General features: G+C 44.6%; 2 protein-coding genes across 4 annotated transcripts; one reads left to right on the forward strand and one right to left on the reverse strand.

The window, feature by feature from the left end:
* Window positions 1–13,349: 13,349 nt before the first annotated feature.
* EAF1 (ELL associated factor 1) lies at window positions 13,350–28,006 on the reverse strand. The gene is made up of 6 exons (XM_044292980.1): window positions 27,871–28,006; window positions 24,356–24,450; window positions 18,265–18,401; window positions 16,899–17,065; window positions 15,402–15,620; window positions 13,350–13,790 (listed from the first exon to the last, which is right to left on the reverse strand). Exons 1-6 carry the CDS (start codon window positions 27,974–27,976, stop codon window positions 13,744–13,746), a joined length of 771 nt encoding a protein of 256 aa, XP_044148915.1. The 5' UTR covers window positions 27,977–28,006; the 3' UTR covers window positions 13,350–13,743.
* Window positions 27,868–49,541, forward strand: METTL6 (methyltransferase 6, methylcytidine). Of its 3 annotated transcripts, none has more exons than XM_044292978.1 (6): window positions 27,868–27,999; window positions 30,507–30,811; window positions 44,820–44,954; window positions 46,876–47,046; window positions 48,059–48,200; window positions 49,341–49,541. In XM_044292978.1, exons 2-6 carry the CDS (start codon window positions 30,518–30,520, stop codon window positions 49,478–49,480), a joined length of 882 nt encoding a protein of 293 aa, XP_044148913.1. In that variant the 5' UTR covers window positions 27,868–27,999; window positions 30,507–30,517; the 3' UTR covers window positions 49,481–49,541. The 3 variants fall into 3 exon arrangements, with proteins under 3 accessions (XP_044148913.1, XP_044148912.1, XP_044148914.1); XM_044292977.1 differs by lacking the exon at window positions 27,868–27,999 and adding an exon at window positions 28,177–28,311; XM_044292979.1 differs by lacking the exons at window positions 27,868–27,999; window positions 46,876–47,046 and adding an exon at window positions 28,182–28,311.
* Window positions 49,542–72,089: the final 22,548 nt, after the last annotated feature.

Genomic DNA, 72,089 nt, shown 5'->3' on the forward strand with positions numbered 1-72,089 from the left:
GTGTACCTGCCCTTTGCTATGTTCCTTTTCCATCTAGTCTCTTTCTCCCAACTGATCAGATATTTATATTTTGTATAATAAAGATTGGCGTATAATTTTTTATATCTGTGTCCCGTTGGCTTTTTCTCTTTTTGGTGTTTGAACTTATATATAGGGACTGAACAATGTAACAGAAGGGCTGTCCATCCTTTACTAAATGATGGCCTATCTTCAGGATTGGCCATCTCCATCTGATCTGTGGGGGTCTGACATCACTCAGCAGCCAATCAGCTGTTCGGGTTTAGCTCCATCACAGGAAGTCCGCACCGGAACTACTTCCTCTGTGGGAACAGCGCTGTGGTAAGGAGCCCTCTCCACTGCAATGTTGACGTTGCTGTGTACACCCGAACAGCTATAAATCGGTGAGATGTCAGACCCACTCTCCCACCCACCTACTTTGGGTGCTGCAGGTCTTTGATTACCCCCACGTCAACATCCAATTTGACACTGGTGACGTAACCACTGCAGCCAATGCCATGTGACCGTGGTTTAATGCTCGGAGACCTGAGGTGACTGAGGGGGAGCAAAAGAGCCAGAAGCCGGTGGCAGGGATCCGGTAGGTATGATTCCCACAGCTGGTCCAGCCATGCTGGGGAGGGTCTGTCTGCAGAAACGGTGCCCAGGCGTGAACATCCCCTTTAAATTCATTTTTGGTCATCATATACATAACTGGTGATCTTGGTCACAGGGGAATTTCTATCCTGTGCTATTGTTTGAAATAATCAAAAGTTCTAATCCTATGTCTATCCCAGCGCTATACCGCCTTGTCAACCTATCACTATCCATTGGTGTTCTGAGCACCGCTGCCTTGTTGCAGCTTACCGAGCACAGCGCCGTACATTGTATAGTGGCTTTGCTTGGTATCGCGCTCAGTTCCATTGAAGTGAATGGGGTTAAATGCCATATCAAGCACAGCCCTATACAGGAGCATCGGTGCCTTCTGAAACAGCTGATTATAGGGGGTCCAAGATTTTAGACCCCGACCAGATACTGATGACGTATCCTGAGGAAAGGTCATCAATAGTAAAATGCTGAAAAACCCCTTTAACCCTGATAAGTATAAAAGCAGGTGTACGAGGATGGGATTCCAGGGACCAGGAAGACGCGCCTATAGCTTGAAACAGTCAGTTTTCCGGAGTTATGATGTATCCACCTCGGTATGCTGATGTCTTTTAAAGGAATGAGATAAAAAACACATTTTTATGGTCTGGTGAGTGCTGCGTCAATTACACTGTCTCTTTAATCGAATTGCTTGGTACCGTACATGTGACTGGGAAATATGGATTAGTTGGGTGACTAAACCTGTGAGTTCCGGTGTTAAATGCTATGTACACCTTTTGGGGCATTTTTTTTTATAAGTTGCATTGTACTCATTTTGAGCTAAAATTTTTTTTTTTTCATTCGTCTTTTAAAAATATGGTGTCCTTTTTTCTGTACACAGTTGAGATGGTCTAGTAGCACAGACCATATGATAAGAATGTGGCTTAAATAAGTGTTTATGACCTCTTAGTAGTTTAGAGAGGAGGTTTATTAGATGACCGACACAAAGTGAAAGTACCAGTCACACAGCTAGAAAACCTTTTGTGACAGAACAGCTCAATATTTTTAATAAAGGCAATATGAAAAAATTATTTTTAGGCAAAAATATGACCCTGCCATATTTCACTTTAAGGACCAGGCCATTTTTTGCAAATCTGACATGTGTCACTTTATGTGGTGATAACTTTTACTTATCCAGGCCATTCTGATTGTTTTCTCGTTACATATTGTACTTCATGACAGTGGTAAAATTGAGTGAAAAAAATTCATTTTTATTTCTGAAAAATTACCCAATTTACCGCAAAAAAACAACCAGTCGTGTGCATGAGGCCATAGTAATACCTCCAAAAATAGTTATTACTTTACATTCCCCATATGTCTACTTCATGTTTGGATCATTTTGTGAAAGCCATTTTATTGTTTGTGGACGTTAGAATGCTTAGAAGTTTAGAAGCAAATTTTGAAATTTTTCAGAAAATTTCCAAAACCTACATTTTAAGCACCAGTTCAGGTCTGAAGTCACTTTGCAAGGCTTACATAATAGAAACCAGCCAAAATGACCCCATTTTGAAAACTACACCCCTCAAGGTAAAACTGATTTTACAAACTTTGTTAACCCTTTAGGTGTTCCACAAGAATTAATGAAAAATGGAGATACAATTTCAGAATTTTACTTTTTTGGCAGATGTTCCATTTTAATCCATTTTTCCCAGTAACAAAGCAAGGGTTAACAGCCAAACAAAACTCAATATTTATTGCCCCGGTTCTGTAGTTTACAGAAAGACCCCATATGTGGTCGTAAACTGCTGTATGGGCACACGGCAGGGCGCAGAAGGAAAGGAACGGCATATGGTTTTTAGAAGGCAGATTTTGCTGGACTGTTTTTTTGACACCATGTCCCATTTGAAGCCCCCCTGATGCACCCCTAAAGTAGAAACTCCAAAAATGTGATCCCATTTTGGAAACAATGGGATAAGGTGGCAGTTTTGTTGGTACTATTTTAGGGTACATATGATTTTTGGTTGCTCTATTACACTTTTTGTGAGGCAAGGTAACAAAAAATAGCTGTTTTGGCACAGTTTTTATTTTTTGTTATTTACAACGTTCATCTGACAGTTAGATCATGTGGTATTTTTATAAAGCATGTTGTTATGGACACGACACTACCAAATATGACTACTTTTTGGGGTTGTTTGTTTCAGTTTTACATAATAAAGCATTTTTGAAAAAAATAAATTTGTGTCACCACATTCTGAAAGTCGTAGTTTATTTTTATTTTTCCCCTCCCCCACGACAGCACCATAGAGAGAGGGATCCACCCCCAGGGACAGGAAACCTACAGAAATAAAAGGGTGGAGCCTCTCTTCCCATTCAGTGGTTTCCTGTCCCTGGAGTGGGAGACCTACAGTTTCCTTTTCAGGTCTTACCGTGGTCTTATTTCCTAGGAGTTCCTAGAGGGCTACGGTTTTGCTGCCGGGGTCCATTGCGCTGCTGGGCAGGCTGTCAGGACCCTAGGATGCGGAGGTGCTCCAGGGGCCCTCCGTATCTTGCGGCAGGCATGAGGGTTACCTCTCAGGGAGAGCTCTGCCCCATGGGAGGCGCCTCATGTTGGCGCAGTTGGGTGGCTATCCTCGGGTCTGGGGCTCTACCACCTAACCTTGTACTGGAGCTGTGCAGCGCTTCCACGTGGGTCCGAGGCGGTGAGCGAGTGACGCACTTCCGGTGCGCGGTAAGTATGATGACGTACTTCCGGAGCGCGCCGAGTAGGGCGCACTTCCGGATTCAGGTGGAACGCACATCGGTGCTTCCGGTTCCGGAACTAAGGAGCCGGGCGTTCTCGGTGCCTCATATTTATTTAAGGGGATAAGGACGGACGATCCCTGAGCCTGTACAGGACGGTCTGAAGCCAGACAATGTAGGAGGCCTTCAGTTGAGTGGCCCTGGCTTATAGTATTTAAGGGTTTTTAATACTATTCTCTTGTATCCCTGAAGTGTATAGACTCCATATTTCCCCCCATCAGAGGTTGTTATGGAGGAAGAGAGAAGACAAGAATCTGCTGAGGGTGATGTGAATCCCATCCCGGTAGTTCTTTTGATCTTCAGGGGGTAAGTTGCTTATTGTCTGGTTTTTTGCGTTGTTAAGAATTGCGCTTTGTGCTCTCTTTTTTCCAGCCTAAACCGAAAAAAGTGCTGGCCAAAAGAAAAAACAAAGAATGTCCGCTATGTGGTGCGGCTTTATCCGCTTCTTATGGGAAGAAGCTGTGTCAGACTTGTATTGACAAAACTATATCAGAGGAGTCACCGTCCCTGTTGGATAACATCCGGTCGCTCATCAAGACGGAGGTTAAGAATACCCTGAGGTCTGATAGAAAGGCAAGAACTTCTGTGAAAGATAAAAGTGAAAGAACATCCCAGGTCTTCTCATCAGAGGACAGTGATAGATCAGCGGGGTAATCCTCGTCTGGTTCTTCCTCGGAAGATGAGTCCATGTCCAACACCTTTTTTCCCCCTGAGGACACAGATAAATTACTAAAAGTCATTAGGTCTACCATGAACATTGAGGACGTCAAAGAGGATAAATCCGTAGCTGACTCCTTGTTTGAAGGGTTACAGGAGAAGAAGGGTCGCTGTTTTCCTGTTCACGCCAGCATCATGTCCCTAATTCAGAGGGAATGGAAAAAGCCGGGCAAGAGGGTATTTGCCTCTAGGGCCTTCAAACGTAAATACCCATTTGAAGAAGTAGCTTCCTCCTCTTGGGGGAAAGCCCCTAAAATTGATGTCGCCATCTCTAAAGCATCAAGAAGATCCTCTCTCCCCTTTGAGGATACAGGAATGCTTAAGGAACCCTTAGACAAGAAGGCTGAGACCTTTCTTAAGGGTGCCTGGGAGGCCTCTACATTAGCCTTTTGCCCAGCCATAGCTGCCACGGTCACGGCTAGGACCTTATCCTTCTGGTTACAACAGCTGGGGGGGCAATTAAAAGATAGAACCCCTAGGGATCAGATCTTGTCTTCCTTGCCAACCCTACAAAAAGCGGCCGACTTCTTGACAGATGCATCGGTTGATTCCATTAAGTTCAGTGCTCAGTCTGCTTCTCTCACCAATTCTGCACGGAGGGCCCTTTGGTTAAAGAGTTGGAGTGGGGGTGATTTGGCTTCTAAACAAAGATTATGCAATATCCCCTGCCAGGGAGAATTTTTGTTTGGGCCTGAGCTAGATGACCTTTTAGAAAAGGCGGCGGATAAAAAGAAAAGATTTCCGGCCCCTGGCCCTGCTTCAGTTTTTGGTCCCAGAAATAGGCAGTCCTTTCGGCCCTTCAGAGGTAATACCAGTAGGAGGTCTGGCCGAGATAGAGACCAGAGGTTTAGATCCAGGAATTCGGGGGGGAAAGGTTTCTTATTTGGAGGCTCCTCCTCTACTAGCAAGAAGCAGACCCCACAATGACGCCAGGTTAGAGGTGGGAGGAAGACTGAAATTTTTCCAGGCCTCTTGGGAAAAGGTTGCAGGTCCTTGGGTCCTGGACATAATCCGTTCAGGTCTAAAGCCAGATTTCATCTCTTTGCCTCCGCAAAGATTTATTATTACAAAAAGTATTTGTTTAAGAGGTTCCTTTCCTATAATAAAATAAGTTTTGGATCTTATCAGGAAAAATGTCTTAATTCCCGTTCCGCAAGAGGAACTGTCCGAAGGTTTCTTCTCCCACCTGTTTTTAGTTCCAAAACCAGACGGCACTTTCAGGACTATCATCAATCTCAGGGATTTGAACAAATTTCTGGTCTTCAGGAAATTCAAGATGGAGACAGTGAGGAATACGATTCAGCTTCTTTTTCCTCATTGTTTCATGGCAGTGTTGGATTTAAAGGACGCTTATTTTCACATACCGATGCACCAGAGGTTTCAGAAGTTCCTGAGAGTGGCGATTCAGATAGAAGGTCAGATCAGACAATATCAGTTCCAGGCGTTGCCCTTTGGCCTGTCCATGGCACCAAGGATTTTTACGAAGGCAGTGGCAGAGATGGTGTCGTTCATGAGGATAAAAAACATTTTGATAGTCCCATATCTAGACGATTTTCTAGTTATTGCAGATTCCTTACGGGTCTGCCAACAGAATGTTCAGTATATCATTCAGACCTTCCAGGATCTGGGATGGATAGTAAATTACAAAAAATCCAGATTGATACCGCAAAAGGTGCAGAAATTCCTGGGCCTAGTGTTGAACTCCGAGACTCAAAGAACATATCTCCCAGAAGAAAAAATCGCAAAGGTCTGGAGTCAAATAGAATCCCTCTCTTCCACCTCCCTGACTCTTCGAAGGCTATGTCGGTACTGGGCTCTCTGAATTCCTGCATCCCGGCGGTAGAATGGGCTAAGCTTCACTCCCGACAGCTACAGTCGGAAGTTTTGACAGCCTTCAAAAGACACGGGGGAAAGCTAGATGTCAGAATAAGAATTTCAGGCACAACCAGGAAAAGCTTATCCTGGTGGCTGGTCAGAGACAATCTGATTCAGGGAATTCCATGGTCCTACCCGGATCCCATTGTCCTGACCACAGATGCAAGCCCCTGGGGGTGGGGGGCTCATGTGCGGGGATACAACTTCCAAGGTCTATGGTCCCCAGCTCAGAAGGTCTTTTCCTCCAACCGGAAAGAGTTAGTGGCAGTCAGACTGGCGGTGAAAGCTTCCTTAGCCCTTCTTGGCACAGGCCATGTAAGAATTCTGTCAGACAATCAGACGACAGTAGCATATGTAAATCACCAAGGGGGGACAAGGTCGGTATCCCTACGGTGGGAAGCTGGGAGATTGCTAACATTATTGGAGAGACAGGTCAGTCACGTTTCGGCTCTCCACATAAAAGGGAAAGAGAATATTCAGGCGGATTTTCTCAGCAGATACCCCTTAAGACAAGGGGAATGGTCCCTCAACGCCTCAATATTTTCCAGGATCTGCAGGTCGTGGGGCACTCCAACTATAGATCTTTTCAAGACAGAAAATGAAAAACAAAAAAATTAGTGGCAATTCTGGAGGAGCTGCTCAGCCCATGACACTGTAGCGTGTCTTTAGTTAGGGGAGCAGCCCGACCGCATGTGGACCGCAGTAATCGACTAGCCCCAGCAAAATATGCATACAATGGAGGATATCGACGCGGTCCACATGCACCACAAGAACAAACTACACAGAATGTAGCAATCATAGAGAACACACAGAGAGAATGCACCAAACAGATATAACACTGACTATGCTGGCAAGACATAAGTAAAGGTATTAAAAACTGAGACTTTCGCCAATATGTTCCAGTCATGGAGATATCGGAGCCCACATGCACCACGTCACGGTTTCTCAGCATGGCAAGGGGTCCTAACCACTGCTCTGACTATGGTGTGAACACGGTCTGGGGATGATATAATTCAGCTCACAGCCAAGCTCCCCACAATTGCCCAGCATAAATGCTGTGGTTGTACAATGTGGATGAAGCCAGGTCGTGAGCCACACCCACACCAGACCATGTGAGGGAGGTTACCAGGTGCAAAAAAGTGCTAGAGTGCCAAATAAAGGCAAACACACTCAAATCTAACAAGACAGAAAATGACATTTTCTGTCTTGTTAGATTTGAGTGTGTTTGCCTTTATTTGGCACTCTAGCACTTTTTTGCACCTGGTAACCTCCCTCACATGGTCTGGTGTGGGTGTGGCTCACGACCTGGCTTCATCCACATTGTACAACCACAGCATTTATGCTGGGCAATTGTGGGGAGCTTGGCTGTGAGCTGAATTATATCATCCCCAGACCGTGTTCACACCATAGTCAGAGCAGTGGTTAGGACCCCTTGCCATGCTGAGAAACCGTGACGTGGTGCATGTGGGCTCCGATATCTCCATGACTGGAACATATTGGCGAAAGTCTCCGTTTTTAATACCTTTACTTATGTCTTGCCAGCATAGTCAGTGTTATATCTGTTTGGTGCATTCTCTCTGTGTGTTCTCTATAGATCTTTTCAGTACGAGCCTGAACAAGAAAGTAGAAATCTTTTGCTCTCTAAATCCAAGGGAATCCCCCTATGGGGTGGATGCGTTTCTTCTGAAGTGGAACTTCCCTCTGGCATATGCCTTTCCCCCCTTCCAGTTAATCCCAGCAGTTCTAAAAAAGATCAGGGTAGACAAAGCGAGGGTCATCCTGATTGCCCCCTTTTGGCCCAAGAGGGCATGGTTCACGCTGCTTCGAACCATGTCTATTTCGGACCCCTGGATCCTACCAGATCTACCGGATCTACTGTCCCAGGGTCCGGTCTTCCATCCAGCAGCAGCTGGTCTCCATCTGACTGCATGGAATTTGAGCAGAGCCTATTAGTTAAAAAAGGTTTTACTCAGGAACTTATCACGACCTTACTAAAAAGTAGAAAACCAGTTACGGTTTCTATCTACGCGAGAACTTGGAAGAAGTTTATGGAGTTCAGTAAACTCAACCCTAAGCATTTGCCAGAATGTGTCCCTATTTCCCAGGTTCTGGAATTTTTGCAGAAGGGTCTTTCCTTGGGTCTCGCTAAAAGTACGCTTAAAGTGCAGGTCTCTGCTTTATCTGCCCTTTTAGAGCAAAATTTTGCTATGAATCCATGGATTGTTAGGTTTTTCAGGGCGGTAGATAGGATGACACCAGTCTCTTCCCCTAGGGTGCCCCCGTGGGACCTTAATTTAGTTCTTAATTCCCTTACCAAAGCACCTTTCGAACCCATTGATTCTATAGGTATTAAGTTTCTTACTCTCAAGCTAGTTTTGTTAGTGGCCCTTACTACGGCTAGAAGGATCAGCGAGCCGCAGGCCATTTCCATCAATCCCCCTTTTACGGTAATTCTTGATGATAGAGTTATTATTCTACCTGATCCGGCCTTTTCTCCTAAGGTATCTTCTAAAATTTCATAGATCACAGGAGATTGTTCTCCCTTCCTTTTGTGACCATCCAAAGAATGCGGGAGAGATTGTGTTTCATACGCTAGATGTACGGAGATGCTTGTTGCAGTATCTCAAAGTTACGGAAGAATGGAGAAAGTCTTCTGCTTTGTTTGTTCTCTTCTCGGGATCAAATAAAGGGAGGAAGGCTACCAAAAGTACCTTGTCCAGATGGCTTAGACTGGCCATTATTCAGTCTTACTTGAAGGAGGGCCTGTCTCCTCCCCTTTCGGTGAAGGCTCACTCTACGCGTTCGGTTTCCACTTCGTGGGCAGAAAGGTCGGGGGCTTCCATTGAACAAATTTGTAAGGCAGCCACGTGGTCTTCACCTTCTACCTTTTTCCATCACTACCGTTTGGATTTACTTTCCTCTTCTGATCTTTCCTTTGGGTTTTGCAAGCGGTGGTCCCTCCCTAGGAAGGGTTCTTTTCTCTGTAATTCTCTCTATGGTGCTGTCGTGGGGGAGGGGAAAAATGATGATTACACTTACCGGTAAACGGATTTTCCAGACCCCACGATAGCACCCTTCCTAATTCCCACCCTTGGTGATCGTTTCTTCTAAAAAAAAAAAAAAATTGTATATTTTGATGTAGTTAATAATTGTGCAATGTATAAGCAGTTATGATGTTCTGTTCGGAATAACCAATGGTGTAGGAGTCCCTCTCTTGCTCTGTAATCCACTGAATGGGAAGAGAGGCTCCACCCTTTTATTTCTGTAGGTTTCCTGTCCCTGGGGGTGGATCCCTCTCTCTATGGTGCTGTCGTGGGGTCTGGAAAATCCGATTACCGGTAAGTGTAATCATCATTTTTTGGGCGACTGCATTATGTAGGGGCTCATTTTTTTCGGTATGAGATGACGGTTCGATTGGTACTATTGTGGGGTGCGTATGACTTTTTGATCGCTTGGTATTACACTTTTTGTGATGTAAGGTGACAAAAATTGCTTTTTTAACACTTTTTACACGGCGATACCAAATATGTCTACTTTTTTAAATTTATTTATGTTTTACAAAATAATATTTTTTAAACAAAAAAAAATGATTTTAGCGTCTGCAGAGTCTGAAAGCCATAGTTTTGTTTATTTTTTTGGGCGATTGTCTTAGGTAGGATATCATTTTTGCGGGATGAGATAACGGTTTGATTGGCACTATTTTGTGGTGCGAATAACTTTTTTGATCGCTTGCTATTACACTTTTTGTGATGTAAGGTGGGAAAAAATTGCTTTTTTTAACTTTTTTTTATGGTGTTCATCTGAGGGGTTAGGTCAGGTATGCTCAACCTGCGGCCCTCCAGCTGTTGCAAAACTACAACTCCCTGCATGCCCGAACAGCCTACAGCTATCAGCCTACAGCAGGGCATTGTAGGAGTTGTAGTTTTACAACAGATGGAGGGCCGCAGGTTGAGCATGCCTGGGTTAGGTCATGTGATATTTTTATACAGCAGGTTCTTATGGACGCGGCGATACCCAATATGTATACTTTTTTTTATTTACTCAAGTTTTACACAATAAAAGCATTTTTAAAACAAAAAAAAAAAATGATGTTCTAGTGTCTCCATATTTTGAGAGCCATATTTTTTATTTTTGGGTGATTGTCTTAGCTAGGGGCTCATTTTTTGTGGGATGAGGTGACTGTTAGATTAGTACTATTTTGGGGGGCATCTGCCTTTTTGATCGCTTGGTGTTGCACATTTAGTGATGTAAGGTGACAAAAAAAGTTTTTATTTTCTTTTTTTGACGGTGTTCATCTGAGGGGTTAGGTCATGTGATATTTTTATAGAGCCAGTCGTTAGGGACGTGGCAATACCTAATATGTCTATTTTTTTATTTATATTTTACACAATATTTTTTAAACAAAAAAGAAAATAATGTTTTAGTGTCTCCATATTCTGAGAGCCATAGTTTTTAGGCGATTGTCTTAGGAAGGGTATCATTTTTGCAGGATGAGATGATGGTTTGATTGGCACTATTTTGGGGTGCATATGACTTTTTGATTGCTTGCTATTACACTTTTTGTGATGTAAGGTGACAAAAAATGGCTTTTGACACCGTTTTTTTTTTTTTTTTTAATGGTCTTCGTCTGAGGGGTTAGGTCATGTGATATTTTTATACAGTCGGTCGTTACGGACGTGGCAATACCTTATATGTCTACTTTTTTTTAATTTATGTTTTACACAATAATATTTTTGAAACAAAAAAAAATATCATGTTTTAGTGTCTCCATATTCTGAGAGACATAATTTTTTTATGAGGTGACGGTTAGATTGGCACTATTTTAGGGTGCATATGAATTTTTGATCGCTTGGTGTTGCACTTTTAGTGATGTAAGGTGACAAAAAAATGTTTTTTTTAGCAGTTTTTATCTTATTTTTTTTTACGGTGTTCATTTGAGGGGTTAGGGCATGTGATATTTTTATAGAGCCAGTCGTAAAAAAAAATTATTATATTTTTTTTTGTACCACTCTGGGACTTCAACTTTTGGGGGTCTGATCCCCTTTACAATGCATCACAATACTTCTGTATTGTGATGCATTGGCTGTAAATGTATTACACACTGTATTACACTTACAGCCTGCTTCCTGTGAGATCCAGCTCTCCCGGAAGGCAGTCACAATGCTTAAGGAAGGCATCGGGCTTCCTTCCCTGCCATCGGGTCCCCGTCACAGCAGCGCGGGGACCCGATGGCTGCTCACTCCCTCCCTCCACATCAGTGACTGCTGGACCCCTGCCGCAGATCGGGCTGCCGCATCTCCTGCACCCGCCCGATCACAGCTCCGTACATGTATGGCGCAGATGTCCGTGACTTAAGGACCAGCGCCGTACATGTACAGCGCAGGTCCTTAAGGGGTTAAGGGGACATTTATCAAGACCGGTGTTTACATCACTGGTCTTGATTTCCCCTGTGCAGCCGTAGGATGTGCCAAATTTATTCAGAGGGGCAGCCCTCCTAGCTGCCATAGATCTCAGTATTCACACCAGAAAATCAGCATGAATGTAGATAAATGTGCAGCGCCTGCTGGCCCACCCTCTCACGTCCCCATCAAGTCCCCTTTTCTCAGCACTTTTCGGGGGGGACGACACATTTTGCCGCAAATAAGCCATGCTGCGAAATTTGCAACTCTGTAATGCCAATACCATAATAAATGTTGCCCTTACAGTCCTCAGTTTTGCTCCGACTTTGCTAGTGTTGCCAATGCGCCAAACTAGAGACATGTTAGGAGTTGCATCGGATATATTATTTCTTCGGGTGGATTACAGTACAGATAGATCCTAAAAGAATCTTAGCAATTCTGTAGTGGCCAGAATTTGTTGCTTTTAAAGGTTTTTTTTCACCTTGGAGATACAGATGGCCTCTCTCCTAATAGGTCAGAGTGGTGGGGTCCCACCACTCCACCTAAAAGCAGTTTTCGGAGACCACTAGTGCTAGAAAATAAACAGTGGATGAAGCCGGAAGCAGAAGGCTCTATCTACAATGCAGTGGCCAAGCTCCCCTGGTGCTCCATAATGACGCCCCTCTGCTGTAGTTTACGCCCCGTGCCTTTAGATTAACAGCACTAGACCCTCTGATCTGGCGCTGAGATCCCGCACCTGCGCACCCATGTCCAGAACAGGCGCATGCGCACATCTTTGGCTTCATTCCCGACTTGTGAAGATGTATAGTGCACACACACTATCACTTCTGGGTTCAGTGACGTGGTGGCGTGTGCGCACTGTACGTGACGTTCTGGACACGGGTGCGCAGTTGTGGGATCTCAGCGCCAGACCAGACGGTCTAGCGCTGTCAATCTAAAGGCAGGGGGCATGAACTACAGCAGAGGGGCGTAGCAGGATCATAACTTTAACTGCATAAGCCCGCCTCCTCCACCACCGGACCACCAACAGCAGAAAGAAAGGTATTATTTTTGTCAGCGTCATCAACCCTACTAAGCTATATGCCTGATAGGGAAGGGTTGATCCGGGTGACAGAGCCTCTTTAATGAAAGGTATAACTATTAGGGTATGTTGGCACAAAGTGGATACTTTGTGGATTTTCCATTGCAGTATTGTGCAGAAAATATTCACTTTATTAAATCTCATCCACACACTGTGGGGAAAATCTGCAGGAGAAACTGACCTGTGGCGCAGGTTTTAAAACCACAGTTTTTCAATTTGCTATATTTTTTGCCCTACAAGATTCACTTGTAGGAGTAGGGGGAACGCCAGTGTGTCTTATAGAGCGAATACTAATAAGTACAGCAGGGCTGTAGAGAGGTGAATACAGCGCTCCTTGTGCTGGCTCTGTATTCACGGCTCCCTGGTCGTCTTCTGTCGGTACCGCACTGCATCCCTCAACTGCGCGCAGCGCGATAAAGAAGGCGCACTCTGGCAACATTGGCTCACAGCACAGTGTGGCAGGAAGAGGGCTGGATCTCAGGAGCAGCGGCACACAGAACAGGAGACGGGAGTTGATTTATTTTTTTGTCTAATATGAGGTCTGATTAACATTGGGGGTCTAAGCTTTAGTCTGATCTGAGACCTATTTAGGGGTCTTAACTGGGGTCTAATTAATAGTGGGGATCTGATGGCTGATAAAAAATATTTTCTAATTTTCCTCCTCTAAATCCTCGGTGCGTCTTTTATAGGTTGAAAATACAGTATATTGTAGATTTCCACCTTGGATTTCAACCTTTGCAATGCATAGGATGAATTCTGCAGCAAAATCTACTTCAAATCATCATGTAACACAAGCGTAATTTGCAGTAGCAGGGTCTGCAATAGAAAATCTGCACATGTGAATATACTCTAAGTAATATTTTGATGTATTCTTTAACTATCAATATCAAAGACACAAAATTAAAAATCATAATATATTTAAAAATGGTTTACACCTTGTCAATACGTATATACATACATGGAGCTGGCACAATTTTAACATACATAAAAAAGTATTTCATACGAGTTTTCCCTTTTTATATAGTTTACGAAGTGAGAGATGGAGAATGCCAACATTTGGGTGCAGCAAGTTCCTACTGTCATGGTAGCAAGTTATGATATGCTAGCATTCCCACATATCTAATGCATGGAGGATTTACATGTCCAGGTGTATTCATGTGTGTCTACATAAGTCTGAATAAGACAGGACTCTACTATTGCAGTATATTGTACTATTGCAGTGCGAGTATTTGGGTGCATCAGTGCTTCTATGTACACAATGAAATAAAATATATACAAGAAGGAAATCTCTCCTTAGTCATCGCTGTCGCTTCCCGATTCACTTAGCTGTAGGTCATTTCCTATTAGAAAAAAAGGAAGAACTGGTTATCTCACTCCTCACATAATCGGTATATGTTGAGCCAAGAAGAAAGGTAAGGAACGATACATCTGTCCATGTCAGTGGGACACACTGGAACCCCTAATCAACCCGAGAATTGAATCATTATCCTCCCAGCCACTCTGGACAGTGGCACTACAGGTTCCCGCAGCCAGATTCACACTGACATTTCATGAAAACAGGACCTCAGCTCTTGAAATAGGTGTGGGTCCTGCACTCACTGTATTTTTTGTTTTACAAGACGCGCTTTCCCCCCCAAAAAAGTGAGGGGGGAAATGGCTGTGCGTCTTATAAAGCGAATACTAGGGAGCGCTTCCATTATGGAAGAGCTCACTAGTATGCATTAGGTCCTGGGAGCGGGGAGTGATGAGCTGCGAGTGCTTACGTTACCCTCACTGGTCTTCCTTCCTGGAGGCAGCGTTGCACAGTCCTGACCGCATACAGTGCCAGAATGTAATGCACGCACTATGACCTTACGCTGCACGCAGTCGGGTGACAACGCAATGTGGGCCGGAGAAGACAGGAGCAGAGACCGCCGGATGTGGAGAGGAGTGTGCAGGAGCGGTGAGAGGAGTTTTTCATTTTAATCTGGTCTGAGGTCTGATGGTGTTCTACCAAGGAACTCTGATTAGGGGTCGGACATTGTGGGCTGATCTAAGGTCTGATAGGGGTCTGATGCGATGTCTCGATATGGGGGTCTGATGTGATGTCTCGATATGGGGGTCTGATGTGATGTCTCGATATGGGGGTCTGATGTGATGTCCCGATATAGGGTCTAATCTAAGGAACTGATATAATGATGATAAATATTTTATTCTTATTTTCCTCCTCTAAAACCTGGGGTGCATCTTATCAGGTGCGTCTTATAAAGCGCAAATTATGGTATTTTAAGAACTGGGGTCCTGTTTTAATGAAATCCCTGTGGTGAATCTAGCTGCTGGAACCTGTAGTGCTACTATCCATTCAGATGAATAGAAGAAGTGGCCGCATATGTGCCCGTGTGCATTTACTTCTATGGGAGCTCTCAAACCAGCCAGGAAAACCTGTTTGACTGTTTTTGAAACTCCCATACAAATAAATGGAGAAAGCCAGAAGCCATATGTGCGGACACCTCTCTTCAGGGGAAATACATTCTGAAGGTAGGAGTAGGTCCCAGAGGTGGGATGCGCATCTATCAGACATTTATGGCATGTCCTAAGGATATGCCATAAATATTAAAAAAAATAAAAAATGTGACGTCTAAAACCTTCACCGATCATAAGAAAAGGGGTCCTGCCCCCACCAACCCACACACAAATATGAATAGAGTAGTGGTCGAACATGCATGCTGCCATTCCAATAGTCTCTAAGTTTAAATCTTAGGACACCCCTTTAACTTTCTCATTTAAGTACTATAAAAAGCTGAGGTCATTTGCTATTACTATTTTACAGTTTTTCATGTGCACTTTGGATACCTAATGAATCTGACATAATAGCATGTATTTCCAGATGACTATTCTCACTCTCCTGACACGTAAAGAAAAACGTCATCTGACTGTGATTTACTATGAGAACAGCAGGGGGCTCTACTTACGTAGCGTGTTCATCAGCTGGTTGCTTCCCTGGGGTCTGTTGGTGCCATTGGCGGTGGGCGTTCTGTTGCTGTACTGCTGAGAGGGTGATGTGCGAGTGTCATCTTCTCCACCGCTGCTAGAGCTGTCATCATCACTCCCCGAGGAGCTTCCAGATTCAGAGGAGCTGCTGCCACTGCTGCTGCTCATTTGCTCAATAATCTCCACCTCCGCCCTCAGTTCTAGTGTGGAGAGAAGAGTCTCGTCATTAGCCTTAAGGCTCATTGCCCGTTTCCGTATTGCGGACCGCATTTGCAGATCCGCAATACACGGGCACCGTTCCGTGGCCATTCCACATCACGGATGCGGAACCATTCATTTCAATGGGTCCGCAAATCCGGAGCTGTGCAGAACGGAACGGAACACTACGGAAGCACTATGGAGTGCTTTCTGGGGTTCCTTTCCGTGTTTCCGCACCGCAAAAAGATAGAACTTGCTCTATCTTTTTGCGGAACGGAAGGAACGCGGACCCATTCAAGTGACGGTGCCTGTGCATTGCGGACCGCAATTTGCGGTCCACAGCACGGGCACGGCCTTCACACATTCGTGTGAACGAGCCCTTAGAAGTAAATATTCCTATTAGTGCTGGGCCAGCAGAAAGCCCAGATTACTTTGTTGCACTGTCCACCTTGTTGGGTCTATTATTAGTGAGATTCATGCTTCTGTACTCTCTATATTAGAATTGTATACAAGTGGAGTGCCCTCTTTTATAATTTACTGGAGGTCCAACTGGAATGATCTGAAGGGAATACAGTGGATGTATACACTATGTAAGTCATGTGTATACCAAAAAGACACAGGCTTCTGGTGTAGAAAAAGAAGCTATTCCAAAACTAAAATATCAAGGACGCTGGTATGCTCTAAGCATGGACTGGACCGATTTACCTTGCATCATGTAAACAGATTAGATAATTCCATTATACAGATATCTGCTCCCAGCCAAAATAGCAAACCTCACGGACATGTCCATCCTCCCATCTTTGAGAATAACGCCTTTGAAAGGCCATGTCCGGCTGGCGAGAGGATAACTACAGTGTTTCTTATTGGGATTGCTGAGAAGAGGTTGAGAAAAAGTGCAGCTGAAATTTCATTACGAGCAGTAGAGGGGAGGTGGTTCGTCTTTAGCCAGTTGCCTTACAGCGAGAGGCAGGTCTGTTCTGAGGTTTATGAAAAGTAAGGGAGGAAACACTTGCAAATTTTCTCTTTTCACTTCTAAGAGAGTTCCAACAATGGCCGAGTGGACTGACTTGGTCATTTTCAGAACTCCCATGGATGTGAATGGAGAGAGCAGTGTATGCATGGGCATCTCTCCACTCACAGCAGCCATGGTGCACAGTTTACTGATCATGCAGGCACAGTCTTACCCTGAAGAGTTTTGCCTGAATTTGGCTTCTATGTACAGTACAGATAGTGTAAGTAGAATGGTTTCCAATGTACAATGCACAAGTGTGCCCTCTTACCCCTTTTAATGTCATCTAGCTGAGGTTCGGGAGAAGGGTGATCCTTCAGGGGTGAAGTTTTAGGACCTGCAGAAGGTTTTGATGGGGTTTTAAACTGTGTAGATGGCTGTGAGGATCGGGCTGATTGCTGCTCTATCCGGGCTTGAATCTTGCTGCTGCCCTCAGCCCTATAAAATAAATAAAAAAATTGTATATTTTTATGCTTATTTATTAAATCTCTCAAATTTCATTGCATTGCTGAAGATATGATTAGTCAATGGCCGCTTCCCTGGGCAATCATACCTGAATATCAGGGGTCAAAGCAGTTTTTAATTCTAGTGGCATGAAACCTAGATCTGCCTCTCGCAATGACATCACCTCCAAGCTTCTGAAACAATGCCCAAATCGGCAAACTTAAAGGGGTTGTCACACAGTGGATTCCAATCGGCTATCCAAAAGAAAGATGGGGGCACCATCGCAGGGAAAAGGAACCCATTGATCACTAGAATGATCTAGTAATCGGTAGGGACCTCAGTGATCAGATGCAGTTTTTCGTTTAGATAGTTTAAAAAATCCTCATATTTGAGCTTGTAAAACACTAATAAATTCCGACTGATGACCTATCCTCAGGATAGTCCGAAAGAAAACAATCAGCCCTCCGTGTTTCCAATGGCGTGGTGCACGTGTCTCGAGTCGGCGTCCCCGGAACAAAATGTGAAGACAAGACCGACACTCACCGGTAAGTTGCAATTTCTTTTGTCTTTATTTGTCACATAATAATACAATTGTGACGTGTTTCGGCTCTAAGTATGAGCCTTTCTCAAACTCAGTCATACTTAGAGCCGAAACGCGTCACAATTGTATTATTATGTGACAAATAAAGACAAAAGAAATTGCAACTTACTGGTGAGTGCCGGTCTTGTCTTCAGATACTATCCTCAGGATAGGTCATCGGTATCTGATCGGTGGGTGTCTGACACCAGGGACCCCAGCCGATCAGCTGTTTGAGAAGGCAGCAAGCTAATGCTAAATATCCTTTACATACATACGCTGCACTGCTAAGTAATATTTTTGTGCGCTGTGCAATATGAAATATATAACACCGTTACACGTATTCTCCCCAAGGATAACAAAGCTCCTTGTACGTACCTGGATGAATTAAAATCTGAAATGAAAAGATGCATGTCCAGGAGGAAGGTTAGATTCCCGCAGCTGTATTCAAGATCAATTACTTGGAAACTAGAATTTATTTAAATCAGTGACAATAATAAGCTAAAAAAAAAAATAATAATAATAAAGCGGAGGGTCAATTATTGTAGAACCCATTGTTCACTTCATTCAGGGATTAGCACTGTGCCATAGAGAGCCCGGGGCCAATTAGCTGTACCTTGTTTTCTTGACTTGTATACTGCTGCTGAGCTTCTCCAGGACATATTCCCCTGTGTCATGGTTGATGATCAGCACGCAGTCCTTCTGGTACGGTCGTTTGTTTCCTTTGAATACCGTCATAGGAGGAGTAGAACCCTGAAATACATAGCAGGTAGTCCACAGATGTGATAATATAGCTAATGTGTCCACTGCCTGACATTGTCTTTAACCCCTTCAAGACCAAGCCAGTTTTCACCATAAGGAGCAAGCCACATTTTGCAAATCTGACATGTATCACTTTATGTGGTAATAACTCTGGAACGCTTTTACTTATCCAAGCGATTCTGAGATTGTTTTCTCGTGACATATTGTACTTCATGTTAGTGGTACATTTGAGTCAATATGTTTAACCATTATCTATAACAAATTGCAAAATTTACAGAAAATGTTACTGTACATTTCTCAGATGTCTACTTCATGTTCGCATCATTTAGAAAAATGTAATTTTAAATTTTTAGGAAGTTAGAAGGCTTAGAATTTTCAAAGCAATTCTTAAAAATTTTAAGAAAATACCTTACTTTTTAAGGACCAGTTTAGTTATGGTCGCTTTGTGGGACTTACATGGTAAAAACCACCCATAAATGACACCATTTTAGAAACTAAACCAATAGTGTCAGCTCCTCACCTGTTTCAGACCTTGGAGTAGGTGCTCACTCCAGGGCGTACCCGTCGCCCAAGTGAATAAAGTTTTGTAGTACCCATTTTAGAAACTACACCCTTCAAGTTATTCAAAACTGATTTTACAAACTTTATTAACCCTTTAGGTGTTCCACAAGACTTAAAGAAAAATGGAGGTGAAATTTCAAAATTTCACTTTTTTTGCAGATTTTCCATTTTAATCTATTTTTTCCTGTAACACAGCATGGGTTAACTCAATATTTATTACCCTGATTCTGCAGTTTACAGAAATACCCCATATGTGGTTGTAAACTGTTGTATGGGTACACGGCAGGGCGCAGAGGGAAAGGAGCGCTATAAGGATTTTGGAGGGCAGATGTCGCTGGGATAATTTTACGTTGCCATGTCACATTTGAAGACCCCCTGATGCACCCCTAGAGTAGAAACTTCAGAAAAGTGACCCCATTTTGTAAATTACGGGATGAGGTGACAGTTTTATTGGTACTATTTTAGGGTACATATGATTTTTGATTGCTCAATATTATGCTTTTTGTGAGGCAACGTAACAAAAAAAATGGCTGTTGTGGTACACTTTTTATTTTTTGTTTTCTTACGGAATTCTCCTGACAGGAAAGATCATGTGTTCTTTTTATAGAGCAGGTTGATACGGACAATACCAAATATATGCATTTTTGTTGTTTCAGTTTTACATGATAAAGCATTTCTTAAAACAAAAATAATGTTTTTGCGTCTTCATTTTTGAAAGCTACATTTCTTATATTTTTATGCCGATTGTCTTGTGCAGTGGCTCTTTTTTTGCAGGAAGAGCTGACATTTTTATTGGTACCATTTTTGGGTACGTATGATTTTTTGATCATTCAATATGACACTTTTTTGGGGCAAGGTGACACAACAGCGGGAAGATCATGTGATATTTTTATAGAGCAGGACCATTACGGACGTAGCAATACCTAATATTTTTTAATTTTTATTTTAGTTTTGTACAATAAAAGCATTTATGAAAACAAAATCATGTTTTTTGTGTCACCATTTTCTGAAAGCTATATTTTTTTTTATTTTTTCTGCCAATCATCTTGTGTAGGGGCTTATTTTTTGCGGAAACAGTTGACGTTTTTATAGGTACTATTTTTGGGTACATATGATTTTTTTGATCACTCAATATTACACTTTTTTGGGCAAAGTGATATTTTTATAGAGCAGGTCATTATGGACGTGGAGATACATATAAAAAAAAAGTAGACGTTAAGAAAAAAAAAACATGCTTTAGTGTCTCCATTTTCTGTAAGGCCTCTTTTACACTTGCGTTGTCCGGATCCGGCGTGTACTCCATTTGCCGGAATTACACGCCGGATCCGGAAAAACGCAAGTGAACTGAAAGCATTTGAAGACGGATCCGTCTTCAAAATGCGTTCAGTGTTACTATGGCAGCCAGGACGCTATTAAAGTCCTGGTTGCCATAGTAGTAGTGGGGAGCGGGGGAGCAGTATACTTACAGTCCGTGCGGCTCCCGGGGCGCTCCAGAATGACATCAGAGCGCCCCATGCGCATGGATGACGTGCCATGCGATCACGTCACCCATGAGCGTGGGGCGCCCTGACGTCACTCTGAAGCGCCCCGGGAGCCGCACAGATGGTAAGTATACTGCTCCCCCGCTCCCCACTACACTCTACCATGGCTGCCAGGACTTTAGCGTCCCGGCAGCCATGGTAACCATTCAGAAAAAGCTAAACGTCGGATCCGGCAATGCGCCGAAACGACGTTTAGCTTAAGGCCGGATCCGGATCAATGCCTTTCAATGGGCATTAATTCCGGATCCGGCCTTGCGGCAAGTGTTCAGGATTATTGGCCGGAGCAAAAAGCGCAGCATGCTGCGGTATTTTCTCCGGCCAAAAAACGTTCCGGTCCTGAACTGAAGACATCCTGAACGGATTTCTCTCCATTCAGAATGCATTAGGATAAAACTGATCAGGATTCTTCCGGCATAGAGCCCCGACAACGGAACTCTATGCCGGAAGAAAAGAACGCAGGTGTGAAAGAGCCCTAAGCCATATTTTTTATACCTTTTGGGCGATTGTCCTTTGTAGGGGCTCAGTTTTTGCGGGAAGAGATGACAGTTTGATTGGTACCATTTTGGGGTGTTTATAACTTTTTGATCGCTTGGAATGACACTTTTTGTGATGAAGGTGACAAAAAAAAAATTCATTTTTGAAACCGTTTTAATTTTTTATTTATTTTTACGGCATTCACCTGAGGCAGTAGATCATGATTTTATAGAGCAGGTCATTACGGACGTGGCGATATCTAATATGTCTACTTTTTATGAATTTATTTCAGTTTTACAATATAAATGCATTTTTGAAGAAAAAAAATCATGTTTTAGTTTCTGAAAGCCATTTTTTGGGAGGGGCGATTGTCTTATGTAAGGGCTAATATTTTGCGGGAAAAGATGACTGCTTGATTGGTACCATTTTTGGGTACATATGTCTTTTTGACCGTTTGGAATTACACTTTTTCTGATGTAAGGTGACCAAAAAATGGCTTCTTTTTTTTTTTTTTACTTGAAACTTATAAAAAAAACACTTTTTTCACTTTTATTTTTTACTTTTTATATTTGTCCCACTGTGGGACGTCACCTTTTCAGGGTTTGATCCATGTTTCAATTGAGTACAATACATTCTGTACATTATATTACACAGTAAGACGCTGACAGTTGCCTAGGAGACCGAGCCTGCAGGCTGGATCTCCTGGGCTTCCGTAGCTGGCAGGCTCCAGTGTCATGGCAACCATTGGCCCCCTGTCAGCGCAAAGCGCGGGGGGGGAAATGGAGTCAGAGGGAGCCTTCTCCCTCTGCAAACCCCGCAAGTGATGACCGCAGCATGTGAAAGGGTTAATCCGCCGGCATCGCAACATACAGCGATGCCAGCGGATGCAGTAGAAGCCCGGCTATCAGTAACACATCACATACATGCAAGTGAGGATGACGCAAGAAGCCGCATTCCCTCACATACATGTACGTGATTGGGTTAGGGCCGTTCTACACGGGCAATGATTGGGGCAATTATCAGGAAGGTGCGTTCCTAGAAACACTCATTCCTGATAACTGCGCAGCTCTAACTCAGTAAGGAAAATCTCATCATCATTTATACTAACGTTATAATCCACATCAGTAGGGTCATGATCTTAAAATTTTAAAAAAAAACTAATAAAAAACACGGATAACCCCTTTCACAAAATGGTGAACTTGCATTGTATACACAATTCCCTAATACTGGCGTATTCCTAGTGTAGGGCGATTTACAGCAGCCTGTATTCTGAATAAAGTTCGCCATACACTTTAGATATGCTCATCCAACCAACAGCTAACCCTCTCTACCCCCCATACACATGTACATTCGGCTGGGTCAAGTGTGCATGTGTTCTCAATAGGAGAGAGTACAAGCTCCCTGCCGGACACCTCTGGTGGCAACTCATCTGCCTTCAGATTACATGTCAAAATCTAAGAGCTCAATCCTTCTTTCTCTTGATATTTGCTGTCGGCAGAGACACTGCCATACAAAGTAGATAGTTATCTTATGTGTACGGCCACTTTAAGAAGCGTAAGGCACACACAGAACAGCCGTGATGTGTGACAACGGATGTGTAAATTAACCCTTAATAGTAAAAGGTAGGTAGAACAGATGAGGGGCTTGCTGTGTGCCTAGCAATTAACCGTTTCACCTTGGATACGCGCAGCCACTAATGACCTATAGGCATCCAAGAATACAATGCCTTAGAGACAAAGCCCGGCTAGAAATCCACAGGGAAGATGAAATGGCACAGGTGGCGAGCAGAAATAGATGCTGATACCACAGGGAGGTTTACCGCAGCCACGTACAGAATTACTGATTCCAGGACAATTACGTTTATATATTTTTTTCTTTAAGTGAAGATTCGGTTGGAAGGCTCTTTATAATAGGAAACTGCTTGTAATGCAATTCCCCAACACAGTAATATTAATATGGGAATCTGATAACACAGCATGGCAGCCATTGTGGAAAAGCTACCAGCAGAACCCGGCCATTTACGTAACCTATATGCTGTAAATAGCACAGGGGCTGCCGGTAAGTCAGAGCAGACCCTTTAAAGGGAACCTCCCAAAAGCAAACGGGGAATCAGATTTCCCTGCCCTGATCAATCGTGGACACTGATTGCAGAGGAAGCTATTAAAGAGGTTCTCCGGATTTTTTTTACTAAATCCTTGAGTCCTCTCACCTGTGGACGATAAAATTGTTTCCTCAGAACTTAGGCTAGGTCTACACGACGACATTTGTTGCGCGACAATTTTTATAATGGTAGTCTATAGTGTCGCACTGCAACATGGATTTTTCTGCGACTGTCGTGTCGCAGTTGCAGCATGTCGCAGTGCGACACCATAGACTACCATTATTAAAATTGTCGCGCGACAAATGTTGCAGTATAGTTGTGCCCCATCTTTCGCGCGACAAATATCGTAAATTTTAGCGGTCTGTCATTTAAAAGTTAAAAGTAAATGGTTGCCGAGGACCAACATCCCAAACATTGCAGACTGGGCCTGGAAAAGAGACTCGGCCACCTGGGAACAGTCTCGGTGATTCATAAACCCCTGCTGATGACTGACAGTCTTCTACCTAGTTTTCTCCCTTTCTCTCTAGGAGAGAACTGCCAATCATCAGCAGGAGGGCGGTAGAGCAGGAGATCATGAATAACCATGACTTTTCTCAAGTAGATTTGACTCTTTTCAAGGCCTGGGCTGCAATGGTTATGATGCTGGTTCTCAGCAACCACTTACTTTTAGCTGATGAGTGACACACCGCTGAAATCAGCATTTCTGTCACTATTTTATGCTGCCCTCAGTGAGATCAGCATAAAGTTGATGACAGGTTCCCTTTAGCTATCTGTCCAGGAGGGGGAATATTCTGACAGTTCTGTGGCGGTTCTCCCCTTTATGCAGGAATTGCTCAGATGACACATGCACAAGTAGAAGTGATTCCATAACATACACTGCAAAATTCATTCCCCTCACAAACAGGACCAATCTGATCATAAAGAGGAGACGCAGGAAATTCTAACCTCCTGCCAGACCCTTGTGCCAAAAACAAAAGGATATTAAAAAAACCAACACTTACCCAGAAATCCATGATCCGGCTCCAGACCTACTTACAGCATGGAGATCCAGTCTTGTCGTCTGCAGGCCGTGCCTTCAGTAATACCCTGAAGAAACATCAGGCTGCTTGGCAAGCAAAGCAGATGGGTACCTGTTCATTAGGGAGTCTGAACAACTCCCCACTGACTAATTACGATGGGAGTTGTGCTTGCCTATGACAGCACATATAGTATGACATAACATTGTGCCCGGCGTCACTCAATTATCCGCACAGAAACACGTCACTTACTGGGATATGTGGCAAAGTAATGGTAACTTCGTCTCCTTTTCCAACTTGCAGTTCTCCTTCACAAGATGTGTCGATGGATGCCGGCTTGAAATCATCTAGAAAAACAGCAGAAGGGCTGTTTCAGAGGAGCAAGTCCATTGCGAAAATCGCGCTCCGTGTGACCCCTCCCCCTTTTTGTTTCGAGGGTTATCCTCTGTTCTGAACTTGCAGGAGCGCACCCCATTATACTGGATTATAAAGCTCTGCTTGACCTTCTACAGGATCATACTGACATAAAGCTGTCAGTGTGATCCTGTAGAAGTAAAGTCATGCACAGGCACATAGCATTATACACCAGAATGGAGAATCACGCTCATACACTGAGCGCAATTCCCGCAATGGACTTTCTCGTGTAAACCAGCCCACAGGGTTCCAAATTCCAGGGGGGCGGCACACATCATACCAGGGATCTGCATAAATAGCAATGCTCTAATACAGTGTCAGACATAAGAGTAATCCAGGGGTCATCTGGTTAGATCACCTATCCACAGGATAGGGGTTAACAGATCGGTGGGGGTCAGACCACTGCATCCCTCGCCGACCACAAAAACTGTAGCCCCCATAGCCCAAAATGAATGGAGTGACTGGTCAAGCGTGCACACTCATTTTCTGCGGGATTCTGGGAGTTTTGCACTATTTCCAATAGTCCTATAAAGATGAATGGAGGGGCAGTATGCATGCTCCATTTATTTGGGGGGTTTATCCTCGGTTTGAATCTGACCAAGGAGGACATTTGCGTGGAGCTTGTATGTTCTCCCCATGTTTGTGTGGGTTCCTCCGGTTTCCTCCTACACTTAGATTGTAAGCTCCATTGGGAACAGCTTGATGATAATGTCTGTAAAGCGCTGCGGAATATGTCAGCGCTACATAAAATAATTGAAATAAATAAATGTATCCCTTATCCTGTGGATAGGAGATAACCTGAATACCATGTGCTTGTACATGCGGTATAATGCTATATCTGTTCGTGTATCACCAGTTGTGCCCTCTGTAGGCTCCAGCGCTAATGGTCCTGACTAGTTGCACGCAGAGGAGATCTTGCTCTCCTGTCACACACACACCCTGATCAGCAGCAACACAGAGGACATTATACAGCAGTAACAAGCAGTGTAGCTGTGAATCCAGCACTGGGGTGAGAAGGAAAGGCTACTTTCACACTGACGTTTTGGCTTTCCGTTTGAGATCCGTTCAGGGCTCTCACAAGCGGTCCAAAACGGATCAGTTTTGCCGTAATGCATTCTGAATGGAAAAGGATCCGCTCAGAATGCATCAGTTTGCCTCCGTTCCGTCTCCATTCCGCTTTGGAGGCGGACAGCAAAACGCTGCTTGCTGGTCTCCGCAAAAAATGTAAGTCAATGGGGACCGATCCGTTTTCACTGACACAATTTGGCATAATAGAAAACGGATCCGTCCTCCATTGACTTTCAATGGTGTTCAAGACGGATCCGTCTTGGCTATGTTAAAGATAAAACAAACGGATCCGTTATGAACGGATGCAGACGGTTGTATTATCTGAACGGATCCGTCTGTGCAGATCCATGACGGATCCGCACCAAACACGAGTGTGAAAGTAGCCTAAAACACTTACTAGATGCAGCAGCAGTTTCTCTGGGTATCGGTGTTTCTCTTATTAGGCTCAGTTCACACTTCAGTTATTTGGTCAGTTATTTCCATCAGTTATTGTGAGCCCAAACCAGTGGTGAAGCCTCCACAGAGATCAGATGTAATGGAAAGATCTGCACCTGTTCTGTGTTTCCCCACACCTGGTTTTGGCTCAGAATAACTGATGGAAGTAATTTAACAAATAACTGAAGTGTGAACTCAGCCTTATTGCAGCTCCCCCCTCCTGTTGTCCTTCCCGTCTCCATAGACTTCTATGGGCAGCATATAACCTGATCCCTCAGTCAACTGATAGTCTGGCTCATCTCTCAAGACTCATTTTACCAGTGAATTGAGGCTGAATGTTCAGTGCAGGAGGGAGGAGAAGACGTGGCTGATAAATGGAGAAAGAGGCATTTTTCGCTCATAAGATATACTACAAACTTTTATCTGCATGAATTTACACTTGTGGGGGAGCGTCCCCAAAGCTTTAAACGCATTCCTCTGCTTTCAGTTAAAAATGGCTGCACACCCTGAGCAGTCTTGATAATCTTGTGCATACACCGTTCCTGCAAGTATTGGCGCCTGCGCAGATGATATGGCTATGAATCTGCATCAACGAATTTGCATGCACCGCTGAAATCGCTAACTGATCAATTTTAATGGCGCGCGCACAATCGCAGATAAATTTTTACTGGCATATCATTTTAGCTGCGCGCTGATACTCGTAGTGAGAGCGCATGCGCCAGATGTCTATGCGAAATGTACGACCATGTTAATCTGCCGCCACAGAAGGAGAATTTGTTCAGGTGAAACGAATCGGTTCGCTCATCACTACAAAGTTTCCTGTAGTCAGCTTGTACTATTCATTCATGTAACGCCTGGGAAAGGACACGTAAGAACAAGTCTACTGGCAAAATACAGACTACGCTCTCACTACGGCATCGGAGATGTCGCCCGTATCAGCCATGCATATTCCAGCCCTCGTGTCTGATAGGAAAGATTCCACGTGAGTGACAGCAGATAAACCAGACTATGCGGAACATATAAAAAACCAACATGTAACTACAATATACTACACACAATAGAACAAACACTACCATACAGCGCCCATATAATACCGCCATCTGTGTCCGAGACAGTGACAGGAGTCACTACTAATGCACAGGCGTACTGCAGTGTTATATGACACGTTACCGAGGTGACAGAACCGCAGGGCGCTGGCACCAGCCATATCAGGACGTGCATACGGCACATTTATAGATTCAGGGTGTATTGGCCTTTCACAGTAGTACTACTTAAAAGGGCACTCCGGCTGTTTGAAGTTAGGAGAGGGGATAACGGTTTCATTGGCGGGGGTTAAATGGGCTGGACTAACATAAACCCCGCCCATAGTGCTGGTGTTCCCGCCCATAGTGCAGGTGTTCCCTATTTTACCAAGTATGTTATCTCCTGGACTCCCATAGAAACAACTGGAGTGGCAGCATGCCCAACCAGGCGGTTCCTTGTTATTGCTGGGCTCCCTGAGGGGTACCGAGTCCCCATGGGGTCCCAGCTGTACAACCCCCCACCAGTCTAATAGTAATCGCCTATAGCTATTGTTTTGTACCCAGGCTGGCACTAGAGATGGGGGCGCTCAGACTGGCACTGCCCATGGGAGCCTAGGCCATGCATTGTGCAGAATAGCTTTATACTAGCCTCATCATATAGTGAAAGGTACAATTTTAAGGAGGCACGCCACTCACTATCCACAATACGCCAATGGCAGAATGACATCAGCAACGTGACGTAGCTCGAACAATAAACAAAGCTGACGTCACTGGCAGAGGCAGCGCGTGATTGGCAGAAAACACGTGACGTCATGACCCGGTACTCACAGCGCACAGTGTGGAAGGAGGAGCGCGGCTTCTTCTCGAAGCTCTCTCCTAACCTCAGGCCGTGCTCCTCCCGGTCCAAAGGCGGTGGGGGTGGCGTCCCGTTCATTGCTCCAAGCGCGAGCTATGCAGGTAATAATCACATCAACAAAACGCTAAGTGCGTCTTTCTTCGAGCGCTCCGTTTGCGCAGACGCAGTAGTGTCCAGAGCGCAGGGTTCCCTGCAGGCACAACGTAGTTAGTGACGCGCTCAGCGATGTCATAGAGACCGGCCTGCAGTACAGAGTGTCAGTGTGCTGCGGCGGTGACATTCCGCAGAAACCTGGCGCGGCCCTGCATAGTTCCGTTACATGGACATTGATATTGCGTTTCAGTAGTAACGGACTTTTCTGTTGGAACGTTCAAGAGGTTTTCCTAGTTTTATGTAAATGAATTTTAAGGAATGTAAGTTAAACTGCCTTCTTATGTACGTTGCCTCTCCATTTTAATCATTTCTGTATCAGGGGCAGGCTGGGAACTTAAAGTGGCCCTGGAAAAAATACTAAAGTGGCCCCTTTTTGTAGTCAGGTCCAAATTGATGGAATGCAGGGCCAGCAATACCATACTGTGGCACATTATACCACCCCAATAGAGCCAGCAGAACATAATACCTCCCCCAAAAACTATCACTGGCCGGCTGTGAGGAGAGGGCTCATGTGGCCCCCTGGCCATCAGCCCACCGGCCAATCCACCCCTGCTCTTTATGGTGTCAGTGAATGTGCACTGACTGATGGCAGCATATGTATATCGCAGCTGTTTCTTGAGCCTGTGTCAAGTTGATTATGGTGGCAGTAATTAATTGCCAGTTTCCATTCACCAAAGGCAAGCAAAGTTCTTGAAAATACATGTATTGGAAATGTATTATAAAATAGCAGAACTTTTTATTATACGTGATTCCAGGGGTCGGCTATTCTTAAGGAAATGTTTTATTTTAATTAACGGTGCACCCCTGAACAAAACCTGTAGGGTTGCCTCACCAGACAAGCTGATAATTTAGTGCCCCTGCCGGTATTCCTGAATGGATTCTTACTAATGAGCTCTGCCATTGTGGAGTGCTCAGTAGTACAGCCTTTAACTTTGACTTTAACCATATTTAATAAGATTCAGCCCTTAGCAACCAGTCTGCATAAAACTGCAATTTCTCTATTCAGTTAAGATGGCCACCACTGCCCTCACCCTGAGGCTAATCCCGCCTGCCCTCACTAGCCAGTAACAATAGCCCCCCAAAAGTGTCAGTAACCAGAGCCCACCCCCCCCTAAAGGGTTAATCTTCTTCAGCACAAAGGGGTCCTCTTACCACATGTTGCTTTCATTTATACACTGAGCAGATGGCAGATCTCCCTTCCCTGGTCTGCGCTGCTCCAACTCTGCCTTCTCCAGCTCTGCTGAGTGAGGGAGCGTCTGCCAAGAGCAGGGACAGGGAGAAGTGCACACAGGCCAGGCACTGTTATCAGCTGCTGGGGAGGACCTGGCTTTAATCATTTACTTACAGTCCCTGGCTGTCAGTAATCTGACCCTGCACGCTGCGTGCTTGGTCCTCCGTCCTTCAACAAATAGACGGACCCTGCATAGCAACCCAATTTTAAGCACAGGTAAAAGTAGGCAGTACAGGGAACAAAACTGTGGAATTAAGGGGGAAATTGAGTACACAGTGAAAAGTTGAAATAGGGCCACCAAGGAGATATTAATCACCACAATCCAATACTCCCAAAAAAAAAAAAAAATGACAGTTATACTTTAACACCCTGTGTTAAGCAATGCCCCCACAACCACACCCCCTTTGGAGTGTGGCTTAACTTGGTTGATATTTTTTATTCGGAAAGGTGGCAACCCTAAGCAGAAGGCATCAGATGCTGGCAGAGAATGCCGTCTTATGGATGCTGAGACTACCACTTTCCAATCTTTATATAGCCCAGGGAGATGTAATAAATGTCTGATCTTTGGAACCCAACCATCACTAGAATGGGTGGACAGATCCTCCATTCAAAGTCCTCCACACTGAAGTAGAGTAATGGCAGTCGTGCATGCACACTTCTACTCCATTCAAAGTCTTTGGGACTGGCGGAGAGAGCAGAGCACTTTACTCTATTGTCTCTGCCAGTTCCATAAGCTTTTTATGGGGCAGCACCACAGGCATGCTGTAAAGAGAAACAGGGGTCCTATGTGGCCCTGGCGATCAGACATTTATCAACTGTCCTTTGAATAGGTGATAAATGTCCATCTTGGGACAACCCTTTTAACAGCTTATGGCCATTCAGAAAATATTCTTTTAGGGTACAGTCACATGTTGCGCAAATGTTGCAGATTTTCCGCTTTGGAATTGCGTGTGGAATAACTTGACGTGGTGCAGATTTCAAAGCTGCAACATGGCAATTTATGTTGGGAAAATCTGCAGCAGATTTCATCCTTTGCAATGGGAGGATGAAATCTGTTACAAACCTGCAGCGTTTCTTCAATAATTTCAGCAATAAAATCCAAAATGTTTGGTGCAGATTTTGCTGCTGTGAAATACCGGCAGATATGATGCAGATTTTTCACCGGAAAATCTCCAGAACTTTGCTGATTGTGACTCCTTGTTTCCCTTATTAACTTTCCATCAGAGCGGAGTAACATGGCCTCCTGTACTTTGGAGGAGGACACATCAACAATGGATGCTGACTCTTCTTGCAGAAGATTTTCCTCTTCAGAGGTACCGTTCCAGAGAAAGGTTATGAATGTAGAGCTTCCAAATGTGGCTCAGAGCGTCCAGGGTGATGTGACACTGGTGTCTGAATTCAAGCAACTCAAGCTAGAAAAAGAAGCACAGAAGAACTGGGATCTTTTCTACAAGAGAAATAGCACCAATTTTTTCAAGGACAGGCACTGGACCACTAGGGAATTTGAGGAACTTAAAGCATGCAGAGAGGTGAGGTGTAGTCTCTGTATAATTTAGTGTTGTTCTTTTCTTCATTGCATTGAATCTGTTAGCCCTTGATTATGATACTGTGGTTAATAGCGACCGCTGCATCTTAGTAGTTAACCAAGGGAGGGGGCTACTTCTGGCTGAGGTACCAATGCATTTCTATGGCAGCCGGAGACATAATAAAGGCTTCCAGGCCTGCCAATAGTATCTAATTATTAGGTTGTGTCAAAGATGTGGCCTTATAGGTTGCCTCTATAGCACTTACGAATATGTATTCCAAATCATTATACATGCAAAAAAAAAGTCTATAAAGTTATAAAACCTTTTTATTTCTTAAAGGGAGTCTGTCACCACATTTTAGCATGTTAGACCGATCAAATAGGGTTATGTGATCCTCCCAGAACATAAAAACGGTACCTTTGTTGTAGAAAACTGACTTTTCTTTTTGCCGAAAATGAACTTATAAGATTATGTTCTGAGCCCTCTCAAGTGCCCAGGGCGGTCTCTCAATCCTCGGAGCCCCAGGCAGCACCTCCTAAACGGCTCATAACCCCGCCCTCCGTGCGCCTCTGCCCGCCCGTTTACTCCCCTCCCCTGTCCTTTTCCACTGCTGCTGTGCGGTCCAAATCGTAGCGGGCGCATGCGCAGTAGGTATTGCGATGCCCTGCCAGGAGCGGGCATCGCATTGCGCATGCGCCCGCTACGATTTGGACCGCACAGCCACAGTGGAAAAGGACAGGGGAGGGGAGTAAACGGGCGGGCAGAGGCGCACGGAGGGCGGGGTTATGAGCCGTTTAGGAGGTTCTGCCTGGGGCTCCGAGGATTGAGAGACCGCCCTGGGCACTTGAGAGGGCTCAGAACATAATCTTATAAGTTCATTTTCGGCAAAAAGAAAAGTCCGTTTTCTACAACAAAGGTACCGTTTTTATGTTCTGGGTGGATCACATAACCCTATTTGATCGGTCTAACATGCTAAAATGTGGTGACAGACTCCCTTTAAAAAAGGCTTTTTTTCCCCGTACGTCTCCCCAACGGCACGCAGCAGCAGAGTACCCCGTCTCCCAGGGACAGGAAACAATGTGGAGAACAAAGATTTAAAAGCCTCCTCCTCTCGAAGTGGAGAACAAGCGGGGTTCTCTCCTTGCTTAAACACAGCGCTCAGCCTTGGGTAAGTTGTCCCTAAATAGTCAGGAGGGCTGTAGCAGAGCAGCGGAATCCGGGCTGAGATACTGCTCCCGCTGCTAGCTTTGGCATAAGTCCTGCGCTACGGGCAGCCCCGGGCAAGAATGGATCATATCGGAGCCAAAAGGGGACGGAAGACATGCCGGCAGCACGATTCTCCGTCAGGGCCGGAGTCTCACGAGGACAAGTAACTCATTGAAACCGCTGGCATGAAGATCCGGACAGCGTGCAGTGCCAGTCGCCACTTCTGACACCCCTCAGCCTGGTAAGCCTCCTCTCGGGAGAAACACGTTCCTTGTATATGCACATGGATGTTGCCTTTTTAGAGATCGGATGCCGGCTATTTGATTCCGGCACCCGCCTCCTGTATTTGTATTAACAGGTCAGTTATCTTCATTGGTGGTGCAGTGACCACAGCCCCTCCCCTCCTCCTCCTCCTCTCATCCCTCTTCTTATTGCCGGCGGCAGCAGCACAGGGGGGAGGGAGAGACTCCTTCTCCACTGCACTGCTGAGAAGAACATCGGCGGTGGGGCAGAGAACGATCATCTCCTGTGCCCCGCCTCTGTATTCAACGGCAGAGCTGTGGCGGCGGGTCTAGTCGCAAATGGCGACCATTTTGGTCGCCATCTGGAGCCCTGCCACTATGTTCCATAGAAGAAACAGAATCTCTCCTGAAAGCGAATAGGGCTACCATGAACCTCGAAGAGTCAAAAGAAGCCCAAACAATTTAAGATCAAATGTTTAAAGGGGTAGGGGATAGGACAAAGAGAGTATTCCCAGTCCATAATAACATTAAAAAACTAATCTCAGAAGAATGGAAAGACCCTGAAAAAAGATCAGGAACCTCTAAGGTATTCAAAAGAAAATATCCCTTTTAATGAAGGTGTCCATTGGGACAAAACCCCCAGAGTAGATGCCCTTATAGCCAGGATATCCAAAAAGGCATCCCTGCCGTTTGAGGATGTAGGATTATTAAGAGATACAATGGACAAAAAATGTGAATCTGTTTTTAAAAGATCTTGGGAGACAAATACGGCTATGTTGAGACCCAGTATTGCAGCCACATACACAGTTAGGACTCTACCCTTATGGTTGTCCCAGTTGGAAAAACATTTGATTTCATGCACCCCTAGACGAAGATATATCTTCCCTGCCGGTATTGAAACAAGCTGCGAAATTTTTTGCTGACTCTTCCGCTGACGTGGTCAAATTGTCTGCTAGATCTGTAGCTCTTTCCAATACTGCCAGAAGTTCTGTTTGGTTAAGATCCTGGTCAGGGAACACCACTTCTAAAAACAGTCTTTGTGGTATCCCTTGTGTAGGAGACAGACTATTTGGGTCCGTATTGGATGACATTTTGGAAAAGGCATCCGATAGGAAAAAGGGGTTCCCTTCTGAAACCAAGTTCTTTCAACAGCGACGTTCCTTTCAAACTCAAAAAAGGGACAGGCCGGATCAGAAGAAAAAAGACAACTTGGGATCCTGGCATCCCTCTAGAGGTAGGGGGTTCCTCTTTAACCAGGATAAATCCTCAAAACAGTCAAATTTATGATGCCAGAAATCCAATGGGGGAGGGGGGGATTAAAAAGGTTCATCTCAGCCTGGTAAAAAATCTGTGTCTCCTTGGATATAATTCGTCAAGGATACTGGCTGGAGTTCTCTCCCCCACCCCACCAGAAAAATTTATAGTAAACAGAAAACTAAAAAAGGAGGATCATCATTTACTAGAGTCTCATAATCTACTTTATTAGAGAAGGAAGCAGTTATCCCAGTGCCAGAAGATCAGACAGGGAAAGGACTCTACTCCACGATATTCCTGGTAAAAAAAACAAAAAACGAACGGCTCCTTCCGAGCTATTATCAATCTAAAACATCTCAACAAATTCATCCAGTACAAAAAATTTAAGATGGAGACAGTAAAGTCTACCATCAACTTGTTGACCCAGGATTACTACATGGTAACTCTTGACTTGGCAGATGCATACTATTGTGCCAATTTACCCAAATCACCAGAAGTATCTCCGGTTCACAATCTTCCTGAGAAACCAACTTTGTCCATCTGCAGTTCCAGGTCCTACCCTTCGGCCTCGCATCAGCCCCGAGGATCTTTACCAAGTTAGTGGCAGAAATCTCAAGCGTCTTTTATCAAAAATAAATAATATTTATTCCATACCTAGACAATTTTCTCATCTCGGCATCATCACAGATTCTGCTGCAAAGTAATTTACAGATAGTACTGAGCACTCTCCAGTCACTGGGCTGGAAACTGAATCTGGACAAATCAGTTTTTTGGGGAATTCAGATGTTCTCTCTTTCTCTTTCTTTCTGAGCATACTCGAGGATCTTAGAGATGCAAGAGAGAGAGAGAGGGATGGGAGGGAGAGGGAGGGAGAGGGAGATGGAGAGGGCGAGGGAGAGGAGAGGTGAGAGGAGGGAGAGGGAGAGGGGGAGGGAGAGGAGGGCGAGAGGGAGAGGGAGAGGCGAGAGAGAGGGGATAAGGGGGAGAGGGAGAGAGAGGGGAGCGGCGAGTAGGGGGTGGAGAGGAGAGGGGGGAGGAGGGGAGGAGCAGGAGAGTGGGAGAGAGAGATGGGGGAGCGAGCGAGATGTTGAGAATAGAGAGCTTGGGGATAGCGATATCGGGGGAGAGCTACTGTTTCTAGCTCTTCCTTTCGAGCTCTTATCGTTTTCTCTCTTTTCGAGCGAGATGTGTCTCTCTAGCTCTTTTATCTCTCTCTCTTTTTCTCTCTCTCTCTTTTTCTCTCTATCTCTCGTTTTATCTCTCTCTCTTTTTTCTCTCTCTCTCTTTTTCTCTCTCTCTCTCTTTTTCTTTGTCTCTCTCTTTCTCTCTCTTCTCTTTTTCTCTCTCTCTCTCTTTTTCTCTCTCTCTCTCTTTTTCTCTCTCTCTCTCTTTTTTCTCTCTCTTTCTCTCTCTCTCTCTTTTTCTCTCTCTCTCTCTTTTTCTCTCTCTTTCTCTCTCTCTTTCTCAAAGGAATAATGCAAGTCACCCGTACATACTAAATGGTAAAACACTGGAGTCAGTACAGAGATCTCTCCCATCATCTATTTATCCCCAGTACTGTGACAAGAGGACATCCTCTGCGTCTGGAGGAAAGAAGGTTTGTACACAAATATAGAGGATTATTTACGGTAAGAGCAGTGAGACTATGGAACACTCTGCCTGAGGAGGTGGTGATGGTGAGTTCACTAAAAGAGTTCAAGAGGAGGCTGGATTTATTTCTGGAGTGTAATAATGGTACAGGCTATAGCTACTAGAGATGGGTCATTGATCCAGGGAGTTATTCTGATTGCCTGATTGAAATCGGGAAGGAAATTTTTTTCCCCTTAAGTGGAGAAAATTGACTTCTTCCTCCACAGGTTTTTTTTTTTTTTTTTTGCCTTCCTCTGGATCAACTTGCAGGATAACAGGCCGAACTGGATGGACATTGTTCGGCCTTATATACTATGTTACTAACAAAAGGTCTCAGCATTTCGTCTTCTCAGGAAAGTATTCTTTTGGAGTATCATAAAGATTCTAGGTCTAATGACTTCAACAATACCGGCAGTCAAATGGGCTCAGTTACATAGAAGAGTTCTTCAGAACTTCCTTCTAAAATATTGGAACCGAAGTGCGCTTTCACTGGACAGGACAGTGACTCTTCCCTCCCGGGTAAAGAACTCTCTAGGCTGGTGGTTGAACCTGCAGAATCTGAACCAGGGAGTACTATGGCGGACACCAAATTAAGTCATCACAACGGACGCAAGCGGGTCCGGTTGGGGAGCCTACTGCGGGAATCGGCTGATACAAGGAGTCTGGGATCCAGATCTCCTCTCTATGGCCTCAAATTCAAAGGAAATGCTAGCAGTATTTCTGGCACTAAAAGCCTTTTTCCCAACCATCCACTCACAAAATGTCAAAGTTCTGTCAGACAACAGGACCACGGTGGTGTACCTAAACAAACAAGCTAGAGGGCACAAAAAGCAAAATTCTCTGGCGGATTGCGTCCCAAATCTTCTCTTGGGCCGAGACTCGCATAGAATAAATCTCCTCAGTCCATCCAAGAGGAGAAGAAAATACTCTAGTGGACTTTTGAGCAGAAGGAAGTGGAGTCTCAACAGGTCAATATTTCTAAAAATTTTCAGGAGATGGGCTCATCCAAGTCTAGATCTCTTTGCTTCCCAGAAAAACCAGCAGACAGATCAATTTTATTCCCTCTCGTTCAAGGAAAGTCCAACAAGAATGGATGCATTTTCGGGGCCCATGGCCTGCAGGGCTTCTATATGCTTTCCCTCCTATCGAACTGATCCCAAGGCTCTCATGTAATCCTAATAGCCCCATATTGGCCAAGGAGAACGTGGTGTCCCCTGCTTCTAAGCCTCCCCAGAGGGGAATACTGGATCCTTTCTCAGATCCTGGACCTTCTCCAGCAAGGTCCAGCTCGGCCCCCAACAACCAAACATTTTTAATATCTTTATTTTTTTCCCCCCAAATATAAACAATATAAAACAGAATCTGGTCACAAGAGATGAACACATATGACAAGTACATTTAAAACAATGTATCACTTCCATACCAGAGAGCATACATATATAGAAACACATCTATAGTCAAGATAGCTCAACTTTAGTATCAATTCTCTGGCATACATATCAAAACCCAGGAGCCCATCCCCCCACCCTCATCATCCCCCCACCCATCCCACCTGGCTTGGTGCGGCCGCCACGAGGGGCGACGGGGTCCCCCTACTCCTTTCTGGGGTATTTCTCCAAGCGTTTTGTCGACTCCACTTAGTGTGGACTGTGCTGGTAGTGTTTGTTATTTAAGGATGCATAGTAGTTTATTAGGTTATAATTAGGCCGTAGCCACGGCCGGTAGGTGGTCATCAGTTCCAATCAGGATATTTCCTCTCGCTATTTCCCCTCTCTATACGCCCATTCGTATGGCATAGCTCACCCCGCGTCGTTTCATGCCCTCAAAGTGTGTTATTCTCGTCATTAAACTTTGCCATTCATTTATTGTTGGTGATCTATCTTTCACCCACTGTCTCAGGATTATCACCTTAGCCAATAGAAATCCCTTCAGCCAGTACGCCTGTTCATTTTTGGTGGTTCTATTTTTATACTCGGGGGGGGGGGGGGGGGGGAAGAGTCCAAGCACAGCTACTTGAATAGTAAAGGGGGGGCTATTCCTACTATTTACCGCCATTGTCTGAAATATGCTGCCCCAAAAAGTCCTAATGGCAGGGCAATCCCACAACATGTGTACAAACCCTGCGGCTACGAGAGAGCATTTCAGACAACTAAATTCCTGACCATTATTACTATACATTTTGGATAAGAGGCTCGGGGTAACATATAGGCAATGTATTATTTTAAATTGTATCAATCGGTGTTGTCGTGAAAGGGAAGCCTTCTTGATGTTTTGATATATTTCCCGCCATTGTGTAGGATTACATTCCCCAATATCCGTCTTCCATTTATCTACACTTTTAAATTTAGTGATAGTGCTTAATTCCTCAATAAATCTCCTATATATTAGTGAAATCTTAACTTTGTTCCCTACTATGTTATAGCAAAATAATAAAAACCCGAGTGACTCTTGTCAAAAGTGTTTTTTTTAAGCGTGCATGCTAATGCGTGTTGTAATTGGCAGTATCTATAGTGCTCTAATGCAGTTATTGGTGTCTGTTGAATCAGTTCTCTTATTGATTTAATTTTCCCTTTCGTGTATATATGTGAAACTAATATGATACCTCTACGAGTCCAATATTCATTTTCGTTAAGTGTCAGGAATTCTGTTAGCGCGGGGTTATCCCATAACGGGGAAAAGTCCAGGATTTGAGGAGCCTGAATCAGTACCTTAATTTTATTCCAGGACTTCTGTAGCGCAGCCCCGATGGGGCAGGAGTAATCTGCGCACTGAAGCAGCCCGGATTCCAATATACTAAAAATATTATTTACCTGCTGTTGGCGTTGACCTAGGATATGGGATAGTAATGCTCCGTCCCCAGTGTTAACGCACCATTGTAGTTGTGCACACAGATAATAGATTTGGAAATGGGGCAGGCCTAGGCCTCCATTACTTGCCGCCATTCGCAAATATTGTAATTTAATGCGGACCCTTTTTCTGCCCCATATCAGGTCATTTATCAAACGGTCAATCAAATTGAAAACACTATCCTCAATCCAAGCTGGACAAGAACTAACCGTGTACAGTATCCAAGGCAGCAGAACCATTTTAATCAGCGCAATCCTGTTAATCTGCGAGAGCGGAAGTTTCTGCCAAACCCTTATTTTTTCTTTTATCTTCCCGACTAAAGGGGCAATGTTTAGCTTATTATAGTCCCTAATGGTATTGCTAATTTTTATCCCAAGATAGTCTAAGTGATCTGTGGGGGCAATGGTTCTGATCCTGAGGTCATTCAGGGGAGGCATTCGGTTCAGGGGGAAGAGTACAGACTTTGCCCAGTTTATCTCATATCCGGCAATTCTGCCGAATTCCTCTGTTATCCGCATAACATCAGGGACGCTTCTCCATCCATCGTTCAGGTAGAGTAAGACGTCATCTGCGTATAGACAGATCTTATCATCCGTCCCTCTCCCCCCAAAACCCACTATACCGGGTTCAGCCCGTATCCTGCAGGCGAGGGGTTCCATAAAAATTGAAAAGAGGAGTGGAGAGAGGGGACATCCCTGGCGTGTCCCCCGCTTTAGGGAAACGGCAGGGGTGAGCACCCCGTTAACCTTAATTCTGGCTGTTGCTTCACTATATAGCAATTTGACCCATCCGATGAATTCCTGGCCCAGATTCATCCTATGCATAACACGCCAGAGGAAGGACCACTCCACCCGATCGAACGCCTTAGCGGCGTCCAATGACAGGATGGAGCGGTCCTCCCCCCCTCCAATCTGAATATTAAGTATGGTCCGGCGTATGTTGGTCTGTATCTGTCGCCCGGGGATAAACCCTGTCTGGTCTACATGTACCAGGCGGGTTATTACTTTTTTTAACCTGTTGGAGAGAACTTTTGCAATTATTTTATAATCCGCATTAAGCAGCGATATAGGGCGATAATCCTCAACTTTATTGCCCATTTTCCCTTTCTTAAGGATCAGTGTGACTGTTGCTTCAGTCAAAGACGGGGGCAGCTTTCCACATTTGCTAGACTCATTTAGGACCTGCAACAGTCCGGGCAGGAGCACCTCCGCATGGCACTTGTATATGCCAAATGGGAGCCCATCCGATCCGGGCACCGAGGAACCCCGGGTCTCATGCAAGGCCGCCTGTAGCTCCTCTAAAGAAATGGGGGCGCTCAAGGGGGCTGAATCCGAGTCCGACAGCACCGGGATCCTAACCTGTTCTAGATAGTCGTCTATTTTGGTCACTGTATCTACCGCACCGGATCGATATAAATTATCAAAGTACTTAAAAAACTCTCCCTCCATCTCCACTCCTCCTTCCAATCTACGCCCATCACCCGTCAGTATTTGTCTAATTCTTTGGGGGGGGTTTTGATTCGCTATAATAGAAACCAATAGCTTACTCGGGGTGCCTCCCTCACAGAAATCTTTATAGCCCCTAAAAAATAGTTGATTCTGCGCTTTTTTCCTCATAAAGGTAGTATAGTAATCTTTAGTGGATTTTAACTTGGTGCGCATATTCACATCATTCCGTACTCGGATACAACCCTCCAGATATGCAATGTTTGCCTCCAACTTTTTTTGCTCTGCAAAAAATTCATTTTTTTTCTTTTTTATTCTGGAGAAATAGAGCCCGCGCATAAATGCCTTCATGGCATCCCAAACAAAGTGGACATGTGCTGTGCCATTATTCTCTTGCCAAAATTGCAAAAGTTCTTTGTCTATCCCTGCAGAGTCATTTAGTATAGTTAGCCAATGTTCATTCAATCTGAACGATCTGCTAATCCCAGCTTGTTGTCCGATCTTCATCACCAGTAAAATCGGTGAGTGGTCGGATATGCCATGGATCTCATATGTCATTTTTAAGATGGAGTCAAGCATCTGCTCATTAGCCAAGGCCATATCAATCCTGGACATAGCACTATACGCTTTACTAAAGCAAGAGAACACCTGTTTGTTGCCATAGAGCCATCGCCAAACATCTGTTAATCCTATCTCCTCACAGAACCCTCGAAGTAGGGCGTGTTTTCCCTGCGCACCTTTCCGGGCAACTGAAATTCTATCCAGCGCCGGATCAAGCACGCAGTTAAAATCACCACATATTAATATCGGCGATCGCTCTATATTATGCATAAAAAGCGCCAGCTGCTTTAGGACTGTCATTGTAAACGGTGGCGGGATATACAGGAAAGCAAGGACGCACTTTCTGCCATTCCATTGAGCATAGAGGAAAATATATCTCCCATCTCTATCAATCAACTGGTCCAGCAGGATAAAGTCAATGCTTTGATGTACATACACACTGATCCCTCGGGAGTATGTTGAGAAGCCGGAGTGGAACTGATGCCCCGCCCATCTCTTTATTAGGTATTCAGGGATATTAGGTGTAGCGTGCGTTTCTAATAGGGCAACTATTGCAGGGAGGTGTCGAATAATCAGATCAAAAACCACTACCCGTTTCGTTCTATCAGCCAGTCCACGCACATTCCATATCATGACTCTATTATTGGTCATATTATGAGTTATAGAGGAGGCGTCCGTCGCCCCCCAAAGGCAACCGCAACCAGGCCAGGGTCCACCCTCATCCCCCTTACTGGTTCACTGATGCAAAGTATCGTTGTAAACCTCTTACATTTCGCCCATCCGTCCATGGGCCGCCCCCTCTGTTCCCCCACCCCCTTCATTGGGTAGATCTCCTGCCACATCAACCAAAACCCGACGTCTAAACCCTAACAGTATCTAACCATTCTAAGGTTTCTCTAGGTGAATGGAAAAACATTACGGTATCTCTGTACACCACTCTTAGCTTGGCAGGGTATAACATAGAATATTTGATATTTCCATCCCGTAATCTTTTCTTAATATCAAAATACTCCCTACGCTTACTTTGGGTATCCTTAGAAAAGTCGGGGTATATCTGTATCAGATGTCCGTCAAGGGTAGTCTCAGCTAGATCCCTCTTGCGTCGAAGCACCCAGTCTCTATCACTGGAGGATAGTATCCTAATTAAGAGGGCTCGAGGGGGGCCACCCGGCGGAGTCTTTTTTGTAGGAATTCTATGCGCTCTCTCCACACATAGTGTAGAAGTGTCTCCGTCGGATCCTAGCGTTTCAATCAGCCATTTTTGCATAAACGCCGCGGGGTTCCCCCCCTCTACCCCCTCTGGGAGGCCCACTATTCTGAGATTGTTACGGCGTGCTCTATCCTCCATATCGGTTAGTCTTGCATTAATCCGTTTGTTTTCTTTGTCCAATTCTTCTATTTTTTTTTGACATCTGTCGCTGTTCTATTTGAACCTTGGATAACCCAGTGTCTACAAGTGAGATGTCGGCCCTAATTTTATTCATGTCTTCTCTGATGAGAGTAAGCTCAGTCTGCAGTGTCTGTACGGTGGTGGAGACATCTAAAACAGATTGATTGGTGATCTGCACAACCGATAATATATCCGCTAATTTGTTCTCAATGATGTCAAATCTCATACATTGTTCAGTCTGTACTGGTGGGTCTGTCTGTATTTCCACCGGTTTGGGTATTTTTTTTCCCCCCCTCTGTTTAGGTGGAGGCGATTTCAGATATTTATCCATTCTCGCCTGTGGACTATTGCCATCGCCCGCCCTAGGGGATCCCATGCCCCCGGATCTCCTGTTGTATTTAGGAGGCATATTTCAAATCTTTCAAACGGGGATACACCGTATAAAGCAGGTAGGGGAGAGAAAAAAAAGATAAAAAGAGGTAGACTGTTCCAGAGGCAAATGCTCTCGCAGTGCCGCCCCCAGTCGCAAGTATCCTAACACTATTTCAGAATCTGGTTTTTGTAATTGTATCTAACCAGTAGCGAAGTGAAGTTTATGTGTATACCTGGCATTAATTTGTCCAAGCCCATCTAGGGGGGGGGGGTATGGCTATATAAACATATACATATATAATAGCGACAACGGTTATTTACATAGCATATGAATCAATAAGTATCAGAGGCTTGAGCAGCAACAACATGTGAGAACGAATGTCAACGGATTAATGGCACCTATTCAAATCAGTGGTGCGAGCGGAGTCAGTAATAGAAAATAGGGGTCGCAGTCACCATCACCGCTCACCACTTATACCCTGGTTAGACCTAGTAACAATTAGGGCCCCAGATTGACGTCAGCAAATAGTATCCTTCCCGTAGATTCCGGAGTAGTGGAAGGTAGCCCCTCATACGAATTGCCGTGGAGGTAATCCAATCAATCCAGTCAAACTCAGCGCGATAACATAGAAGTAACCTCTATTAACTTATTATAGAGAGGAATATCAGGCAATGGATCACCATAATCCCTTGTATATTCCCTGTAGTTTCACTCTTCTACGGCCACGTAATCGAAGTGCATTCACCATAGGGAAATATATAAATGCTACAGCCGTTAAGGGATTAAATTAACATCGAATAAGATCGTGGCAAACTGCCACATGAAGGCAGACCGCGCAATTGGATCGCACCCCTGTATCAAGATAGTGTCAAGATTCCAGCCCCCCGTCACCAACCATCAACTTCACAGGGGATTGTCGCGGGGTCATCTCGTATTGCCATTTCAACAATGTGTGCCGGAGTCCTGCTCCTAGCTGGCCAAATAGCCAGTGATCAACAAATAGACCGAGGTTGGATCAAGCAGGCAACAGCCATCCATACACACAGGGTTAGAGTATGAGACGCTGGTTAGTAGGGAGGGATGACGATGGGTAACTTGACACAGAAGCGATCTCACCAATCTTCAGCAGCCGGCCATCAGGTGTATCGGGTATGTCATGCCGTACGATATATGCCTCTCCGCCACCGCTATCTGTAGTCAGCGATCCCACTTTGCAACGGACAGCATCCGATGGTCTTTTTTTTTTTTTTTTTTTTTATATCTGCTACAAGCAGGCATCAGCAGGCATCAGCCGGGTGCTGTTCCAAGGCCACCTCAGTCCATATCGCTGCCGTCCGGTAACTTAACAGCACCGATAGTTCCCTGTCTCGGTCCGGTTTTCAATAGACCGCGCTGGAGACTGCAGGGCAGGTGAAAGGGCCAAGACGCCGAGACGCCGGGCCGAAGCGGGTGGGTAGGGGGGCGGTACCCATGCGGACGTGCGGTACGCCTACGCAGCTGCTCCGCTACGTCATACCGCTACGCCTGGAATTTGAATGGTCCATCCTGAAAGCAAAAGCGTTATTGGATGCCGTCATAAACACTCTTTTATCCAGCAGAAAACCAGTCACGTCTAAGATCTATCTTGGAACATGGAAGGCTTTCCTCCAGTTTGCCAGAGACTCTTGGAATCCAACCTTACCACCTGACATTAAGGTAATTTTAGACTTCTTACAAAAAGGTCTTGATAAAGGGTTACAAGTGAGCCCCCTTAAGGTCCAGATAGCAGCACTCAGTGCCTTTTATGGAAGTCGGGTTGGCTGAGTTTCTAGATTACTTCCTATTTTCAGGTCTAAGATTCCTCCTTGGGATCTCAACTTGGTCATTTCTGTTCTTATGGATCCTCCCTTTGAACCACTTGATGAAATCTCTCAGACTGTTGTCCTTTTAAAACGGCCTTTCTAATAGCCATCACCTCGGCTAGAAGAATAGGAGAAATACATACAAGCGTTGTCCTGTAGACCTCCTTATCTTAATGTTCTGGATGATAGAATAGTACTAAAACATGAGCCCTCTTTTTACCGAAAGTTTTCTAAAAATTTCACTGTCAGCAGGAAATATCTTTGCCCACCTTTTGCCCCCAGGCGAAATCGACTGCTGAGATGAAGTTTCACCACTTGGATGTTCGGAGGTATGTCCTGGCTTACCTGGAGGCCACTAATTATCTGAGAAACTCTGATCATCTTCTAGTCCAGTACACAGGACAGAATAAGGGTCAGGGTCCTCAAAAACTACAATCTCTCACTGGATAAAAATGACCATTGCTATGGTATATGAAGAAAAAGGACTGTCTCCACCCTCTCGTTTGAAAGCACATTCAACTATATCAATGTCTACTTCATGGGCAGAAAGTGCCTCAGCATCTTTATCCCAGATCTGCCTAGCAGCAACCTGGGCCAGCCCATCTACGTTATTTAATCACTATAGACTGGATTTTTTTGACCAACAGGGACTTGTCCTTCGGATGAAAAGTCTTGTCGGCAGCAGTCCCTCCCTAGTCTGGTTCCTTTGTTAATCCGCCAGCTTAGTGCCGTTGGGGAGGCCTACGGAAAAGATGATGATTGGATTTCCCGTATAGCCTCCACAACAGCACTGAGATTCCCCCCCCCCCCCCCCTTTAATTATCTTGACTGTATTGTTTGAATTAAAATTGTTTTATTTTCTCCCAAATTAAAATTCTTTTAGCATCATCCTGAGTTCTTACCAATTACCGGTAAGAGTAATTATTATCTTTTAAATGGTTAACCATAAAAATATACATATTTTGGTAACGGCACAATCAAACTCATAACTTACTTACATTGTGTAAGGAGTAGCAGATTTGCTGTTTGCCCCCCCCCCCCCCCCCCCTTGGTAAGTAGTTAAAGTTCAGCTCTGAACCCGGACATACCCATATTTTCACCCAGGCAGCCCCACTTCATGCTCCAATACTCTCCTTTGCCCTATTTTAAAAGTGTGAAAATTGTCCCAGCAGTGAAAGGGGTAAGATGTGATTACTAACTATATCCCATTTTCTACTTTTCAGTTTGAAAACCAAAGGCTGGTTATGCTAGAAGCTGGCTGTGGTGTAGGCAACTGTTTATTCCCACTGTTAGAAGAAGACCCTCATCTCTTTGTGTACGCTTGTGACTTTTCTCCAAGAGCCATACAGTTTGTAAAGGTTTGTATTACTTTGTACTTGGGTTGTTAAATTGGGCTGAATCACCAGTTCTTACTAGACAACTGGAGTCCTTTAGGGCTCGTGCACATGGCAAATGATGAAACGTGGCCTCTAGGAGAATACACCTGTCACATGGCATGAGTAGGAACGTGCTGTGATTTTTTTTTTTTTTTTTTTTTTTTTTTTTTTTTTTTTTCATCTTTCCCCTCATGCATTGCCTCTGAATCCGTGAGAAAAAACCTCTGTATAAAATTAGAGGCACATAAAAGTTCAGCATCTGTCTATAGTAGGCTGTTTAGATTCATCCAACATACTGTAAATCTGTAATACAGCCACCTAAATTAGCCTAAGGCCTTATTCACACTTCTGTGTCCATGATGGCATGGTCCATGTCTCATCTGTGACCCTGTCTGCCTGTGATCTATCTGTGTTTGATCAGAGGTTCCGTAAATTTCAGTCTGTCACCCGTTTTTCACGGACACAGCTAGGCTAAAAATTAGTATCCAGAGCATGTTCTAGCAACCATCCATGAAAACTACAGACCAAACACTAATGCAGTGATAGCGAACCTTTTACAGAACGAGTGCCCAAACTACAAGCCAAAACCCACTTATTTATCGCAAAGTGCCAACACTGCAATTTAACCAAAATATTATAGTCCTATATAGTATATCTTTCATGTACTTTATCATTTAGCTATAATAGCCTGCCTACATTCAGTGCGCTGCTTGTGCTGTTCATAGCGCTCCCTGCTCTGATGAATGGCAGGAGAAGTCTAAGGCATACGGTACACCATAGACTTTTTCCAGGGTGCCCGCAGAGAGGGCTCAGAGTGCCACCTCTGGCACCCATGCCATAGGTTCGCCACCACTGCACTAATGGCATCTGTGTTGTGTCCGTTCTTTTCACGGACTTATAGACTACAATGTGCAGGAGGGATCCTTAATCACAGACAAAATAGAGAGGGCTTCCAAAGTAAACCACTGATGTGTGAAGACACACAATAGCCTGCTCCATACACAGCTTGTGCCGGCAATATAATACAGCTGGCACCGGGCCGCAATGACTGGGATCGGCGATGAAGCCGAAACTGGTCAGTTAACCCCCTAAGATACCTCCTTCAATAGAGATCGTGTCATCTGTGGAGTTAGGCAGAAAGAGGCAACTCCCTCTGCCTTCCTATCGGAGCCCCCGCAGTGAAATGGTGGGGTTCTAATTGGTTATCATGATGCCAGGGGCCTGCTGAAGGTTCCCAGTTCCTAGTAATCTGCCTGCAAAGCTGTGCACGAGGCACAGTTTAGCAAGCAGAGCAGCGGAATCCCATTCACCATAATAGTTCTCTATTATGGTGTATAGGAAAAGGGATCCAAAAAATCCCAGGTTCTAGCCCCTAAGGGGACTAAAAAGCTATTCAAATTTTTTTTTGAATAACTGTGATCAAAAAGTTGTAAACACCCCAAAAATGGTACCAATAAAAACTAATAAAACTAAAATTGAGATTTTTTTTTTCCAAAGGTTTTTATTTTTTAAAACTATACAAATTTGGCATTGCCATAATCATATTGACCAACAGAATAAGAACATCATGTCATTTTTAGCACACAGTGAACACTGTAATATCAAAACCCAACAAACCTTGGTGGAATATATATATTTTTTTTTATTTATTTTTTTCTACCACCTGTTTTCCAATACAAGACATGGTAAATTAAGAATGCATCTAATGAACAGAAAATTTAAAAAGTTATGGCTATTGGCATGTGAGGAGGGAAAATAAAAATAGCAAAAACTAAAATAGGCCCAGTTCTAAGGGGTTAAATATATTGGCAAGATGCTCACACGTAGATGGGAAAACCCATCTAGGTGTGATCCTAGCCTATACATGTATATAATCCTGTGCATTTTGTATTTTCCTTCACAGCAAAATTCATGTTATAATCCAGATATTTGCAAAGCATTCCAGTGTGACCTGACCAAAGACAATCTGACAGACGGTATCCCCGCAGACAGCCTGGATGTCGCAACGTTAATCTTTGTCCTCTCTGCTATACATCCAGACAAAATGCACCTTGCCATAGAAAATATATACAAGGTAACAGGAAAGCCCCTTGTAGCTGTGCCGCTCAGTTGATGCCTATTTCATTTTGCCACACAATCCGGCCAGCCATAGTCATACTTGTGAGTCTTCTCCTCACCAGTTATATACCGGCCTAGCATCATTGCATATTCAGCAGTTACGACATAAAATCGCTATATTCACTTGGTATTTGCTTTTACTTGCTAGCATTTAGGAATTGGGAAGCATGTATCCATTCCTATGGATTGCAGTATATTTTAATCCCATCTCATCTGTATCTTTTTAATATCATCTACATTAACACAATCTGAACGTGGAAACCCATTCTTAAAGGGCATCTGTCAGCAGATTTGTGCCTCTAGGAGCAATGGGGGTGTTTCCATTACACCTAGAGGCTCTGCTCTCTCTGCTTCTGCCACGCCCTCTGCATTTTGATTGGCAGGGCCCAGTGTGATGATGTTCACACTGCCTGGCCCTGTCAATTGAAGTGGAGTCTCTAGGTGTAATGGTAACGCCCCTGTTGCTCCTGGAGGCTCATTTGCATATATTAAAACATCATTTTTCTCAGCAATGCGGTCACATATGAACATGGGACCAACACGGGTGTCTTCAGTTCCCAAGCGCACATGTAACGGGTCAGCCAGTTTCATAAGTACAAATCTGCTGACAGGTGTTCTTTTAAAGCAGTTGTGCCACTCGTAATAACACTTATCCCCAACCACAGGATAGCAGATAAGTGTTTGATCAGTGGGCTTCTGACCGCAGGGGGTTTGCAAGTACCAGCTAACTGCTGCATGAGAATGGAACGATGTTATGTCCACTGCCCAATTCGCTTCTCTCAGACTCGTCTGTCCCATAGAAATGAATGGAGCGGTGCACCACCATACCATTCTCACGGGGTAGTTTGGCGGCACTTGTGGACTCCCAGTGGTCAGACCCCTTGCAATCAAACACGTATTCCCTATGGATAGGGAATAGGTGTTGCTAATGGCACATGCCCATTTAATATGCTTGTTTTGTTTTCCAGGTGCTAAAGCCAGGCGGCTGTGTTTTATTTCGGGACTATGGGCTTAATGATCATGCTATGGTACGCTTCAAGACTGCAAACAAACTTGGAGAAAACTTTTATGTCAGGCAAGACGGAACGCGGTCTTATTTTTTCACTACAGGTAAATGTTGTCATGTTTTACTTGACACCATAGAAAGTCTAGTATAACAATTCTGAGCTCCAAGTCTAGCAGTATGTGCCTAGTGCAGAGCTCGGCCTATAAAAGGAATATTAAATAGCAAATCACATACTGTAGAATAAAACGCTTTACTTTTCTAACTGAAAGGGTTAATTTAAGGGACTAAATTTAGTATTCAGCCACGTTCTCCTCTAATTCCTCCATGTGCTCTTCTATTCCTTATGTCAGCATTTTCCTTGGAACATTGCTCAGGCACTAGTGTCTTGAAGGTCATGCTGTGAAAGCCGGGATGTAGTATATTTGGAAACCAAACTCATTCTTTAAAGGAAATCCCCATTCAAACCTTAAAAGGGTTATTCGCATGATTAATGTAAAAGAAAAATGAAACTCTGAGATCATATAATGCATGATATTCTAACAAAACGAGAACCAGCCCTGTACCTCACATGGACCTTATTCATTGCTCTAATTGCTCTGCTCGATTTATTTCAAGCTGGCAACTTAGGGGTGTAGACTTCTTAGGGGGTTGTGTCCTTTCTGCTGCAGCTCTATGTCTGTATTGGTCACAGCTTCTAACAGTAGGTATGGCTGGTGGCAGGTGAAGGATGACCTGAGCATGTATGTCCACCCCATGTTACCGAGGTGGACAGCAAAAATTAGAAAAAGAACAAACAGCAGGTGGCGCCATATAGATAGATTTAATTGAAAAACTCAGCGGTTATACTACATATATTAAGGGTGTTTAATATTGATGACCTGATAGGTGGGGGTCTGGCTTTTGGCACCCCCGCTGATCAGCTGTTTGAGGCGGCTGTGAGCACCGTGGCGTCCTTGCAGTTTACAAAGCACAGCCCTGTCCACTGTATAGCGGCTGTGCTTGGTATTGTAGCTCAGGCCCATTCACTTGAATGGGACTGATCTGCGCCTAGGCAATGGGACGTCACTGGGGTAGGAAGAAGCTCCAATGCTTACCGGAGTTTCCTTTTGCTATGTAAAAACTTGTCCCAAAAGCAGAAGCATCCTACAGGTAAGCAGACTATAGAATATGGAGCCTATTTGCTTACTGAGAAGAAGTTCTCTGTTACATCACTTTCTTTAGTCATCGTGTTTCCTGTATTTCAGAACACTTGCGAATTCTTTTCACAAAAGCCGGGTACAGGGAAGTCTCCAACGAGTACGTGCTGCGAGAGACCGTGAACAAGAAGGAAGGCCTCTGTGTGCCCCGAGTTTTCGTCCAGAGTAAATTTTATAAACCTCGGTGATGGCTGTTTTTGGAAATTTTTATTTTAAACTTTTTTTATTTTTTTTAAATAAAATCTTCCAATATTATCTGATTTTATATTTTGGCTGTGTCAATTTCTGCTAAGACTTTTTTCCCATTACAGTCAGACCATGGATGTGTGTACGTCACAAAATGTTCCCGACCTGTACAATGAATATACTGTGGGGATTTTCTCTGGTAGACAGGCTGGCGGACGTAGTACAGAGGCAACCACAAAGACTTTAACTTAAACAGTTTAGTGTTTTATTCACACATAGGGAAAAACAAAAAGTAACGGTTTGCAGTCTTGGTGTTTGTTCACACCATAAGTCCACAGAACAAAAGCCTTCACCTGGTCAGCAGTTTTTCCACCCGCAGTCCACAGCAGGCTTTAGGGCCTGTTTCCCAGCAGGCGTCTCACAACCCTTCAGCACGGCACAAGTTCTCAATTCCAAAACGCACACAGACTGACAGCGCTCCACTGTCCGATGGTGGATAATCCACACCCAGCTAAGACTTCTGGCTGGTTTTTATATAGGCCATAAAGACCCAGTCTGGAACCTGGGGAGCAGCCACCCACCCTGCTCTTTGGCTACTCCCAGTAAGAGCCAGCCTGGATCGGTTTTACATCCACACTAACAACAAACAGTTTCAACCAGCACTTGCTGACACTTAAAACTACCGGCTCTTACCTCGCCGAGGCCAGGAATCTCAGGGACACATACCTTCCATCAATGATGGCCCCTTGCGCCTTCCTACAATGCCCATAGAGTTCTGTTGCCAGATTTATGCCAAATGAGTTTCTTTTGGCATGCATTTTTTTTCCAATCATATTGAAAAGTATATTCAATTATGCTTTTCAATAAAACTGGATATTTCAGAAAAGGCATAGGAATTTGTTCATATGCTGAACAGTATTTTTAATAGAAATGTGCGCTTATAGGGTCACTATTTCTTTTTTTTTTTTTTTTTCTCCCCGATCTGAAGTCGCTTGTAGAAGTCACAGGAGAATCTGTGCTCCTCTTTTGCATGTGACTTAGTTTCGCTTGACTTAGCAACTCTGCCACCTAGCATTCTGTCTGCAACTTTTCTCACCTCTTGTCAGATAGGGCACAGAAATGCAATTATAGTGAGTGAACCCAGTGAACGTGATGCCAGTCATGTGATCCGGTAAAGTCGGAGTCATTACTGATCCCGCTGTTCTGTACCCGGAAATAGAGAAGAGCACAATAGTAATAACCCGATGCTTGGCTGGTTCAATTCTAAAAGCAAAGGCTATGCAGTTCATTGACGTAAAAACACAATTTACAATGACGGGTTAAACTTGCATTTTTGCTGATTGCAATTTTTGTGCAAGCTTCCCTACAAACGCCTGTAAATTAGTAAGTTATATGTGACTTTTGCTGTTTCAGCCGAGTTAAAAATGTCTGGAAAACCATATCCTCGGTGGTGTGCCATCCGACTTCAGTAGTCAGTTGTTGCTCCCCAGGGTTCCTCCTCTGTGGACAACAGGTCTCGCAGGCAGTCCGCTGCGCTAAAATGACATGGCAGTGGACGACTCTTATTCAAACAGCATTGACAGCAGGAAACGGCAGGGCACCCCAATGAACGCCATTGTGGGAACATCAACGGATATTATAGGAGTCTTCTAGATTCTTACAGTGACAGACACAGGGCCCCTGTGCAAGAATTGATAGTGATGTGAGTAATTGTAATTCTTTACCTCAATCCCTTAAAGGGACATTCCAGTTATGTGATAATGATGACCTATCCTCAGACTAGGTAATCATTATCACATTGGTGGTGGTCCCGCTCACGGCATCCCACCCGATCAGCTGGTTAAAGGGGCTGCTGCGCTAGTGCGAGGGTTACGTCCTACAATGTTTACCTGCACGCCTTCTACAGTGTAGCAGTGGTGCAGTGTAATTCCAGTTGTATTTACTGTACACTGCCGCTACAGTGTAGCAGTGGTGCAGTGCAATTCCAGTTGTATTTACTGTACACTGCCGCTACAGTGTAGCAGTGGTGCAGTGTAATTCCAGTTGTATTTACTGTACACTGCCGCTACAGTGTAGCAGTGGTGCAGTGTAATTCCAGTTGTATTTACTGTACACTGCCGCTGCAGTGGTGCAGTGCAATTCCAGTTGTATTTACTGTACACTGCCGCTACAGTGTAGCAGTGGTGCAGTGTAATTCCAGTTGTATTTACTGTACACTGCCGCTACAGTGTAGCAGTGGTGCAGTGTAATTCCAGTTGTATTTACTGTACACTGCCGCTACAGTGTAGCAGTGGTGCAGTGTAATTCCAGTTGTATTTACTGTACACTGCCGCTACAGTGTAGCAGTGGTGCAGTGTAATTCCAGTTGTATTTACTGTACACTGCCGCTACAGTGTAGGCTGTGTGATAAGAACCCAGCTCTCGAACTAGAGCTGCAGCCCCTTCAAACAAACTGATCAGCAGGTGTTCTGGGAGTCAGACCCCCACAAATCCGATCCGATATTGATAACCTATCCTGAGGATGGGTCATCAATATCACAAACTAGAATCTCCTTTATAATGCAATCCATACACACTAGGAAGCATGACACGGCAGTAGGCCCCAGTATTTACTGGGCCTCTGTACAGAGGCACAGGTTGCACATACGTCCACCCCTGAGATTCTAAGTTTATACACACAGGTCATATCAATAGATTTTTTTTAATCTGATATCAAGTTGAATGATGTACTGTGTGTATTCCTTGTTATGTCTTCCGGCCTCTTGTGACATTGACCACTAGATGGCGGCAGTGTGCTGTTCTTTTTTTTGTAGGCTGTACAGCTTTCGGTTCCATTCACCTCCACATGACTTTGCACCTTCATTGTAATGACAAAAAGGAACTGAAGACAAGAGGTTCATCAGGGGGTTTTAACTGAATTTTTGGATTTCAGGTAAATGAACGGTGTTAGATCCTTCTGAGGACCTGAGAAAAATGAACAAATTGGCCTTTGGTTCTTTTTGTTTTTCACGTTCCACTTTCTTGATAAAAATGATGCATATATTTGTGGCAGTTTTTGTTTTTTAGGTTAAAGGGAATCTGTCACATGCTCTTTAGCCCACAAATGAATCCCAGGACCTGATAGTGTTCTTGATGCTGTCCCCAGCAACTGCTCTAGGACATTAGTCTGAGAGGTCAGGTTAGCGGTGTGGACAGCTTGACTCGTGAGGCTAAAACTCCACCCCTTTGACTATATGAAGAGGACCATTGGAGACCGCATCAAGAGCACTGGGGGGGCCATTTGGGGAGAATGTGACAGGTTCTTTTTAACCTGTAAGTTTTAACCCTTCACTTCTACTTTGGATGAAATATTAAAGATGAACTCCTTAATCCCTTAAGGATATGACCTAATTTGAGCTCCCAATCACATTAAAACTAGAAGGGGTATTACCATCTGAGACATGTATGGCACAGCAAAAGTACATGGCATAAGTTTCTGATAGGGGCCTATTTCAAAACTCCCAGCTAACGGTAAAATGGGGGTCTCCTCCTTCCCTGTTTGCACTTCAGAAAGGAAGAGACCATACATGTGACTCTCTCCATTTTAATTTAGTGACATAACGGAGTGTTTCACCACTTTCATAAAACTGCAATGAAGATAGTCACGCCTAGGCCACCTCTGCATCTCATCTACTCCTTTCTGGAGTGCCAGACAGGGGTCATGAAGCCACCAGACTCGGATAAGCATGTCTGTCACCAGATGTTTGGGGGGTCGCACAGAATGGCATCATAGACTGCAGGTTGTGCACCCATGGTCTAATATTATGTTCACATCTACATTAAGATTTCAGGTTTTCTGTTCTGCCATAGTTGGAAAACGTAATTCTAGCTATGATGGATCCATCACATGGCCAACCCTGTTAAATTATCAAGGAGTCCATCATTTTACCAGGAACGGAAGCACTGCATGGTGTTTTCTTTTTATGACGAAGAGGACAGAATGGAACCTCCAGCACAAATATTAACAGAGCATAACACATATGCCGTACCACAGACCTGGAGTTTTGTATTGTATTTTATGTATTCCCCTGTATGTTCCAATAAGGAATGGTTGGGAAGGAACAGGGCTAACCACCCTGTTCCTCCCCTCTTGGTGGCAGTGGGCTGCTCCCACTTTCTGCCAGGAGTAGGAGTACCTGTCCAGAGACAGTGAGGAGAGGAAGCACACTGGGAGCTCCTGCTCCTGTGAAGGATTCTCAAAAAAGATAAACTAAAAGACATCCTCAAGCAGATACTTGAGCTGAATCGGTCAGCAGAGTGACCAGAAGAGACCTGCATTAAAGACTCTGTTGTGAGGTGAGGGACTACGACTGTCACCCCTGTCCCCCTGTCCACTACTAGGCGAGTACCATACAAGTGCTAAACTGCCACCTCCATAATCCTGACTGGTGCTAGAGAATTGCACTTGGAAATCGCTGCTATTGAATGTACCTGAAGTTGCACTTTGCAGTTAGTAAAAAAAAATACCGTTATACGTTTAATTCTGGCCTCATTCGTCAAAATTAAATTTCCATGGCACCAATCCCAAGGGAACAACAACCTGAGGGAGTACATCCTCACAACACTTCATCAGGGCCATTACCACTCCCTTCCTCTGGGGCTCGATGCACTGGGTGAATAACAAGGTCTGATATAAACATAGAGAAGCTATTGCATCAAACCAATGGACTACAGACCATCAAAAAGGCTATAGACTACGATCCATAGGCATGCTACACTTTGCACAATGTCCCTTGAAACAGAACTTACTAGATGGAGCATTAGGCCTCATGCACAGGACCATTTGTATTTTGCGTCCATGTGCATGCCCTGTTTTCCTAATAGAACTGCTTTCTCTTGTCTGCAAAACAGACAAGAATAGGCCATGTTCTATAATTTGCAGAACCACCCCACAGATGACCTCTTCTTCTGGACCCACACAAATGTATGGATCAGCATGCAATCCGCAAAAAATGCATAGTGGATGCTGACCCAAAATATGGTTGGGTGCAGAAGGCCTTACGCTGCAAGTATTGCCAGCAGGATCAGCTTTTTTAAAGAACTTGCTAGAGGGTGGTTTATATGTCCCTTTTTATGTTGTCCAGTGAAGGTTTTTTACATTTTTACAGTGAAGGCTTATTTACTAGATGGGCAAATTAATTCTACATTCTAGAGATTCTAATCTCTGTGAATCTGAAGCTTTTGTGATTCGTCCTGCACAAATCGCTGAAAGTGGTAGCCACCATTTTTAAGATGAAAAGACAGAGAAGAAGGCATCTACCTCCAAAAAGAATGATTTATGGATCCTTTTTTTCATAAATAAAAATAATAATCTGATGCAGTGCAGTGTGCTGTTAAACAGGCTGCGCCAGGTACTTCTGTTTACCCATAGCCATATACTATATGTCACTGTCACTTTGACATTACTATTGCTGGGTTGGCATTCAAGATCCTGTAAGGGATTGGATACAGCCCTAGGAGACCCTAGAGCAGTGATGGCTAACCTCCGGCACTCTAGTTGTGGTGAAACTATGACTCCCAACATGCTCCATTCATTTCTAAGGAGTTCTGAGAACAGCTATGCAAGTGTGCATCTTGGGAGTTGTAGTTTTACCACAGCTGGAGTGCCGGAGGTTAGACATCACAGCACGAAAAGTCGCTTATCTCTAATATTTACAATATAAGGATGTGAACTAGCTTCCTCTGATAACAACATGTATGATGAAATGCTAGGCAGGACTTCTTTTGGGGTAAGGCTGAGTATTTCATAATGGAAAGTGTGTCATATGGTAATATGTTGATTGTAATGATTACAGGAGGGTGTGAGATGAAAAGCCGTGTTAGCAAGTATAACACAACACAGATTATGATACCCATCAGACAGGCATAAAATTAATAAATTGATACACATTACTTTGTGTATTTTAGATCACACATATAGAGGTAGGGAATTTTACTAAATCGGACACATGAACCAATATTTGTTTAATATTGGAACATACAATTGATCACTAAATACATGCAATATACAATGCTACAAATAGAGACAATTCAGATTGTTGCAAAATTCAACATTTTATTTTTCCATTGCTCTACCACTGAAACAGTCGAACCACTCTTAGTCAGGCACTCCACCGTATTTTGGGTCTGCGTCTGATCCAACTTGTTTGTCGATAGCAAGCTCAACTCTAATAGACCTGTATATGTTTTATTCATATTTTACTGAATATACTGTTCATGTGCTGTATGATTTTATGTTGTTAATACTGTGCTTATGGATTGGTACGTTCGACTATTTTCGGGAGTCCCATTGAAATGAATAAAAAGCACACCACGCAAGCACGGTTCTATGGGGCTGACTGAAATAGCCGAGCCAGCACTCCCATAAGAATGAATAGAGGGTGGGTGCGCATGCGCAGTGCGCCCTTGCATGCTCCGTTCTAAGTATAGGTGCAGGTTCCAGAGGTGGGACTCGCACCTATCAGACATTGGGGGCATATCCATTTTTCAAACTGCCATAAACAGTTATATATGCTCCACACACACATCTTCCTTCTTACATACTGGCTTCTTACTGCCCCTTCTGCACATGCAATGAATGGCAACTGGTCACAGCTGGCGCATACGCAAATACAGCCAACAAAGTCACCGGTATTCGCTCACGCACTGGCAGGGCCGGTTTTAGACAAAATGTGGCCCTGGGCAAAGTCAAAAGTGGGGCCCCAAATCTTGTAATAGTGTACTAACAACACAGTCACATTCTGTCAATTCCAGCCCTCTCTCACAGATTTACACCAAATAAAGCCCCTCGCAAAGATCTGCATGCTCATGGCCCCAGAATACGCATAAGGGTCATCATACAGCATGTACCCCAGGACTGCACTGCAACTACTAGACCCTCCCTCACATGGCTGCTTCCAGGCATACACAACCCCTGACTCCCAAAGTACCTGCATGAGCTCCAGCGTCCATGCATAAAGAAACCTCTGTCCTATACACATTTGGTCATGTGACCACTAACCCCTTTCCGGGTCATTAAAGATGGTGCCCACTCTGGAGCGGAGCGGGTGTCATAGGAACCGGCTGCCTACTGTTTCATACAGCAGGTACCTGAGGCCAATTTTCAAGATCTGCAGTAATGCTGACCTAGACATTTAACCACTCAGATACCGTGGTCAAATGTTACCACGGCATCTGGAATTGTTAAAAACTGGAAGCACAGGCTTCCTGTTCAGGCGCTCTTTCCCCAGCAGAAATTGGGGAAAGCACCCTGTCCTAATAATGAGCCGCAGCCTGCACTAGGCTTCCAGGCTCATTATTAGTATATCCCAGTTCAAGCCACTAGGTGGCAGCACAGAACTGTGTAACTACAGAATAAACGAGCAATTTCCATTATTCTGTATAAGTTGCAATCTGATGACTGCAAGTTGTGGTCTACTTGGGGACCTAACCAAAAGTAAAAAAAGTTTTGAAAATATAAAAAAAATAACATAAAAATTCAAGTCACCCTTCTTTCCCTAAAATAAAAATAAACAAAAAAAATAACATTATAGGCATCGCTGTATGCGAAAATGCATATACTATTAAAATATAAAAAAGTGAACCCATATGGTGAATGGTGTAACAGAAAAAAAAATGCGAATACACAGTTTTTCCATCACTTTCTCCCAAGAAAATTGAATAAAAAGTGATCCAGTCACACACACCTCAAAATGGTATTGTCAAAAACAACAGATCGTCCTGCAAAAAATGAGCCCCCCACACATCTCCATAGACATAACTATAAAAAAAAAAAGCTACAAGGGTGAAAATATGGCGATGAAAAGAAAAAAGCATATTTTTTCAAAGACATTTATAGCACTAACTGAAGCCTCATCCACACGTCAGTGTTTTGGTCAGTGATTTCCATCAGTGATTGTGAGCAAAAAACAGGATTGGAGCCTCCACAGACAGGGCCATCTTCAATATTGATTGGACCCTGGGCAAAAATTTACTTGGGCCCCCTGGATCCCGCCTTCCCACACCTTAGCAGGCAATCACGCCCTCCACCACAACACATACACACAATAAATCCACACACCTGGTAGAGTACAGTGAATGACTGTAAATACTTCCAGTTCCGAAGACTCCAGTGTCTCAGGATCAGGCTGGAAGTGGGCACCGCTCTGCAGGAAGGAGACCAGGGCTCGGCTCACCCTAGTGTTACAGTGCACCCCAGCACCCCACAGTATGCAGTATAGCACCCTATAGTATACAGCACCACACAGTATGCAGTATAGCACCACACACTATACAGTACCCCACAGTATATAGTAGAGCAGTATAGCAGCCCACAGTATACAACACCTCACAGTATAGCACCTCACTGTATACAGCACCCCAAACTATACACGATACAGCCCCCCACACTATACAGTACAGCAGTATAGCACTCCACAATATACATCCCCCCACACTATACAGGCCCCCCACACTATACAGGCTCCCCCACAGTATACAGGCCCCCCACAGTATACAGGCCCCCCACAGTATACAGGCCCCCCACACTATACAGGCCCCCCACACTATACAGGCCACCCCACACTATACAGGCCCCCCACAGTATATAGGCCCCCACACAGTATACAGGCCCCCAAACAGTATACAGCCCCCCACAGTATACAGGCCCCCACACAGTATACAGCCCCCCACACAGTATACAGGCCCCCCCACAGTATACAGGCCCCCACACAGTATACAGCACCCCACTATGCAGTAGTTTACAGTATATTAGCATAACAGCCCCTGTCACCTTTTTCTGATGTAATCTTCACACAAAAAAGCTCCACAGTTAACTTCTGCAACACTCCTGATAGGACCTGTGATGACCTCATAGCCATGTGACCAGTAATATTGCTAGGTTACTGGTCACATGGTGATGATGTCATCTAAGGTCCTAGATCACAGCTCTAACACAGTACGATGCCTGGACTCAGTGCCGGCAGGCATGGCCCGGCAGGCATGGCAGCACCCCCTGTGTAGCTGACAGCCTGACATCAGGGGCAGTGGCTAGCAGGGCTCAAGTGGCAGTAGCCTTGGGCCCCCCAGGAGCAACTGGGCCCGGGGCAGCTGCCACTTTTGACCCTTGATAAAGACGGCCCTGTCCACAGACATAAGGTATAATGGAAAGATCTGCACATGTTCTGTGTTTAGAGCCGCACCTGGTTTTGGCTCACAATCACTGATGGAAATCACTGACCAAAACTCTAATGTGTGTATAAAGACTGAGGCTGGGCTAGCTGCAGTGAGCGGCTTAGGCTACTTTCACACTAGTGTTCATAGGTCCGTTCGTGAGCTCCGTTTGAAGGAGCTCACGAGCGGACCCGAACTCCTCCGTCCAGCCCTGATGCAGTCTGAATGGAGCAGATCCGCTCAGACTGCATCAGTCTGGCGGCGTTCAGCCTCCGCTCCGCTCGCCTCCGCACGGACAGGCGGACAGCTGAACGCTGCTTGCAGCGTTCAGCTGTCCGCCTGGCCGTGCGGAGGCGAGCGGATCCGTTCAGACTTACAATGTAAGTCAATGGGAACGGATCCGCTTGAAGATGTCACCATATGGCTCAATCTTCAAGCGGATCCGTCCCCCATTGACTTTACATTGAAAGTCTGAACGGATCCGCTCAGGCTACTTTCACACTTAGAATTTTTTCTAAGTAATTAATGCAGACGGATCCGTACTGAACGGAGCCTCCGTCTGCATTAATATGATCGGATCCGTTCGGAACGGATCCGATCGAACGCTAGTGTGAAAGTAGCCTTAGGCTACTTTCACACTAGCGTTCGGGCGGATCCGTTCTGAACGGATCCGCCCATAATAATGCAGACGGAGGCTCCGTTCAGAACGGATCCGTCTGCATTATATTAGCTAAAAAAAGCTAAGTGTGAAAATAGCCTGGGACGGATCCGTCCAGACTTTCAATGTAAAGTCAATGGGGGACGGATCCGCTTGAAGATTGAGCCACATTGTGGCATCTTCAAACGGATCCGTCCCCATTGACTTACATTGTAAGTCTGGACGGATCCGCACGCCTCCGCACGGCCAGGCGGACACCCGAACGCTGCAAGCAGCGTTCAGCTGTCCGCCTGTCCGTGCGGAGGCGAGCGGAGCGGAGGCTGAACGCCGCCAGACTGATGCAGTCTGAGCGGATCCGCCTCCATTCAGACTGCATCAGGGCTGGACGGCTGCGTTCGGGTCCGCTCGTGAGCTCCTTCAAACGGAGCTCACGAACGGAAACCCGAACGCTAGTGTGAAAGCAGCCTAATAGAGGTCCTGAGCGGGGGTGCTGTTAGGGTTGCCACCTTTCCCAGCAAAAAATACTGGTTACACAAGTTAAAAAGGTTGGTGTGGATTAATATTTTACATTTTGCTCTATTTTGTTCAATAAAATCAAACTCTTCTATTTAAGTTTTATTTAGCCTCTTTTTTTTTTTATGTTTCTGTGAGGATTCAAGCTCACACCCATCTACAGTAAAGGCAAGAACCTTAACCACTGAGCTATAGAGCTCCATGTTCAACTACTTGAAAAAACCTCCGTAGTAGTTTCCCATGTACTATGAATTCATATATATCAGTATAAGTATTATTTTTTATATATATATATATATATATATATATATATATATATATATACTCTAGGAAAAATGAGCGGCACTCCAGAAGTAAAAGTGGTGAACCCTTTATTCACACCAGTGGTGCAACGTTTCGGCTCAGATCGCGAGCCTTCCTCTTCGTATATATATATATATCTTTTTTTTTTTTTGTAATTACATATTTATTTTGTGGCAAACATTTTTTTACAATTACTAAAAAAATATAAAATTAAACTTGTGCTGTATACGAATACCTAATAAATGACAAACTTCTATGAGGTTTTTCAGCAATAGTTTAACATGGAGCTCTATAGCTTAGTGGTTAAGGTTCTTGCCTTTAATGTAGATGGTTGTCAGCTTGAATCCTGGCAGAAACATTTCAAAAATATGTTTGGGGATACCCCCTTCATGTTCATAGCACGGACTCCATATATGGACACAGCTATACAGTATATGGAGTCAGAGCAGGGACTCCTAAGTAGAATTGGAGTTCTGACTGTTCAGCAATCTGAAGCAGGGGTCCCCTTAGTGGATCAGGGCCTAACCCCATTAGACCTCTTTCACACCAACGATACGGATTGGCTCCGGATACGTTCAGTGAAATTCACACCATTTGGAAGCAAGTTCAGTCAGTTTTGTCTGGGATTGCGTTCAGTTGTTTGTTTTTTTCCGCGCGGGTGCAATGCGTTATCATCCGTTTTTCACATGCGTGATAAAAAAACTGAAGGTTTACAAACAACATTTCTTAGCAACCATCAGTGAAAAATGCATTGCATCCGTACTTGCTTGCGGATGCAATGCGTTTTTCACTGAAGCTCCATTCACTTCTATGGGACCAGGGCTGCGTGAAAAACACTGAATATAGAACATGCTGCGTTTTACGCAACGCAGAACTGATGTGTGAAAAAAAATGGTCATGTACACAGACCAATTGAAATAAATAGGACAGGATTCAGTGCGGGTGTTGTGCGTTCACATCATGCATTGCACCCGCGTGGAAAACTCGCTCGTGTGAAAGGGGCCTTAAAGGGGTCATCCTGGTAAATATAATGATGACCTATCCACTGATCAGCTGTTACAGGGATCCGCCAAGCTCACCGCAGCTCTGGTCAGTGCAGCTGTCTCCCGACATCTCTCCAACAACAACAACGTACACTTCAATGGGGCTGAGCTGCAACTAGGCCATGTGATGTATGGTGACAGAACATGGCCTAGGAAGAGGGCGCAGTGCTCAAGGAGTGCCGTCCTCTTCTAACTGCTGATTAGTGGGGGATCTGGTATTGATGACCTATCCAGAGGATCAATGATAATTACCGGATAACCTCTATAAGGCAGATTGTGATTCTTAATATGTATTACACTGGACTGTGAATCGAATTAATACATAAGTACAGTGCAACATGTACAATAAAAAAAATCATACAAGACACATAAGTATCACATTCATATCAGTAAAATATGATTACAATATTGACAGATATATATAGTAAAGGCACAGGAGAGGGGTGAGTGCACCCAAATGCCCTGCAACAAGGAATGGTGGGTCGTCCCAACCCAAGTGTCCACAGAGGTTCCGGCCATGGCAGGTTTGCCACCCAGATGCAATGCTGAGCAATCAACAGCTCCTCTCTTGTCAAATATGCCTGATGCCCCCAGTATTTCTGAAACCCCCAATCTGAGAAGGTCAGCGAGGCCTAATGCTGGTGTGCCTCCACAGTGCTATGCCCAGGGTGAGTTTGTATGGGGAGAGTTGTCGAGGACGACAACTTCTAGTGGGGTGGCATGTGAGATTGTGGATAAGCTCTGCCTGTATATTTATGTTTAAATTGTATTGGAGCTGTCATTTGGCATTCCAGGCACTAGAGGCCACTGTTTTGCAGCACACTCTGGGATCTGCATATGCAAAGCAGATGATGACTCATGCTTCTGGTGAACCAGGAAGTGTTGATCTGACATGGTGGAAGGATTGTGCTGTGAGGGACTGAATCTGATTCCATCCTGGCTTGCGGATGTCTGGCAGTGAATGGACACTCAAAGGAAGGGGAGTATCTGCTGTCCCCTGTCTGGATCCAGCTCTTTGAAAGAGAGGTTGTCCCAGGAAGACCAGTTCTAGTGTATGGACAGAAAACTTTATCATCAAGCAAGGCCGCATGGTTGCTGAGAGCTTGGGGGCCATCCCGGGTAAGCGGCATCCTAGGGCCCAGAACGGACGCAGGTCAGTACACCTGATTACCAATTGTACTTTACTGTTTGGCGCCTAAAGTAACAGAGACTAGCCTAGGCCTTGTATTAGCTAGTTAGATATGGTTATAGCTTTGTTAGGGCTTACTGTACTGGACTGCAGCGCAGTTATTGACTTGCAGGCTCTGCTGCTTCTGCCTCGGTTAGGTGTGTCCTCTATAGCGGCACAGTACGACTTGTAGGCTCTGCTGTGTACGCCAACGGGCTAGGCCTGTCCCTCGGACAGGGACGGTGACTGTGGGCTTGGGGTATTACTTATACTGTTTGTACTTGTGTTAATACTGTTTCCAAAGTAAAGTTAATATTCTTGCATATAAAGCTGGTGTCAGTGTTGCTTTCCTTGTCTGTGACTTTGCTGTATCCTGGGGAGCCCACCCCGGTACATGGCTTACAGGGCCCTCATTATGACAGATGGGGGACAGTACAGTCATGTCTGCTTCTATTGAGCATGCATGAATGTTTATGGCATTCTGAGAAATGCCATTGCAAACTGGACGCCCTCTTTTAGCACCCGGCTAGAGTAGGTGCTTCTTTAATGGCTGCATTGTTGTAGAACAGGCGCATGCCTTAGGGCTCACGTACATGAATGTGTGTGCCTCTGTGTGCACAGCGTTTGCTGATGCGGACCTATTCACTTGAATGCGTCTGTGATCCCCAAGAGACGGTCTGCACTGCAAAAAAATAGGACATGTTCAATTTTTTTGCAGTGCGGAGGCGCAGACATAAATCCCACAGAAGCGCTTCGTAGAGCTTCCGTGGGCATCATATGCGTGCCTCCACTGCTCCATATCGTGCAGATTGCGGATCCATTCCAGTCCGTGATACGGAGTGCACAAGGTAGGTGCCCGTATATTGCGGACCTGTTGTTTGCGGGACGCAATACGGGCTCAAGACACACTCGTTCTTGTCCATGAGCCCTAAGACTATATAAAAGAGTGAGTCAGCAGTAAAACAAGGCCCAGGTATCTGACCCCCAGGGAGTGCAGGATTTGGAAACCCCCTTTGAGCAGTCACAAGTGAGCAGTTTGGCAGTAGTATGTAGCAGTGAGGTTATATACAGGTCCTTCTAAAAAGATTAGCATATTGTGATAAAGTTCATTATTTTCTGTAATGTACTGATAAACATTAGATTTTCATATATTTTTGATTCATTACACACCAACTGAAGTAGTTCAAGCCTTTTATTGTTTTAATATTGATGATTTTGGCATACAGTTCATGAAAACCCAAATTTCCTATCTAAAAAAATTAGCATATCATGAAAAGGTTCTCTAAAAGAGCTATTAACCTAATCATCTGAATCAACTAATTAACTCTAAACACCTGCAAAAGATTCCTGAGGCTTTTAAAAACTCCCAACCTGGTTCATTACTCAAAACTGCAATCATGGGTAAGACTGCCGACCTGACTGCTGTCCAGAAGGCCATTGTCAGTATGGGATCTGCATCTCCACTGCAGGGTGGCAGATCGCTGTCTACACATTGCAGCACTATGGGTCCCAGTACTGGCTTACCTTGTAGGAGACGCAGGTGCCCGCCAGCATACTGTCGCATCCGTCCTCTTTGCCAGGTGTCATCTGATGAGCTATAGCACGCGCGCGCGCACCTCTCCCTTTCTTATAGGAGTAGGCAGCTGGTTCCTGATTACCATCCCCACCCGGAGGCGGGACTATTTGTATTTAAGGCAGCTTCACTCATCATGAAGTGCCCAAGCGTGGTTGTTGTACCTCTTGACTCCCGCTGAAGCACTCCACTGTGTCTGTTTATTGGATTTCCTGGATTCTGACCTCCGCTTCATTTGACTACGCATCTGCCTGCTGTCTGTTTATTGGACCTCCTGGATTATAGACCTCTGCACTGCCTGACAACGCATCAGTCCATCTCTTCCTGTAAGTCTGCCTGGATCCAGTCCCTGCGCTGCCTATGAGGCTGCTTATATCTGCACTGCCTGATTATGCATCTGCCCATGTAAAGTCTGCCTGGATCCAGACCCTGCGCTGCCTCTGAGACTGCTTATATCTGCATGCTATATTGCTCTGAACTTTGTGTTGCCTGTATCTGTCAAGTGACTTTTTGAATACTGTCTGCCAGTAAAGACCATCTGTTACTTTATTCTGCCTTTGTTGGACTCTGTTCACACTACTGCAGGTAGCTGCATTCAAGGTAACAGGTGCAGACACCAGGGTCCTGTCTCTGAGAGTCAGCAGTCTGCGATATTGGACTAATTCCAGTCCTCTATCAGCTGACACAGAGGATCCACATCCTCTGGTCGTAACAGCCATCATTGACACCCTCAAGCAAGAGGGTAAGACACAGAAAGAAATTTCTGAACGAATAGGCTGTTCCCAGAGTGCTGTATCAAGGCACCTCAGCGGGAAGTCTGTGGGAAGGAAAAAGTGTGGCAGAAAACGCTGCACAACGAGAAGAGGTGACCGGACCCTGAGGAAGATTGTGGAGAAGGACCGATTCCAGACCTTGGGGGACCTGCGGAAGCAGTGGACTGAGTCTGGAGTAGAAACATCCAGAGCCACCGTGTACAGGTGTGTGCAGGAAATGGGCTACAGGTGCCGCATTCCCCAGGTCAAGCCACTTTTGAACCAGAAACAGCGGCAGAAGCGCCTGACCTGGGCTACAGAGAAGCAGCACTGGACTGTTGCTCAGTGGTCCAAAGTACTTTTTTCGGATGAAAGCAAATTTTGCATGTCATTCGGAAATCAAGGTGCCAGAGTCTGGAGGAAGACTGGGGAGAGGGAAATGCCAAAATGCCTGAAGTCCAGTGTCAAGTACCCACAGTCAGTGATGGTCTGGGGTGCCATGTCAGCTGCTGGTGTTGGTCCGCTGTGTTTTATCAAGGGCAGGGTCAATGCAGCTAGCTATCAGGAGATTTTGGAGCACTTCATGCTTCCATCTGCTGAAAAGCTTTATGGAGATGAAGATTTCATTTTTCAGCACGACCTGGCACCTGCTCACAGTGCCAAAACCACTGGTAAATGGTTTACTGACCATGGTATTACTGTGCTCAATTGGCCTGCCAACTCTCCTGACCTGAACCCCATAGAGAATCTGTGGGATATTGGGAAGAGAAAGTTGAGAGACGCAAGACCCAACACTCTGGATGAGCTGAAGGCTGCTATCGAAGCATCCTGGGCCTCCATAACACCTCAGCAGTGCCACAGGCTGATTGCCTCCATGCCACGCCGCATTGAAGCAGTCATTTCTGCAAAAGGATTCCCGACCAAGTGCATAACTGAACATAATTATTTGAAGGGTGACTTTATTTGTATTAAAAACACTTTTCTTTTATTGGTCGGATGAAATATGCTAATTTTGAGATAGGAAATTTGGGTTTTCATGAGCTGTATGCCAAAATCATCAATATTAAAACAATAAAAGGCTTGAACTACTTCAGTTGGTGTGTAATGAATCTAAAATATATGAAAGTCTAATGTTTATCAGTACATTACAGAAAATAATGAACTTTATCACAATATGCTAATTTTTTTAGAAGGACCTGTAGTAGACGAACACACAGCAGGCTTTACTGCTTAGGTTTGCTGACTCGTATCCTACCAGTCAGGAGAGTGCAGAATATGGAGGCCCACGAAGAGCTACTACAGCGGCAGGCTATGACATTTTGGTAGAGTGGTTGAGACAGAGAAGGCCAGACTGCTCATGTTGTTGTTCCCCAAACTGGAGATGCAGATGAGGTGACCTCCTGACGGCGGTGACACTTTTATTCAGAGAGAGATAGACTCTGCGGCTGAAAGATTGCACTAATAATAATCTGCATCCCTAATGGTTTAAACAAAGATAAAGAGTCTCTCTCCTACAGTGAAGAGGAACTGCAGCACTCACAGGTCTCCAAGAAGTCCTCTTGTTCATAAACGGTTGCACAGTTGGTGAATAAACAAGAGGATTTCTTGGAGACCTGTAAGTGCTGCAGTTCCTTTTTATTACTTGCTCCAGAAAGGGGGTACTTGGGACTAGTACCCATCACCGCTGGCACCACCACCTAATGGACGATAGACATTGACCTGTAAATTCCTACTTAACCTTGTAAAGAGGGAGAGACTCATGGAAAGCGCAGTCCTTGCACACGTTTTGTTGTGACTGTTTTCTTTGATGGGCTGCAAGTACTGGACCTCTAAGTAAAAGATGTGTAACCGCCAAGAATTCATGCTTCTACTTGTCAGACATACTGCTAAGATTTCATGCTACTGCTTATCAGACATGTCACCGCAAAGCTAAGTGCCAGTAAACTTAAGTTTGTCCTTGCTCTCTCCGGTTTCCAGAACTATAACACCAGCTTTAAGACAGTACAGCCGGGTGTACTTCCACTTTTACTGTGGTATGCCCTGGAGATCGGGAGGACCGGTAACTGTGAGGAACCTGCTGTCTTTGCCCCTGAATCCATCTTTTCCAATTCCTGCGACCGAAAGAGTCACCAATTACCTCCAGGATAGTAACTCATAACCATCCTAGTCCAACAAGGATAAGGGATTACTATCAATCCCATCATCACTTTAGACTAATACGAATACTAGGTATTAAAGGCGTTGTCCAGCCGTTAGTATTGATGCCCTATGGTTATAATAGGTCATCAATATCTGATCTGTGGAGGTGCTGGGTGTCGGATGTGAGACAAAGAAGCGGGGGTCCATGTTAGTGCCGCTGCACTACATCTCATCTCCTGTGGAGCGGTAGCATAGTGTACAAGTACTCGCCCCAGTCACTTGAATTTAGTGAGTACTTGTATTACACTGAACTTCCGAGATGATGTGCAGTCTAATGAAGAGGAAGCAGCGCTGACATGGAGTGCTACCTCCTCTTCAAACAGCGGATCGGTAGGGGTCCCGGGTGTCGGACGCCCACTAATCAGATATTGATGACCTATCCTGATGAAAGGTCATCAATATTAACAGCCGGACAACAACTTTAACTGGTAAACCACTCTAGATCACTAAGCCTTAAACCTATATATGTGAAAATGTGTGATTAAATGCATATAGAAAAATGGCAAAATAAGGGATAAATGTTGCCATCTCTACTTCAGGTACCTACGCATTTAAACAGTCCTTTTCAAATCCTATGTTTGCCTTTGCATTTAAGTTATTGTAATGGAAAGTGGGTGTGGACCCACTGTGCCAACTAACCAGTTTGCCTTTGGGCTAAACCCAAGGGTGTTGTCCTTGCAGTTCCCTGGTATTCACCTTTCACTCCCGTACAGGGTTATGGACTTTGCTGCAAGGAACCAACCAGGCCGCTACCTCCTGGAGTAGTTGTCAGCTGAACCACGGGGGTCAGAGACACTGGTGCAAAGCACCAAGGGATCAGGCAAAAGTCTGCACAGAGTCCAAGGTCATGCCAGGCTGTGTACGTGCGTATTCCAGATAGTAATTCCAAGGTCAGGGCAGGTGGTAAGGAGCAGAATCGGTAGTCGGGTAAGGTAAGGTACATTCGCTGATTACTAGACACTAGAAAACTCAAAGCTCAGGCAACGCCCCCTTTGCTCCTAGAGGCTTATTTGCATATATTAAAACTTAATTTTTCCCAGCAATGCGGGAATATATGAACATGGGACCAACACAGATGCCTTCAGCTGCCAAGCGCAGATGTAACTGGTCAGCCAGTTTCATGGACTCTAATCTGCTGACCGATGCCCTTTAAAGTATCTTGTGCTGGTGGTCACACATGCTCAGTAGCTCAGCCACATCACCAGGATTCCAGTGACACCGGAGCATTTTTTTTAAAGATGATTCCAATTGAAAAATCATGTTTTGCTTGATATATGGCAGAATAAATTAATCTTTTTTGTAGGACAAACCCTTTAATTCTCATCATGCAAACCTGGCCAAACAGGATATAACATTGTGCCAACCCATCAGCCTAGTTTATCATTATACACTGGTTGCTGCTAGTAAATTGTTGTGACAAGCATTACCTTCAATGGTGACCTTGGGTAATCTACGTATTAACACACAAGAATTAATAAAACCTAAGGATGACTGTTGAGGCAACAGTAATGAAAAGCTAACCAATTAACATTTTTGGCTTCCTAATTACAATCTCCCAACTCTAGAATGAAGATATAGGTCATAATAACAAAGACAAAACTAAATATTAAAAGACTGATGTCACCCGGCTTCTCCATTCCCAAGTATTAAAGTGATTTACAGGACACTTAATTAAACATCAAGATGCAGAGCTGCAGGTATTGAGCTTGCAGCTCATATAAATGAGAATTTCCAATGATCAGACGCACTGTGGGTTTAGATGACAGACGGTTATCTCTATATACACCATTTGGGTTATTTATCATATGCTAAATAGAGAGCTAGGTATGGACAGGCATATAAATGTCCTCATAGTCATGTATTTCTTATATTTGTGAAGTACTACATAAGCAATCCATCAGAATATATGAATGTGTATTAAAGGGATGGTAAACATAACGGCTCAAATGTACTAATCCTGTAGATGGTGTAAACAGATGTAACACCTGTAGGTAGGGACAGACACGGACAGTGAGCCCTGACCTAGAACCCAGCCTGCTTTCCCTACCTAATTGCAATACAAGCCCTAGGTAGCAAGCCCGCAACTGGTTGACAACCCCTGCACTAATTACGTGCAGAGACAGACAAACACCAAGAGACAAAACAAAACAAAAACAGGGTTGTATGTAAATGGGTCAGAACCAGACAGGCAATAGAGTACCAAACAAGAGACAGAGAGTGGTCAGAAGACAAGCTGAGATCAGAACCAGATGGACAACGCGGTACCAAACGAGAGACAAAGCCCACTGCTAATCCCCTCCAGCACACGCCCGCTGTGGGGAGAAACAGAGCATTACCTCCTGTTGCTGAGGATGCTGTCATTTCACCAGGGGGGGTGGCTTAGCAGCGCGTCTCCCCCAACATCGAAGCCGGAGATCGGCCACTGGAGCCTGGACAGGTGAATTTGTGGCACTAGGTCTGCACTATATTTATTACAAGGGGCTCAGGCTGTATGATAAATCTGGTGCAGGGATAGACACTTTTGTCTATGTCTATACCAACTATTGGTTGGCTTACTTTGAGGCAGGATATTTGCTCCAGAATTGTCGTGTATTTTAGGTGCGTCTTCCCTGTGAAGCTTCACTCCCTTCCACTAAGCCCATAGACTTCAACAGGCGTGTCTCAGTGAGTGCATGTCTCAGTTTTTTCACTGACCCACAGTCGGTGGAAAACTACAGATGTGTGAACAAAATATTAAAATCAATGGGCACGGGTGCTGTCTGCTGAGAACATAGACAGCACACTTCTGTTATTCACCTTTACTGTGAACGAGGCCTTAGACTGAGAATGAGGTAGCTCAACCTCCTCTTCCCAGCTGGAATTCCCAGCATAAAATCATGTACCAATTAGCATATGAATTACATCCAGTCTACCAGCTGCATATAAAATCTAAGATATATTAAAAAGCTCACAAAAATGTAAAGTGGTTATTTATCAAGACCACTTCGGCTGTAATAAACAGCCACCCCGGCTACTAGTTGATGATCATGGGTCCTGTTTCAGAACCTCCATGATTGCAGAAGCTGAGGGTGCTACAGAGAACATGTAGTATTACATGCTGTCCATTTACATGAAATGTGGTGGCGTCATCACTGTTTCTGGGTGTATGGACTGTATGCAGTACGTATGATGCTCAATTTGTACTCTGAGAGATGAGCTGTGGAGTACTGTTGACGCCCATGTCATGGTGGACATGGGTTTGAGAATTTCTGTGACATTCCAAGTCACAGGCGAGCATTGTAAAAAAAATGCAGGCTTTGCTTTCCTATACAGCCAAACCAAAGGTATACCAGCCTGGTGGGTGCTAAAAGGACACTTTTTGACCCATAGTACCCTAATGACCCATTCAATCTATACCCTGGAAGCATTTCCTATTACATACATCAAACATGCACAACAAAGGTAAGCCGATTTGGGTTTTAGGTTTCCTATCATCGTATACTAGAATACACACTACTGTTCTGTATATTGGAGCAGTTCTGATACCAGTGAGGTCTATGGGTGCTGTAGAGATGAGCAAAAGTATCTTCTCCAGAGGAACAGTTTGGAAGGAAATAAAACAGAAGGACATATAGATGCACCATAACTTGACGCTCCACCTTTAGGCCTCTTGCACACGAACGGGTGCGCCCCGTGGCCGTGCGGGACGCAATGCACGAACACCCACCGTGGGGCAGCCACAGCGTATCGCGGACCCATTCACTTTAATGGTTCCGCAATCCGGCCGTTCCGCAAAAAGGTAGGACATGTTCTATCTTTTTGCGGAACGGAAGTATGGGACGAAACCCCACGGAAGCACTCCGTAGTGCTCCCGGAGGGTTCCGTTCCTTGCTTCTGTTCCGCACCATTCCGCATCTCTAGATTTGGGCACCCATTCAAGTGAATGGGTCCGCATCCGTGATGTGGAATGCACACGGAACGGTGCCCGCGTATTGCTGATCCTCAAATGCGGTCCGCCACGGGGTGCATGAGAGACATGAAAATGAATTGCTTCGTGTGTATCACCTTTTATGTACATTCATTTATATATTAGGGATGTGTTGTCAGCCATTCCCTCGTATATAGCTGCTTCTCACATTTTAGGAGATGAATCAGGTAGTAGGCCCCTGCTCTTTCATTGACTGAGTGCAGAATTTTGCTGACAGCGCCAGAAAATATTTTTTAAGGAATTATTGTGGAGAAAATTTCAAATTCCTTCCAGATCAAGCAGCGGACTACAGGCTGCTGTAAAACTGGATGGTGCTAAATCGCCGATTTTCATCATTCATGGTTAACACTTTTATAGGAAACTAAAGGCCCCTTTACACTGCTCAAATGAGCAGACCATTGTCAGGATGGAAGGGTTTTTTCCCAGCAATCGCTTGCGCGTTCAGTGGAGAAGGCTGCAGTTATTACATCCAGTGATCTCCTCCACAGTACTAATGCCATCGCTTGGGCCCATACAGAGTCATTGTTTTTCGTCCACAGAGTCCTGTAGGTAGCACGTTTTGCTGCCACGATGATTTAGGTGACCGCACAAATGATCCTATTGCCCAATGAATGCGTGTTTTACTAGTTCACTGGCTGTCTTGTCTGTCTTAATAAAGCCCTGAACTGGCGGTGGATCCGCTGGAGTTATGAAGAGGCGCCGGCCTTTAAATAACGTCGGAGTATCCGCCGCCAATTCTAAATGTTAGATAGCTTCCTAGCTGTCTTACATTAAGACCATTTTCTATGCCTAAACCAGCAGATTTGTGCAGTTTTTCCACTTTAATCCATTTTTCCTGTGACATAGCAGGGGTTAACAGCAAAAAAAAAAAACACCTCAATATTTATTACAGTGATTCAGCAGTTTACAGAAACACCCCACATGTGGTGTTAAATCTCTTCATGGGCACATGGCAGGGCGCAGAAGGAAAGGAGCGCAGTATTGTTTTTGGAAGACAGACTCAACAAGCGTTTCATAGAATTTAGAAACACTTGGCTGTGAAAATGAAAAATTACATTTTATTTCCAATAAAATTTTGCTTTAGCCTCAAATTTTTCTTTTTCACAAAGGGTAACAGAAGAAAATGCACCCCACAATGTGTTACGCCTTTTTTCCTGAATACAGCAACACCCCATATGTGGTCATAAACTGCTGTTTGGACGCGGCGATGCCAATTATGTGTAGTTTATTTTATTTTTTCATTTTT

This window comes from Bufo gargarizans, chromosome 5 (assembly GCF_014858855.1).
Source record: "Bufo gargarizans isolate SCDJY-AF-19 chromosome 5, ASM1485885v1, whole genome shotgun sequence".
In the NCBI taxonomy this organism is placed as follows: Eukaryota; Metazoa; Chordata; class Amphibia; order Anura; family Bufonidae; genus Bufo; species Bufo gargarizans.

Bases quoted from the DNA above. Each gene is read 5' to 3' on its own strand.
- EAF1 (XM_044292980.1), bottom strand. From the start codon at position 27,976: ATGAACGGGACGCCACCCCCACCGCCTTTGGACCGGGAGGAGCACGGC. The intron at 24,451-27,870 runs GTGAGTACCGGG...CTGTTTTTCTAG, and splicing joins CTCCTTCCACACTGTGCGCT to ATGATTTCAAGCCGGCATCC. The intron at 18,402-24,355 runs GTAAGTGACGTG...TATGTATTTCAG, and splicing joins TTACTTTGCCACATATCCCA to GGTTCTACTCCTCCTATGAC.
- METTL6 (XM_044292978.1), top strand. From the start codon at position 30,518: ATGGCCTCCTGTACTTTGGAGGAGGACACATCAACAATGGATGCTGAC. The intron at 44,955-46,875 runs GTTTGTATTACT...TTTCCTTCACAG, and splicing joins GAGCCATACAGTTTGTAAAG to CAAAATTCATGTTATAATCC. The intron at 47,047-48,058 runs GTAACAGGAAAG...TTTGTTTTCCAG, and splicing joins CCATAGAAAATATATACAAG to GTGCTAAAGCCAGGCGGCTG.